The 72,089-nt window shown below is 41.6% G+C and overlaps 2 protein-coding genes across 3 annotated transcripts; both read right to left on the minus strand.

The window, feature by feature from the left end:
* Positions 1–7,056: 7,056 nt before the first annotated feature.
* Positions 7,057–24,460, minus strand: LOC150018299 (tripartite motif-containing protein 5-like). Its single transcript, XM_090264534.1, has 8 exons — positions 24,366–24,460; positions 19,114–19,595; positions 18,444–18,539; positions 17,563–17,841; positions 10,591–10,613; positions 9,283–9,383; positions 8,972–8,998; positions 7,057–8,711 (listed from the first exon to the last, which is right to left on the minus strand). Exons 1-8 carry the CDS (start codon positions 24,376–24,378, stop codon positions 8,224–8,226), a joined length of 1,509 nt encoding a protein of 502 aa, XP_090120660.1. The 5' UTR covers positions 24,379–24,460; the 3' UTR covers positions 7,057–8,223.
* Positions 24,461–41,221: 16,761 nt separating this feature from the next.
* Positions 41,222–57,010, minus strand: LOC150018300 (E3 ubiquitin-protein ligase TRIM22-like). Of its 2 annotated transcripts, none has more exons than XM_090264545.1 (8): positions 56,780–57,010; positions 51,045–51,524; positions 50,357–50,452; positions 49,516–49,746; positions 46,263–46,285; positions 44,765–44,865; positions 44,444–44,470; positions 41,222–44,192 (listed from the first exon to the last, which is right to left on the minus strand). In XM_090264545.1, exons 2-8 carry the CDS (start codon positions 51,453–51,455, stop codon positions 43,597–43,599), a joined length of 1,485 nt encoding a protein of 494 aa, XP_090120671.1. In that variant the 5' UTR covers positions 51,456–51,524; positions 56,780–57,010; the 3' UTR covers positions 41,222–43,596. The 2 variants fall into 2 exon arrangements, with proteins under 2 accessions (XP_090120671.1, XP_090120679.1); XM_090264553.1 differs by having other exon boundaries at positions 51,438–51,524; positions 56,780–57,007.
* Positions 57,011–72,089: the final 15,079 nt, after the last annotated feature.

Consider the following 72,089-nt stretch of genomic DNA (forward strand, 5'->3'; position numbering starts at 1 on the left):
CCTACATATTTATTGCAACTTTATTTATAACAGCCAAGATATGGAAAACAACTTCTGAGACCTTCAACAGCTAAACTTAATGGGTAGCTGGCAGGTAGTGGCATGTCTCAGGGTGCCTTGGGTATTTCGCTGACTTACTCCAGGCCTAGTACTGGTGGCAGCAGGCCTTGTCACACAGCATGACCCTACCTACATGCAGCCAGGCGCAGCACAGTCAGCTACCAATCATGGTTCACTTTGTATCTCCTAACAGGTAGCCCAAGGCTGGTCACAGGCAGTGCTTAACATTGATCTGCAACAGAATCTCTGAAGAGGCTCTAGAAACACCATACCCAGTGGCTGGCTTCAGACCACAACAGAGCCTGACATTATTAGCTTCACAAGTGACTTGTAAGACAGAATGGAAGAAATAACATACATTTAAATGAGATTCCAGAAAGAGAAGAAAAGGAAACAATATATTTTGAAAAATATTTAAAGTGATATTAGCCAAGAAAGTCCTAATTTTATTTTATTTTTTACATTTTTTAAATAAAACAAGTTTTAAAATATAGTCTAGTCAATGTAACAAAATTTGGTAGAGAAATATATGGATGATTAAACAATAATAGCAAAAAAGGGTAAAAAATATATGTTTAAGAACAAAATATGCAGTCATTGCTTGCTTTAAAGTATCACATTTTTAAGAAAATCTTATATTGAAGCTGTTTTCTAACAGATATTATAAGAAGAAATTAATGGCATGCTGACCCAAACAGAAAGAACAATAATTACAAAGTTTCAAAAGAAAAAAATATTGCAGAGAAAGGTCCTGGGCTTGAAGCTACACAGGAGCTGAATCCAGCCCCACCACTTAGCTAGCTGTATGACCTTTCTCATGTGTAAAATTGGAGTAATACTTTGTCTCTCATTCATGGTCATACATACTTAAAATAATGGTTAAATAGTTTATTTAAATTAACTTAGTAAAGTAGCCACTATATTTTAGATCTTTGATGAATTTCCTGCCCCCAATTTTGCACTGTTTGATGGGGGCATTCTCTTTTTTCTCTTTTTCTTTTTTCAAGTATTTCTCATCACATCCAATATTTAACTCTAGTAATCTTTTAAACAAATGAATTTTTAGTTCTATAATGAGTAGTAGATTGAAATCTGTTGCTTGGAAACTGGGAATGGATATCATTCATATAGAAACTAATTGCTGATGAAAGTTTGAAATAGAGTACATTTAAAAAAACTTGACCCCTTCTTAGCAAATCAAGATACAGATTATCAGTATGATCTGTTAAAATGCATCATCATGTGTTAACCTGATTTAATACTAATTCCTTCAATAGTTATTACCACCTGCAGTGTGCTATGCACTTGTTACAAAGAATATAATTTGTAACAAAAGAAATAGTCCTGTACTTTGATTGTAAGAAATCTAATGGCAAATCTAAGTGGTTACAAAATTTTATCATGTTCCCAAATATAGTTTTTCAAGGTCCTAATTTTATGAAAGACATAAACCTAACTAGAATAAATGCAAAGAAACTCACACTCAAGCATACCATAATCAATGTTCTGGGAAAACTTCAACAGCAATCAGAAGAAAAAACACAATAAAACTAGAATGATTATTGACTCTTTATTGACATCTAATTAGAGACTACGAAGGTCAGTGGCATTTTAAGCAATGACATTTTAAGCAAAAAGTTTAAACTAAAAAGATTTTATAGTCCACAATTCTGTTTACAATGAAAATATTCTTAAAAAGGGCAAAATAAAGAGGTTTTTTTTTTTTTTTTGCTAAGTGAAAACTATAACAATTTCAGCCAACGGGTCAGAAGAAGGAAATGGAAATGTTCTGTTTAAAATTTTTTATACTGTATCTAAAGTAATATAATATTATTTGAAGGTAGATAGAAATAAGGAGATTAAGATATTTCTGTACTCAGCAGTGCAAAATGGCATGAATTTCTTAATGAAAGGAAAGACCCAAGGCTTCTGAGACATCTTTGAGAGCACAGATGCCAACTGCAATGTTTCACCAGTTCATTCTAGTTGTCCTAGACTATATTAAACCCCAAAAGCATACATGTGTTCCACATTAAATACAAATATTATAAAATTGAATAAGTTGGTTAAAGATGGCCTCTTGGCATAATGTCATGTTTGGCAGCAGGATAGTTAACATTTACTTATTTGCTGTGAGGGGTTTCCCCCCATACCTTGAAGACATGGGGGGTGGTCTCTCTGCCAAGGGAGACTTGGATAAAAGTCTCCTGCATTTTTATAAATGTGGGGGCCAGAGTTACTGAATGGAGCCATAAATCTCAACAGTCACCACATCAGGAAAATATGTCTCATAGCTATGAGGATCTACCTCTGAGAGCCAGGAAGCTTTTTCCTTATGTTTCTATATGAATCCCCTTATCTAGTCTAAGGCATTATTATTCAGGAACAACAGCACTGGCCATAGCAAGCTGACCTAACCTGAAGTTTTCTGGGGGAGGTGAGGCAACATCAGCACAGTCAGGGCAAATGTACAAGGAATATAATCCCAGGGGCACATGTGGTCCCCCAGAAACAATGTGTGAAACAATGTGTACAACAATGTGAGGGCACCCCAAACAGGTTATGAACCAATCAGACAGCAGGTTAACAGAGCTCCCAACATGGCTTCTGCCCTGGGGTTCCCAGACCAGATGAAATAATTCAATTTAGTCCATGGTTTCTGAACTGCCACAGGCAGTCTGTTTCTCTAGGGTATAAGTGTTTTAGCCTGGCGAGTGTGGGTGACATCTGTGTGGAAAGTGCAGGAGCGAATCCACCCCCTCTCATCTCATCGCTGAGCTGCCAGATTGTGAACTCAAAGTCAGTCTGAAGCCAAAGTGCTCACAGCAGCTTGGAAAGGCAGCACCATGGGTGTTTATTCAGGAGGAGGGGAAGGCTTTCAGGAGCAGCTCTGAAAGATCTGAAAGCTCAATAATGCCACCTGTTTTAACCAGGGTTTTAACTTTCCTTTTTTCCTGTTCTTGTTATCAGTATGTCCCATTTGGTAATGAACTTCACATTTTTTAATCCCTTATTCTCTTCTAGAACTTGCAGTCCAGAAGGATTGTATGCAAGAGAGAAAAGCATTTATACAGAAAAGAAAAAAAAAACATTTTTAGACAAGTTAATTGGAAAGACACAACATGTTTAAGAGTTGGTTAGCACAAAAATGTTATCTCCCATCCCTGCTACTTAGTAGTCACTTTAATCCCTTATCTAATGAAACTTTAGAAGGGGTTGGAAAGGTTGTAAGGCCCTTGTCAGGTCTCCCATGAAGTTGGAGATGTCAAAACTTTAAAAATAACATGCAGTTGAAGGAACAGGGCAGAAAACCTGATTACACATGGGTTCAAATGACAAGTGACCTTTTGGGGAATCATTGCCTTGAGACCCCAGATTGCTGACCTGAGCTGTGCAGTGCAGGCCGGGGTTGTCTTGTCCTTCCCCATCAGCTGAATAAGCCTGTCCTTTAATGTCCATTAAAATGCTCAGTTTCTCTTGTGGTTTGGCTGTGATTTGAAGCATGGAGAGCCTGTATTACATCCCCAGATTGAGCCCATTGACTGTAGCTTGGGGTGCAAATCCAGCACATTATCAAATTCAATATGCCCTGGAAACCTGAACAAGAAAGGCCTGGTTAGTGTGACTCGGGTCACTGGAATGCATAAATATCGAGGCCAAATGCAAAGGAAGTACCAACTGAAGTCAGGATACAATGAAATCCTCTGATGGGACAAGACACTCGATGTGAGGCAGGATGCTCTACCTGCCAAGAATATACCTGCCCTTTGGTTTGGGGAATCTGTCCCTGGGCAGTGATTTTAGCCTGGGGCAGAATCAGAGATGGGCAGCCTTTTTATGCTATTTCAGCATGTTTCCACCACAGTGGCAGTCCATGTGTCTAAATCCAATCTGAGTGTCCAGGTTTTCAAGGACCATTCTCTCAGGAATGAGGTGATTGGTCCCAGATCGTTTGCTCTTGAGCAGAGGACACTAGCCTCCACATTTAGTTGACAAGCATGGTCTTCTCAATGATTATATTTCCTCACCAAGCATAGGGGCCTCTCTTATAAGACTCACATAGGTAACAAAAGACTTATTAGGAGCAAAACTGACTTTTAACTCAATACATCTTCTCCACGGGGGCCTTGTTTTCCATGCCACTCCGAGGTTCTCTGGAGGCCAAAAGAGCCAGGCCAACAGCAATAGCCAGGCAATCAGGTATGCTTACAGTCCTCCACATGTTCCAGGAAAATGTCCCTCTGTAGCACCTTCCATCATGGCTTGGGGGCAAAGGCCAGCAAAGGTACATGGATGTTATATCATACTAATATCCTCAGCAGTGGGGGCTACCACAATAGCGCTTTTAGGGTCCCAAAGGCAAGGACCTAGGTGGTGACAAAGATTCTTTCCCTGATCAAGCTTTTAGTCAGGCTCCTCTGAACTTTCTTGTCACTGAGCCATGACTTTTAGGATTCTCGTGTTTGTATCTGTATTGTGCACTTGTGAAAATTTCCCAACCTCAATCTGATCACTTTCAACATCTCATTACTCTGACCTGCATTCAACAAAAATTCAGTTGGGTCATTTCAGCAAAGAATTACTTTACCTCTTAGTGATTTTTCACTCACTAACCTCTAACTCTGCTCCTTGGCTACAAACCCCTTTTCCTTACCATATTCAAAGTTAAACCCAATCTCCCTCCCCTATCACTCATCTATCCATTTATACACATATCATATTTATTCTGTTTCTCTGGAAAGCTCTATTATAAGACTAGGATTGGTCTGTAGTCTTAGTGACAAAGCAACACTAAGAAAAATAATTGTCCCACATCCCACCCCAGGGAGACAGATGAGTTACCTGAACTGGGTGGGTACATGGCACAGCAAAGGGAAGGACAGGCTGTGGGTGCTGAGATGAAGAACAGACCTAAATTTGGCAGCACAGTCAGGATAGACTGCCCAGCATCGTTAAGTAGAATGGAAGGCCACTGAGATGCCATATTGATGAGTGTATGTCATGTGTTCATTCTAATGAAGATATTGTCTGAAAATGCAGAAACTTATGATCACCTTCAGGTGATTGTTCTAGATACTCACACTGTCTTTAGTTGGTCCTACAGGTTGAAGTTTCCTTATGTTACGAGTCCACCCAAACTGTCCCCTGTGGCTACACATCTGCTTCACTGATGTCCACTTGGTCCTGGGGCCACAGAGACACAAAGATATGATTGCTACTCAGAGGTTTAAGAGGTCATGGAGGAGAAACCCTAGAACTGATTTGCAGAGAGCAAATCTACACTTGGTACCCACCAGACTTTTTGATCCTAGGAAATTTTCTCCTGTCAGTTTACTGAGAGGAGAGAGCATGACTGGAAGCAACTTAAAAGTTTCATATTCCTTTCAGCTGAGGGCTCCAAGCTGGGGGCCAGGAGCCTCTGCTAAAGTGTGCAGACCTTTTGTTGCATAGAAAATTTCAGGTCTTTCTTTGTAACTGGGTACTTCGTTCTGGATTGGGTGTTCCAGTAAGTGAAAAGACCCGATGTCCTTGGAGAGTTATTTGTCCATAATTGGAGAGCACAGATTATTTCTGGTGAATCAGAGCATCAGTCGTAATAACAATGGGGAGGCAGGAAGTCAGAAGTAAAATAAAAAATTTAGAGATTAATTTCCTTCACTTTCTATGGGTGAGTGCTAAGGTATAAACAGGTGCATACACACAAAGATACTGGAAATTTCCACCTTGGAATCCTTTGTCTCATTAAAGGTCATCAAAAGTGAGGAAGCTTGGAATTCCTGGTGACAATCAGGACTAAGAAAAGACAATACCTGACCAAAAAGCATGTTTTGGGGGGGCACTGAACTTGATTGGGGAAAAGTTGGAAATAAAAATGCAAAAAGACAGTGGGATCCCACCAAGTTCTGAATGAACATATTCCCCTCCTATGTCATTGAAAGGATAATGGCTTTTCTCTTTGTTCTTGAGAATCAAGTCACTGCAAATGTAGGGCTGTCCTGGGCAATAAAACACTTCCCTAAACTACTGTTAAGAAACCCCGCTCATTGTGTCATTGTGAATAATAAGTTTTTTTTTTCCTTTTTTATTTTATTTTCGTTTTTCAATTACAGTTGTATAATAAGTTTTTAAAGCTGAGCAGACAGAGCTAATATATGTCAGGCTGTCTTTGTCCTGAGAAATCACCCAGAGCACAGTCTAGGATTTTACACCAGGTTTATTGAAGGAAGGGAGCAAAAGAGATTAGAGGTAAGAGAGAAACTCCCGGTTCAAATTGAGAGTCTGTAGAAATAAAGGAGAAAGAGGGAATGGAGAAAAGAGAAAAGAGACTCCCAGCCCACCTCAACGGCCCATAGTAGTTTGCTGCCTATACCTGCAGGTGCCATCTCCACATCTTTACAAACATACATTCAGTTAGGGGGAGTTTACGGATCAATGCATTCAACAGGTCATTTACATCTCCCTGCTTTTCCCCAGTGAATATGTCGTGCTAGGTCCATCAACATTTCTTCTTGGAACATGCAAAGTCCATTTCTAATTTCCTATGGGAGAGACTAGGTCCAAGTTAATTTGCATATAGTTCATTTACATGTGTCAGAAGTCCAGGTGGGCACATGGTCCAGCTGTTGCCCTGTTTTGACAATGACAGAACGGAAAGTGTAGGCAGCACAGATGCCCCAAAGGAACTGGGCTGGAGGGAGGAGGCTTTGGGAAGAGATGATCCACCATGCCTGGAGCTTGCACAGTGACAGTAGAGGCTATGGTAGAAGCCTCACTCCCTCCTGCTCATCGCCCCAACTGGACTGCCATGTCCTGACAATATATAAATTCAATTTTAGTAAAATAGAATTATTCCTCAAAAATGGAAAGAAAAAAAAAAAGACTAGGTAGCTAGAAATGGTAGAAACATGTATTTTACAATTGTTAAAATGTAAAGAAAACTGTAATTCTTTCATCATTATTTTATTTCTTAAAACAAAGCAAGAGCAATAAGGTTGAAAATGAACTAATATGTATTCTTACAGTTATGTATTTCAGTCACAGTGAGAGGCGAACAAAAAAATGAATAGATAGCATATTTGATTACTCCTTTTGTGATGAAAATGACAGAAGTTACCAGAAAACATTCTGTTCTTTAACTTTCACAATACTACATCAGGTAAATTCCATTAGCTTTACAAATGAAAAACTGAATCCCATAAAATTTATTGAGGTAGATTATTTGATGAAGGCCAATATGTAACAAACCAGAATTATAATAAAATTCTCACTGTTGTGCACACACGCGTGCACGTGTGCACACACACACATACACACACACACACACACACCTATCACAGGCAGAGCTGGAGGTGTCCGACAGCAGCACAGAGGTATCTGGCATCTGAAACATGAGACTTCAGTAAAAACTACCCTCGTGCCCCTTGAAGGCACCAACCTGCTTCATGAGACACTGACATAGCTTATATTTCTCAGTAATTAGTAGAGAAAATGTTTATTAGGTTGAGACACAATATTATACTTAATGACATTTTTCTTCTCACAGTGATCCGAACTATGGTATGTTTTTTATACCAGGACGATTTTTAGTAAATGAAGCAAGCATTCAAATATTTTATTCAAAGTTACACTGCATGCAATTGGAGAGACTGCACTTGAAATCAGATGTTGAACACAAACCCCCACTTAGCACCTATTATTTGTGATACTGTCTCCCTCACTCCTTGATGAATAAGGAGCATCATGGTTGAACTGACACATCACTGAGGACTCATTCTGCAGTGAATAACTGCTGTACAAGGTCTTGAATAAGATACAAAAGTTGTTGAACAGCTTTCTTATTCTTCTCAGTGACAGAGGAAATGAGATTGTAAAAATTTGGCCTAGATGTCACCTCCATACAGCTCTTTCTTATGAGGCATTAGTCATTTTATTTGGGATGACAGAAAATAGTGAATTGATTCTTTACTAATGCAAACAGGACATTGGGAAAAAAATGCTCACCACGAGGCGAAGTATTAACTCTATTATTGAATGAAGGATGTTGAAATGAAAAAAAGGGAGGCAGCAATAAGAAGTTAGTGAGAATGGTGAAGGTAAACTCAGTGTCTTAGGCGCACCCAAGCCCAGAGGTGCTACGTAGAAGTGGTTGAGGGCGTAAGAGATTTAAGAGCTTGGAGAACACAGTGTCATGGGGAGAGTACAATTCCTGGGACTGAAATATGGATGAATTTTCTGAGGAAAGGAACATGAAGAGAATTTATGGATGAGAAACCCATGGTTGGTGATGTTAAAAAATGAGACAGAGCCAGCATCATAGTCTAGGAAAACCCCAACACGTTGGGGAGGGACAGTCAGGCAGAGGGTTACATTCAAAGGACTAGAGGAGGAAGATTTTGCAAAAGCATTATATTCAACCTTATTCACTAACCCTATAACCCAAAAGGCACCTTCACCATATACCCCCACCCACCAGGCCTGTTTCTGTGACACATCCACCTCCCAGTAATGTTTCCCTGATGTGACAGGCGGTGCGCCAAGTACAACAGGTTTCTTCTGATTTGTAGCGGAATGGTACTCATATCTCACTTGTCTCTGATCTGCAGAAATCACAATATTTTCTTTGTCGCTGGCAGGGTACAGGGTAATGTGAACTGCAGAAAAATTACAGGGTTGGGTTAGGAATTATGATGTACCTTTACTTGTGGCATTGTGGGATCTTGAGAATAATGTGAGTAGAAACTGAGAAGAATTTAGTTCTATCTTGGGAATAGGTATAACATTGCTGAGGCATAATATATATGTGTGAGTCAGAAAGTAAATGTAGGTCTTAAAACAAAAGACATAATAGAAAACACAAAATTATGAAAGAAAATGAGCACAAGGACTTTATGATATTGTGGTTTCACCTTACCCCAATAGCGGCGCACATCTGTCAGCTCTGAAATGATAAAAATTCATAATATTAAATATAAGAAAAGGAGTCAGCACTTCAATCTATTTACTCTCCTGATCAGAGAAAAGGTTAGAAACCTATGTGAGGTGGTAAACGGAAGAATGAGAGATGAACAAGACAGCTCCTCATTAAATATGACCCCAATATCAGCACATAATATCCATGCTCCTTTGTCTCCTCTATGCACACCTAGGAACTGAACCCTCCTCCCTCTGTAACCCCCACCATCACAAGAACCCCACAGCCACCCTTGCTCAGGCACTGCTCACCATTAATCGCTTGCAGCAACCCACTCAGGTCAGGAACTTGGAACTCTCTCCTTCGTTCTTTGGAGACGGTTTTAGGCTTCTTCAGAGTGAAGGTCTTACCCCTAAGAATGACAAAAAAAGATCCCCACACCTGACTTTTTGTCTCTCCAAAACTATGGATTTTTGTCTATTCACCCCATTAAGCACTTGAGCCTCCTTCCATGGACCCCTGAGAAAGGAGAGAGCACTCCTGACCTTGGAGTCAAAGAAATGTGCTCATGTCTAACTTTACAATACACTCTATATGATCTTAGGAAGGACTTGACCTCTCAAAAGCATAGTTTATTCTTTCCAAATGAAAACAAACCCCCACCTCTCTTAACCTCCTGGAATCTTATAAAATGCATAAAATGAATTTTTTTTAAAAAGGAAACTGATTTCTAAAAACAAAATAATGTGAGGAAAAGTAACTGAATGGATGTGAAGAGAAATTACATGAAAGGGAGGTTGCCAAATCAGGCTTTTAGTTGTTTGAGATACATCAGATGAGGGAATACTGTCTAGAGGGATCAAGATCTTTAAAGTCTGCTCCCTAGTAGGGAGGCCCTCAGAATAACATCTGAGATTTCAGATTCTCTCAGTAAAAATTGTAACTCTTGGAAAAAAAACACATTATATATACCATTCTAATAGTTGTCAGAATTTTATGTGTTTGAAGAGCTTCTTGCAGCCACATAGGTGTGCAGATTTAGAAACAAGGATGCTGCCCTTTCATTCTGGCTTCAGAAGTGCATGGTCAAGAGGGATCAATTGTTTGCACCAGGCCAAGATATTCTTTATGATTTAAGTTTGTTTTTGAAAAATAAAGAGAACTCTATGGAAGGACCTGCTTCCTTCTATTCCCAAGGGAGAAATGTAAATATAAGAGTCCTGTCCAATTCTGGGTGCTCAGCAGGTAGAGCAAACACAACCTACCAACAATAGATCAAGCAGCTGTGAAATATGGGAACCTGAGTTAGGTTCAGGCATGCTGGGTGAATAAAAATTATGAGGTCACATGGGTCTGATACTGCAACATCTTATCCCAAACTGCTGCTGACACTAACTCTGCAACTTCCCCACCTAAATATCACACTATAGAAACCAGTCCATTCTCAACAGTTAGAGAACACTCAAGCTGTGATATGTGAACAGACATTGAAGATGAAACTACACCCAAATTTCCCTGCCCTGAACAATATTTTATTTTAATTAACAACCAGATAACTTTAGTGGCTTTAAACCTCTTTTTGCAGCACAAAAGGACCATCTCTGGTCTCCCACACATACCTTTCCATGATGCCATTCACATCCTAGGGAGAAAAGAGGAAACATGAGTCAGGAAGTAATAAGTCTTCCTCACTTACAAAGCTTCACATCATCCTTACCACCCCCTGATGTGGTGAGAATAGAGATGGGCCCAATGTGAGAGCCAACAAGTAAAGACCCCAGTCAATCATTCCAGAAGACTCATGGCTTCCTCATTTATTCAACATGAATGTAAAGTTATGTACTATTACTTGTCAAGCATTATGCCATAATTGGGAGAATCAAAGATGAGGAGTTATAATATTCCTCAAGAATTTTGCATAACTTCTGCTAAGGGTACAAACAACAAATGTATTACTGTAGACTTTTCTCAAGCCTCTCCTCATTTTATACACTATCTATACTTGACTTCATTCACTCCTCAATTAAACATATGCAATTATTTCCAAGTGTTATTTTTACTCAATTTTGTCTCTTAAATGCAGGTTAATATATTCCTTAGTTAAGAAGCCACAGGAACTAGTAACTTGGTATATATATATACCTTACTCTTCACCAACCAAATTGTCTTCTCCCTTATACTCGTTTGTCCATGTTACTGATATCCCCTCGGTCACTGTCCTAAACACTACAATATTTACCTGCATCTCAGTCTCTATCAAGCCAGTTTAGTCCACATCATTAGCAGTTTTTGGTATTTGAACTTCTTATCAACACAGATTTATCTCTTGAATACCTATCTACCAATAACATTTGTTCTTCTCTATCTCAGAATAACTTCTTCCATGACACCAAAAACTAGGCAAACTGATGGGTTTATACACACACACATTTGCTTTGCTCTCAGTATTAGGGCTTTGTTGTTGAATGACCAAAAAAAGCAATTAAAAGCGGATGAAGTAGAGAAAAAGAACTTGGGGGCAGTTTTAACTTTAGTCAAAGCTTAATTTTGAGGCTCAAATATTGTTATCAGGATTTGGTTTATGTCATTCTCCAAATTCTATTTCTGCTCTCTCCTTAGTTCATGAAGAAAACATGAATCTCCTCATATAAACTCCATAAAAAGAAAACTTGTCTTCCCAGTTGTATCAAATAATTCTGAGGTCTGCATGGCACTGGCCTACGTTGGATCAAGTGCCCATATTAAAGCATCATTGTGTTGTTGCTGTAATAATAGAAAGCAATGCTGGAGACAAGTATCTGTATTTTACTGGAAGGATACAGTATTAATCTGAAGTAGATCATGATAAAATAGGATGCATATTATGTTTAAAAGAGAACTACCACAAAAACAGAAAATAGTAACACTAAATATTCTATACAAAATATCTGTTTAACTCAAAATAAGCTTGTCAATGAGAAAGAGAATGATAAAAGTCACAAGCAACATACAGAAGTAAATAATACAATACAAATAAAATAGAGCTACATGAGATTGCATTAAATGTAATTGTCTTAATCCATCAATTAAAAGGCAGATATTTGGGGACTAGATGAAAAGAAATTTTTGTTAGCTACAAAAGACATATTTTGGATTCAAAGACACAAATATGGCAAAAGTAAAATGATAGAATCTGGTCAATGGTGGAGTAGGTAAATGCTGTGACTGTCTCCTCCCACAACTGCATGAAAATTATAACTAATTACAAAATAACTACCTTTGAGAATCACGTGAAGATGTGATGAACAGAACCCTTATAACTAAGGATATAAAGAAGAACTCACTTTCAGACTGATAGGAGGGGCTTAGACAAAACTGGCTGGCACCATACCCTTCTGTGGAGGTTAACAAATAGTAGGAATATCATGGGTGCAGAGATATCACCTGTGAAAGAAGTCACAGCTCCACATCCAGCTCCTCCACCAGGAGCAGCAGTGCTGGGAAGAGGAGTCCCCATAATCCTGGCTGTGAAAACCAGCACAGACTCAGTCCAGGTGAGATGGAGGGCTGCTGCAAAACCTGGTATCTTCTTAAAGGGCCCTAGCATAGTATCTCTCCCTCACAAACACCCATGCTAAGCTCCAGAGGAGGGCCAGAAGCTTGCAAAGTGCTAGAGACTTACAGGGAGAAACTGAATTGCCTGGCTTCAGGTGGATGGCTGAGGAGCAGGAGTGCAACCCTCCCAAGGACTAAAATACCAGCAGGCAACATTGTTTTCTTGTGCAGACCTGCCCCTACACAGCCAGCCTATGAAGACCACGGCCAAATCTGAGTCTCCATTAACCAGGCTAACATCACTCTTGCCCCATCCTGATGATTCTCTGAAACCCCACTGCACCCAATTCAAGCCTCTGACCAAACCTTTTTTAGCGGGTAAGCGACACAAGCGGCTGGCCTGCCAGCCCATGCTGCAGGCTTTCTTAAAATCTCTCAAAGGTCCACAACCCCCAAACAAGCATTGGCTGGCCTCAGTTGCCCCTTTCCCTCTTGCTAAGCAGACCAAAACAGCAGTAGTGGCAACTGACCTTGGTTAACAGTATAGCATCTCCAAGGCACCTCCAAGCCCAGCACAGGCAGCCACCAACCGCAGATCACTTTGTGACTCCTAATAGGTGGTCCTGGGCCAGACAAAGGAAGTGGCTGACCTTGGCTTACACCAGAGCCCCTCCCAAGAGGCCCCAGAACCAATACACCTGGTGGCCAGTTTCAGACCACACCAGAGTACCACCCAATTAGAGCCACTAATGACATATCCAAAGGGTGGACACAGCGGGCACTAGAGCTCTGCTAAAGGGAATCTCACTCACTCCATGGAGTCGGCCCCCTTACAACAGCTTGTTCACTGTAGTCAATGCCATTACTCACAGCCACTCAGCCTGAGGGTCAACAGCAATTGAGGCTCAACTACAGCAGGAGAAGACACACGACCCACACAAGGGACACCCCTGAAGCACCCCACTCATGTGAACAGAAAAACTGTAAAACATACTACTGTGTTTCCCTGAAAACAAGACATCCCCCAAAATAAGAAAGACCTAGTGCTTAGAAATATAAGGCGTCCCCTGAAAATAAGACCTAGCGCATCTTTAGGAGCAAAAATTATTATAAGACACTGTCTTATTTTTGGGAAAACAGGGTATTACACAAGAGAACTCTACTAAGACTGGGATACATGGCAGATATACCTAATACATAGAAATAAACATAGGGAGGCAGCCAAAATAAGAAGATAAGGAATCATGCCCCAAATGAAAGATCAGGCTAAAACTTCATAGAAATAACTAAACAAAATGGGCGTAGGCAATCCACCAGATGCAGAATTCTAAACACTGGTTATTAGGAGGCTCACTGAACTTAGGGAAATTATAGATGATCTCAGTGAGAACTTCAAGAAAGAGACAGGGTTGGGGTGAAGGTCAAGAGAAAAAAAAAAAAGAAAGACACAGGAAACATAACAAAGCAGACAGCATAAAAAACATGGAGTGAGAAAGGAAGACTACAAAAAGAGAATATTAAAAGCAGCAAGGGAAAAGCAGTTGGTTACCTCTCAAGTATTCTATAAGACCATCAGCTGATTTCTCAACAGAAAATCTGCAGGCCAGAAGAGATTGGCACTATTCAAAGTGATGAAAAGCAAGGACCTACAACATTGATTACTCTACCCAGCAAAGCTATGACTTTGAATTGAAGGAGACACAAAAAGCTTCCCAGATAAGAAAAAGATGAAGGAGTTCACCACCATCAAACTGGTTTTATAAGAAATGTTCAAGGGACTTAAAAAGAAGAAGAAAATCAAAATGGCATCTATAGACCCTTTCACACAATGAATGCACAATACACATTTTCTTCAAGTCTACATAATAATTTTTGTACATATAAATTTTAGGTCATAAAGCAACTGTCAATACATTTAAAAATTGAAATACTAAAATACATGTTTTTTCATTAGAAAGGAATTACATTTAAAATATACAGAAGAAAAAGTGAGAAAATTATCAAGTATTTGTAAATTAAACAATAGTTTCAAAGATACCAAAGGTTGACCAAAAAAAAAAAAAAAATCACAAAGGAAATTTGAAAATCAGTTAAATTGAATCAAAATAGCAAGAAAATAATCCAAATGTATAGAAGATAACAAAAACAATGTACTTATATCTTTAAAAACAATAACAGGAGGCCCTCGATGTGTGGCTCAGTGGATTGAGTGCCAGTCTGTAAACTGAAAGGTCACTGGTTCGATTTCCAGTCAGGGTAATGGGGGCATTTGAGAGGCAACTGATCACACCTGAATATTTCTGTCCCTCTCTTCTTCACTTCCTTCCTATTTATTTAAAAAGTAAATAAATAAAATCTTAAAAAAAAATTATAACAGGAGAGATTGTGTCAAATCAGTGGTATAAATTCTCACTTTGAGAAACTAGAAAAATAACATCAAATTAAACACAATACACACGCATGCATACACAGATTCATGTACACATGTGCATATATACAAACACAAAAGAAACAATGTAAATAAGAGCAGAAATTAATGATATAAGAAGGGTAAAAATAGATAAATCAATAAAACAATGAAGTTTATTCTTTTTTTTTTTTCAGATTTAATGTGTTTTATTGATTAAAATATTACATTTGTGCCAATTTCCCTTCCCTCTGCTCCCCTCCACCCGGTGGCCCCCCTCCCTCCAGTTGTCCCCCCCTTTTAGATTATGTCCATTAGTTGTGCATACAGTTCCTCCCAATCTCTCTCCGTCTATTCCATTCCCTCCTACCATGATCCCCAATTCCTATATCATCTCCCTCCCTCTCCCCACTCCCCCTCCCTGTTGACCTCCCCCCACTATGCTTCCCTTACCCACAGTTCCTTTTCCACTCTCGTTGCCTGTTTAGTTTGCCTTTGTTTCATCTCCCTAGCTTCTGTTTTTTAAACCAGTCCCTTTAACATCTCATATAACAGTGGTTTGGATCTAATGAACTCTTTCAGTTTTATTTTGTCCTGGAAACACTTTCTCTGTCCTTCTATTCTGAATGACAATTTCGCTGGATAGAGTATTCGTGGTTGTAGGTTTTGGATTTTCATTACTTTGAATATTTCTTGCCAGTCCCTTCTTGCCTGTAGTGTTTCCCTTGAGAAGTCAGCTGATAGTCTAATTGGGACCCCTTTGTACATAATTCTTTTCTTCTCTCTTGCTGCTTTTAAGATTCTCTCTTTATCCTTAATTTTTGACATTTTGATTATAATGTGTCTTGGAGTGGTTCTCCCTGGGTCCAGTCTCTTGGGAACTCTCCTTGCTTCCTGGACCTGCATGTCTATTCCCTTCCCCAAGTCTGGGAAGTTCTCCTTTATTATATTTTCACTCAATTTTTCAAGTTCTAGTTCATCTTCCTCATTCTCTGGCAAACCAATGATTCTTATGTTGGGCCTTTTATAGCTGTCCCAGAGGTTTCTGATCCTCTCATTGTTGCTTCCTATTTCCTCTCGCTGCATTGGTTGACTGCTTGTTCCTTCTCCATATTCCAGTTTGTTGAAATGAACTCTGGATTCCTCACCATCTGTCTCGTATGTGGTTTTGTTCCTTTCGTTATGAAAGTTTTTCGCTTCTTTCATATCTTTTTCCTGCTCTTTTGTGAATTCTGTAAGCCACCTGATAACAATGGCCCAGAACTGAGCCTCTGACAGGTTTCTTATCTGTTCATCTGTCAGGTTCTCTATCTGCTGTCTGGTGAGTTGTGCCACCGGGATCTCTATATTTGTCTGCCACATTTTGACAGATGCGTTTTGTTTTCCTGGGCTGGCTGTCGGGGGCAGTGCCTGTGTACGCGTCACAAATCAGCGACCAGCCGGCGCCTGACTGTCCGCGACCTATTTCGCAGCCCTGTGGTGCTTTCTGTGGGGGCGGGGGTCCAAGATGGATTCACACAGTTATTCAGCTAGGAGACCGGGATCCGTCCTCCCGCCCCCCTGGGCCTCACTGTTCAAGGCGATGCTGCGGCTGCTCTCCCCAGCGCCCGGAGTCGCGTATGCCAGGGGCTTGATTGGAGTCGCGCACGCCAGGGGCTTGATTGCCTCCGGGATTTTTCGCCGCCCCGCCAGCCGCTCCGCAAACAGCTTTGCCTTCTTTAACTCTTACCTGCCCAAATGGCACCGCTGGTTTATAACTTCATATGTTGGGCTTCCGTGTAGTTTTATTTTCTGGAATTTCTAGTTATCCTTTGTTTTGAAGTAGTTGTATTCCTCTATAGTTGTAGAGGAAGACCTAGCGTGTCCGTCTAAGCCTCCATCTTGGCCGGAAGTCCAATGAAGTTTATTCTTGAAAATCATCAATAAAATTAAAACCAACTCGACCAAAAAAAGAAAGCAAATCACCTTCTAAGAAATAAGGGGGCACATTACTGTAAGTACTGTAGAAATGAAAAAGCTTATAAGGGATTAAAATGACTAACTTCACGTCTACAAATCTGACAATTAGAAACAACAAATTTCTACATTATCAAAAACTGAATCAAAAAATGGTAAAAAAAAACTGAAGAAAACAATACAATTATATATATATATATAAATACCTTTCCAAAGAAGAAAAGCCCAGACTAAGATTGTTTCCTGGTAAATGTGTCTATTGAATAATTTAAAAATAAATTATACCAATCTTTCACAATTGTTTATTCAAAAATACAGAAGAGAAAAATCTAAACTCGTTCTATGAGGGAAAAAACAAAACCAACACTCTTGGGTCATGAGGAGGTATCTGAAAAATATTCTAGGCTAGATCACAGATATAGGGGCCTATGGAATCATATAATCAAACACAAAGGATCTCCCACAGTCAGATTTTTGCACTGCAATTGATACATTAATAAAAACAAGATTTTCTCTTGTTATGCATGCATTAGGTTATTCCTATAACCTCTAAAATGGATGCTGGGAAAGGTTACTGCAAGACCATGGGAACCTCAGCGTCACCACCAGAAAGAGCACAGCCACGCAGCAGAGCAGAAAACTTAGTCTTCATTTTTCTCAAGCTCAGATGCTGGGGCTTCTTCCCAAGTCTTACCTGCAGCATCTTCATCGTTGACCCCTGCAAACGATGCTCCAGATCCGAGATGAGATCTCTCAACAACTGGTTCTGCTGGACCAGCTCAGTCTCAGACTGTTCCAGGTTATGGAGAATATCCTTCTCCTCCTTCTCCAGCTTTTGCAGCTCCTTCTCCTCCTCAGTGTCTAGGAACATTCTCATTTTATTAAAACAATATTGGATACTTTGCTTGTCATTTTGTAGTTGACTCTTCAGGAATGAGAAAGACACAGAGGGAGTCAGGCTATCAGGCAGAGACTGGGAGCCAGAAAAAGAAGTATTTTATTTGGAAGCTCTCATACAGAAGGAAGATGGAAGCAGGGGAGCAATTTGGGGTGGGGGAGGGGCTGATTTTTTGTATTATTCTTTCTCTTCAACACATTGCAAAATAATGGCCTCAAGTCTGCATTATTGAAGCCATCCCTGAAGCAAAATAGGACACCCGGTTGTGGCTCAGCTTTCACACAGCTGCCCAGGATCTCATGCCTCCCTGCATTACTCCTGTCCCCAAACCCCACCCTTGACCTAACACTGAGCACCGAGGACAGACCCATGAACCACTGGAAATTGTCTTCCCGTGGAAGAGTAAAAGGCTAAAAATAATGACAGAAATCAACACAGAATTCACTGGCCATCCTCACCAGAGAGTCTCTCTGAGAATCACTAACCTACAAATATGTTAATTTGTGACAGGTTCTATTTCAGCCCCATTTCTATCAGGAAAAGGATAAAGAACGGTTAATCAATGACTCTGGGCATATTGACTGTAAGGAACAAGAGGGAAGGGAGCCCCTTGTGACTGACACCCAAGGTCCTGCCCATATTCCTGTCTAACTCCATCAGGAAGAGTCTCCTCCTACCTTCCAAGAAGTCCTCTCATTTTTTATGTCAGCTTCCCAGTCCCCAGCTTGCTGCTCCTCTCCCCTCAGGCTGTGCAGAACTGTCTGCAGCTGTTCCTGTGAGAGATGAATCACAGCAGAGTCAAGCTATGGGCTTTCTCAGCCTCAGAATAGAGGACAAATGGAAAATCAGGCTGACCTCCGAAAAGTCTAGAGTTTACAGCAACTGTGAAATAGCAGTTAGAATCTGTGACTTGAAGGAAACCCGATGTGGTGAATGTTTTAAGGCTCAGGTGATAGAAGTCACCACTCCTTTGTCAGAAGACAGATTTTCTTTGCCCTACGAAAGAAACCTGATCCTGTAGTAAGGAAAGAACTTAGGTCTCAAACCACCCAGCTGCCCACTTATCTCTCCTATTCAAAGGGGCAAAGACAGCTTTGTTTGGGCACTGAACTTCTACATATTAGCACAAGTTATAAAAATATCTACTTTTTGTTTTGAGTCTGCTTATCATTTTGTAATTGTGTGGAATGCACAGAAATGTCCTTCAGGCCTTGGAAGGTGAGCATAGGGAAAAACCTGATCACGGGCCTCAGGGCTATGGTGCAAGGTAATTAGAGTCAATGCAAAGTAGAGATTTCCCATCAAGCACTATTTTCTCCATGCCTTTCCCCAATCCTGGTCTGTTACCTGGTATTCCCAGGCTACCTCCTCCATGAGGAATGTGTGGTGACCATGGTGCTCTTGAGATCTCTCACAAAGCAAGCAAATGAATCTCCCATCATCCTTGCAGAAGAGCAGGAGTTTCTCTCCATGGAGCACACAGACATCTCTCTGTTGCTCTTCCTCTGGGCTCAACTTGACCTTTTGAAGCATCTCCACTATGTTGGCCACCTGTAGATTAGGCCTCAGGTTCCTAGACTGGTAACTGATTCGGCACACAGGGCAGCTGCTGTCTCTTTCTTGGCTGCCCATGGACTCCTCGTTGTTTGCAGTGATGCAGGCTTTGCAGAAGCTGTGCCCACAGTCCAGGGTCAGGGGTTCTGTCAGGAGTTCCAAGCAGATGGGGCAGGTCACCTCCTCCTTGATGTCCACCAGGATTCCTGAAGCCATTGCAGCTGCTCCCCTGCTCCTATCTGTCCTGGTCTGAGGCTCCTCTGGCTCACAGATTTCTGCTAGATTGGAAAGGTTAAAGGGGGCAGAGTAAGAATGTAAGAATAAGAGATGCTAACTGTGTAGAAATCAAGGACAGGGAAAGAACAAATATGAAGGACAAAAAAGAAAACGTAGAGAAACAAGGAAAGGAGCTTGGTGAGCTGGTAAAAAAGATATTTCATAACAATTTTAAACACTCTTAGTTCATCTACCATGGCAAATTTCATTTTTATCTGTGCAATGGTTGTTATTACCCTTTATTTTACAGGATGGAAGGATGGCCTGAGGCCTTTCTACCAAGATCCTTGTGTGACTCAACATCTCAGCCACTTCCTCTTTCCCAGGGACAAAACACACCCTCGATGATAAAAGCACCAGACCACTTTTGTGTCTGAACTGATATATCTGCCTTTCTCTCAGCATGCAGTGCTGCCCCTGGATAGGTAAGACGCACTGTCTTCCTTCAATTAACGCTCTCCTTACATATTCATCTATCAGAAATGTTACAGAACCCCTGGGCTGTTCCAGTTGAAAACAAACCCACGGGCTCTTTAGTTAGGGGCCCGATTGCCCGCCGCCAAAATTATAACTCTCAATACCAGAGTTTAGTGAAAAGAAAAAGAATTGTTTATTTAACAGTTATATAGATTTAGTTATCTGCGGATTTCTGTTAAGTCTTATGCTCTTTAAAACACCCACAAACACATATCCTTGCCTCCCCCCCTTCCAAACCAGGCTAGTTTTAGGAAAGTCAGAGAAACCGTTTCCCTACTTTCCAAACACAGTTCAGCTTTACCAGCAGCTGCCAATCATTCAATCTGATTGGGGAGGTCCTTTCTGTGCTGTGGTGCCCTCCAGCTCTCAATGCAGGACCGCCTGGATTCTCAGCCTCCTTGTAAACCGCCTTCTTCCTGCAAACCGCGCGGATCTCCTCTCCTTCTCAAAACTGCATGGCGAGAGCCTCTTAAAGCAGCCTGGAGACCCCTTCTCCAAGCCCCATGGAGAAGGCCCCTTCACCAAGCCACGTGGAGGGAGCACACGAGAGAGCGAGAGAGCGAGAGAGCGAGAGAGCGAGAGCGAGCGCGCGAGCGTGCCAGAGAGAGTCAGAGCACCAGAGCCAGAGCGCGAGTGAGAACCCGAGTCAGAGAGCAAGAGTGTCTCAGAGTGAGAGCACGAGCGAGAGCCAGAGAGAGTCTGAGAGCGAGCGTCTGAAAGAGTCTCCGCTAAAATGTCTGCAGCTGCTTATATATCCCTGACTGCGTCATCTGACGCAGTGGGCGTTGCAAACAGTTCTGACCATTCACAGAACCTTACGTAGGCTCTGTGTGCTTTCCATACCGTCCCCTGGTTCAAGACTCCTCCCATCTGCCTGAGGCTTTGGATGCATTAAAGCCATTTGCATAAGAAAGACTGTAGCCACCAGCCTCAGGCATGTGGAAGCATTTGAAAAGCTGCTTACTTCTCCCCATCCCCCAGCAGCAAACTCTAGGGATTTTTGGACTCCCCTGTTTCTGTAACAGAAAGACCTGCTCTGACTTGCTTATTTACAGTGTAACCATTGTCATTGTAAGAGACAAAGAAACTGGTGACTCTCAAACCAGTAGGAAATAATTAACGGCTAAGGACAACTGTAATTGAATCTTAAATTAGAGGGTCAGTCTCTGAGCCAACAGTAAAGCAAAGGGAAAATCTTAGTATATAAGTTGGGAAATGACATTTTGCACCTCATCATGAATGTCCCTGAGATCAAAGGAGGAAAAGTATTTATTACCAAACACAGGGAAATGGGAAGATGTAGCTAGGCAGCTCAGCAAACAAGTTAGGGATTCTTCAAAGGAGAGCTGGAGACAGATCTATAACCAGATTACCCTTAGTTAATCACTACCCTCAATTAGTTAATCGCCTTAAATTGTAACTCCAGAGTATCCAGCATGGAAAAAGGGAGGAAAAGAAGGAGGAGGGAGAGGGGAAGGGGATGGCTACTTGTGTTAGTATAAAACCATCTTGCTTTTTTCCTGCCTCGGCACATGTCCCTGATATGGCTCTGCATCTGACCCTGAAGACCTGTGAATAAACAAACGCCTTGTTTACTGCTGAAGTCGTATGTCCCAGTGTTTTTATTGTGAGTGTTTCTCACACCATCATTTGCTGTATGTTTGAAATGACTTTTCTTATTATCATGACATAATATGTGACAATGTGTTTGTGTATTTGGCAAGAGCAAACCCTTTATTAGATGTGTACATAGAAACACTGAGTGACTTTAAAAGATTATTTATCTTCAACATGCACAGTTGTGATGAACCTAATGTATTCAGGGTCCTCTTCAGAGGTCTCTTCCTACCTTACTGAGTTCATCAAAGACAAAACAGGTAACTTAGAAGGTTCTGGAGAGTCTTGTGTTGATACATGGTAAAATTTCATGTTTGGCTGGAAATATGCAAAACATTGATAGGAGCCCAAAGTTGTGTATGTTTGTGGATGGTGGGGCGGGAGATAGCACAGATATACTCATAGTGTTACAGAAACAGGGGAGTCCAAAAATCCCCAGAGTTTGCTGCTGGGGGATGGGGAGAAGGAAGCAGCTTTTCAAATGCTTCCACATGCCTGAGGCTGGTGGCTACTGTCTTTCTTATGCAAATGGTTTTAATGCATCCAAAGCCTCAGGCAGATGGGAGGAGTCTTGAACCAGGGGACGGTATGGAAAGCACACAGAGCCTACGTAAGGTTCTGTGAATGGTCAGAACTGTTTGCAACGCCCACTGAGTCAGATGACGCAGTCAGGGATATATAAGCAGCTGCAGACATTTTAGCTGAGACTCTCTCAAGCTCTCATTTGGGCTCTGGCTCTCACTGGCGCTCTGGGACTCTCTCTGGCACGCTCGTGCTCTCACTCTGACACTCTCGCTCTCTGACTCGGGTTCTCACTCACGCTCTGGCGCTCTGACTCTCTCTCTGGCGCGCTCGCTCTTGCTCTCTCGTGTGCTCCCTCCACATGGCTTGGAGAAGGGGTCTCCAGGCTGCTTTAAGAGGCTCTTGCCATGCGGCTTTGAGAAGGAGAGAAGATCCACGCGGTTTTGCAGGAAGAAGGCAGTTTACAAGGAGGCTGAGAATCCAGGTGGTTCTGCATTGAGAGCTGGAGGGCACCACAGCACAGAAAGGACCTCCCCAATCAGATTGAATGATTGGCAGCTGCTGGTAAAGCTGAACTGTGTTTGGAAAGTAGGGAAACGGTTTCTGTGACTTTCCTAAAACTAGCCTGGTTTGGAAGGGGAGGAGGCAAGGATATGTGTTTGTGGGTATTTTAAAGAGCATAAGACTTAACAACAGAAATCCGCAAATAACTAAATCTATATAACTGTTAAATAAACAATTCTTTTTCTTTTCACCAAACTCTGGTATTGAGAGTTATAATTTTGGCGGCGGGCAATCGGGCCCCTAACTAACGAGCCTGTGGTTTTGTTTTCAACTGGAGCAGACCAGGGGTTCTGTAACAATAGGATCACACAAGTCACATACCTGGAGAAATAAGAACACAGATTAAATGAATATCTGTCCTGGGGAAGAAATCTCAAATATTTGGTAGGATGATTCAAGTAATTCTTAATGACTGTGAATTACATGCAAACAACTAATGTAAAACATGTACCCACAAACAAAAATATGAATGTAAACAGCTTTTAAACCACTATGACCCTTACATTCACTTGGAAAGGAACAGTAAATTAAATAATCAGTCATCAAGCTGATGTGAAAAACACTACTAGAGAAGTGTGCATGTTGTTGGGAAATCAAATAGTGGGGGCAGATAAAGGGTTGTCCAGCAATTCCAACTTGAAAATGTAAGGGTTGAACTGAAAGCTGAAGGAGATGAAAGAAATATAGCACACAAGTGAGGGAAAAATACATCAGGTAAAGAAATGATTTGTTCATGAAAGACATACTACCTTGTCTGAGTTTGGAAATGGCAGTGTAGTTGGTGTGCAGAAAACAGCTAGGCCTTTGGTATCACATGAGCATAGTGTCTATGATATATGGCACTTCTGCAGTTATGTAACATTTAGGGGCTCTTTTCCAAGAGCAAAAGAAATTATCCATGTTTTCCCCTCAGAGAAGGGGGGCATAATTAGCTTTGCCCTTGGGTGGTAGTGTTAGATGGATCCAGTGTGGAAATGGGAAGATGAGGAAGATGAATGCACCATTGCCCAGGGGAGAGATGATGATAGCTTTCAAGACAAGGTAGCAAAGCAAATGGAGAGCAGGGGATGAGGGTGAGACATAGGATGAGGTGAGAGGAAAAGACTGGCAGTTACATTAGCTACCTGGGGTCAAAGAGTCAGCATCGGGCTCTTTGTACCTGGAATGGTAATATTGCCTTACTCTTCTAATATGTTGGACTTTTGGTATTGTTTCTGAGAAACTTAGGAGGCTATTGTACTATAAAGCAGAAGGTCAGCTGCCTTGCAAAGCCATACTATTGATAGCAAAAATAGTCTGATATAAAAAGTGTATTTGGACGACTCCTATAGAACTCAAATGCCAGTTAATAACCTTAGACTTCATTTTTCATTAGAGGATGGTGACTTTCATAACCACCAGTGTCTCTTTTAGGCCCTTGGATGCTGTGCTTATGGGCTTTCACAAGGCAATTGGTACTTTGTAGCACTAGGCTTAGATAACCTGTGGTGGTTTCACACAAAACCACTGAATCTGGCTTCTTAAAAGCCTGAGAGGACAGGGATAAAGAAATTTCTATAGTACTGTGAAGACCATCACTAAGAGCTCACCTGAGGCAGCCATCGTGGGTATGTCATGTTTCCTGTCCTCTAGCTGTTGCTCAGCTAAGTGACAAGGCAGTTTATGTCTTATCAGGTCACATGAATGGAAATGACCATCCAAATTGGAAATCATACTGATAGTCAGTGAGGGTATCAGAGAAGAAGCACAGTGATGCTCATTCTCCCACCTGGACTCAGTATGGCTCTGTGGCCACAGTCAGGGCTCAGAAGTTCTCTCAGGAGCTCTAAGTAAATGAGATTATGAAGCAATAAAATAAAATAAAATAAATCTCAGTAGATAGTAATGCCTTGATGGTTGCCAAAGTTTGATGGTAAAAGCAATATCTGCAGTATGAGATAATGAGTTTTCTCTTTGCTCTGTGCTAGGAAAAGTTATAAAGGCTGTATGAAGATGAGTTTAGATCTACTAGCACTGTCCACTGGTGCCACGCTTATCACACATGAAGGGAAACTGATAAGGAATGAGGTTGAAGGAGAACCGGAAGTGTATTCCAGCTAATGGTCCACATACTGAAAACAGCCCATAGACCATATGCAGGTAGTCACTGGCTGCAGAGATGGGGGTCCAGGTCAGGCTCTGACGAACAGCAAGTGCAGAGGTAGACATTGCATCATGGGTAGATATTAAATGATGTCTACCCCTGTTTATGACTCAAGCATGATCCAAAAATGGGGTAGGAACCTCTAACTATTTGTCATCCCATTCAAGATCAAACCAATCCAGAGACACAGCAAGAGGTTATAGAGAAGGGAGGGGCAGAACAAGCATTCTGCCTTGGGGCTGAAGAATTTATTTATAGTGTGGCTACAAGGACCTAAGGTCAAATCACCTGCTGCTACAGGACACAGAAGAGCAAAGAGTAGAGGAGCTTGAGTCCTCACACATGGAGATGGACAGCCCACAACTGAGCAGTGACTCCAGGGTTCCACAGCAGGCAGGGAGATAAGATATGGAAAGGTGAGTGGAATCTGCGCTGGAGGGATATCGTAAATGCCTAGCCCATCCTTGAGTACCTATGGGTTTGTGCCCCACATCAGCCTCCTTAACCTGGGGACCTGTGCCAGAGAGATGAGCCCACAAAACATCTGCCTTCAAAAACGAACAACAGGGCTTATGCCCAGGAGGACCCTAGGGGTGTAGAGCACAGGGAGTCCCGCTCCTGCACGGGATTTAAAGGACTTAACAGAACTTGTCCCAGGACAACAGAACTTGTCCCAGGACGCGGGGCAAAAGCAGAAGTTTGAGAAGTACATAGACCATGAAGGAATCCATCTCCTGCAGGAGGAGCGGAAGCCTGTTGGATTCTCACCCGGGGCAGAGATGTGGAGGTGGCGGCGACACTGGTGACCCAGGCAGTGCTGTGCCAGCGGAGGGATGCCGCTCCCTCTAAGGCGCAGGTGCTGATGGTTATGCCTGCCCCACCCCCCTGCTGCAGCAGAGCAGCCAGAGCGACTGGGGAGCGCCCAGCCCCATTCCTCTCCTATCCTCTCCCAGCACCATCATCCGCCCCTCCATCGCGACTCCACCAAAGCCACCCCGCCACTAAGGCCCCACCCCAGGCTTTGGGCCGGGCGAACCCTCGGAGGGGACGCCCCCTAAGCGTTTGGTTGTGGTGGTTGGAATGGGAAGGCGTGCGGTTCCGCGCCCCACGGTCTCAAACAGCGGAAGACCAGAGTTCCTGGCAGGATACCACCCTCCAGGCACTGCAGAGAGAGCAAAAAGAAACTTACCCCAGTTTTCTTGGGAAAAAGGCTTGTTCACTTGTTCTGGAGTCCCAGCCTGAGGGGCAGTCGTGGGCAGGATTCACTCCCCAAACCAGGGGCTTGTTGTCCACAAAGAGGATCCGGAAGAACACAGTGAAAACGAAAGTTAAATATTTAGGGGAAGGGCAGGGAAAGACCGAATCTATGCAACCATGGGAAGCCTTCACATAGGAAGGGCCCCTAGGAAATATCGAGCCTTCTAGCCAGGGTCAGATGGGTTACGGACTACATTCTTAATCTTAGCTCAGCTCTGCTCCCCGAAGCTGTTCTCATGGCTTTGAAAGTCATTCATCCTTTGGAGAATTAGGCTTACCTAAACTGGGTAATGTCACACACATCAACCTCATCTTGCTCCCTTATAAATGATATGTCAGGAGTGTTATGGAGCATTAGCGAGCAAAGAGGACACGAGGCAATTTAGAAACAAATTGATGGCGTTTATTTACCTGGCCAGGGACGGTTCTTCCCACCTTCAGAGGCGGAAGATGGGAGAGCCGCGCTGCCTTACAGACTATAAGGTTTTTAAAGGTTTCTAAAGGCAAAAAAAACTAGACTCATGTCCTTGGAGCTGCCCAATAAAAGTAGTAGGTGGGAGAAACTACACATAGACACTTTCTAATTTAGAGGGGGCTTTAGCTGATAAACATTTAGTGCATTTAGTGCACTTAGTGCGCCTGGGATAGAGATAACAGCCAGGGTGAGCTAACACAGGGACTTCAGCTAGTAAATTCTTGGTAGTAAATTCTTGATGCATCTGGGATAGAGATAACAGCCAGGGTGAACTAACAAGGGGGCTTCAGCTAATAAATTCTTGGTGCATCTGGGATAAGTGAGCAAAATAACTTGCCACTGGAGTAAAAAAGCAAAAATGGCAAAATAGCAAAAAAAGTAAAAAATGACTTATCACAAGGAGGAGGGAATAAAGTTTACCTTTTACCACCGGGAGGACCCACGCTGAAGGCTCAGCTAAGGCAACAATACTGGCCACTCTCTCCTGCCCTGTATCTGCCAGCTAAAGGAAGTGAATCCGCTAATTTGTGTCAGTCAGAGGGGCTCTCTGACTGATAGCAGGGTGATGCTGACTTCCAGAACTTGGATTCAAGATGGACAAAATGACACTTTTCCTAAATGGACTGCAGAGATCAAACTACATTAAGTGTCATTTGTTGGACAATGTCATCTAATACCATTTAACAAAAAATCTCTATAGCCCTAGCTTAATAAAAATGAAAAAGGAAAGTAATTGTGAGGGATGATTTTATGTGTCAACGCGACTGGCCACTGGGTGCCCAGAGTAAACATTTGTCAACGTAAGAGAGTTTTAACTGTGTGAGTTCTTTCCAACTTAATTTAAATTTATAACTTTTAGGAACCTCAATTTCTAATAACCAAAAATAAGCAGCCAGTACTTTCTAGATTGGTTTTAGATTCAGTTGTTGATAGTTGTGAGTTTCTTGTCATTTTAGTGTTAATAGTTTTGATCTTCTTTTTCTTAAGTAAGTCCCTTTGACATTTCATATAATAAGGGCTTGGTGATGATGAACTTTAGCTTCATCTTGTCTGGGAAGCACTTCATCTGCCTTCCATTCTAAATGATAGCTTTGCTGGATAGAGTAATCCTGGTTGCAGGTAGGTTGCTTTTCATCACATTGAATACTACCTGCCAGTCCCTTCCTGCCTGCAAAGTGTCCTCTAAGAAATCAGCTGATAGTTCTATAGGCAACCTCCTGTAAGCAACTCTCCACCTCTTTCTTGCTGCCCCCAGGACTCTCTATCTTTCACCTTCGGCATCTCAGTCATGATGCATCCTGGTGTGGTCCCCTCTGGGTCCATCTCGCCTGGGACACTCCGTGCTTCCCAGACCTGTATGTCCATCTGCTTCACAAAATTTGGGAAGTTTTCCTCGTTGTTTTCAATTCTTGCTTCCTCATTCTGCACTGGTTGACAGCTTTTTTTCTTTCTTATGTTCCAAATCATTGATTTGAACCCTAGTTTCCTTCCCTTCACCATTGGTTTTGTGTGGATTTTCCTTCGTTTCACTTAGCATAGCCTTCACTTCTTCTCTATGTGTCTGCCATACTCAAGCATACCTGTCAAGCCTGTGAGCATCTTTATCACCAGTGTTTTGAATCCTGCATCTGTTAGGTTGTCTATCTCCTCATCTGTTAGGTTGGCTATCTCCTTGTCACTTAGTTCTCCCACTGGAAACTTGATCCATTTCCCCTTTTGGGCCATAGTTTTCTGTCTCCTCATTCTGACAGGCTCCTGTGTTTGTTTGCCTCCGCATCCCAGGTAGAGCTGTTGCTCCTTTTATGTTGTAAGGGGCAGAGCCTTAGGGATTCATCAGTACAAGGTGACCTATTTCACCATGTTGTGGTGCTATGTGTGGGGCAGGGGTCCGAGAGGGGACAATGCCGCCTGTCCAGCACTCACCTTTTTTTCAGGCACCTCTCCCACTTCTGCACCAGACTGGCGCCCCTCTAGTTGCTGCCCTGGCTGTCATTCCCAGAGTGGGTAGGTCTGAAGACATTCTAGGACTATGGGGGCCCTTTAAACAAGCGGACTCTGCTGAGACTTGCAGTTTCTGCCTCCACCCCAACCCCCACTGGTTTGCACAGTCAGAGACAATGAGGCTTGATTTTCCCCGGTGTTGGGACTGTGGGCTGTGATCTGGTGAGGAGCTGGAAATGCTCCCCAGGTGGCCCTCCTGACTTTTTAAAACATATGACTGCACTCTCTGCTGGCCTGCCGCTGCTGCCACTGCTGCTGCCACCACACCACATCCTCTCTGCCCTGGCTCTACTCCTCCTACCTGTCTGGATGAGTATTTCTTTGTTATATCTTTGTTTTCTGGACTTCCATGCAGCTTAATTTTCTGGAACTTCTTATTGTTTCTAGTTTTCAGGTAGTTGTATTCCTTCTTAGTTGTGGAGGGAGATGCAGCAGGTCTGTCTACACCTCCATTTTGGCCAGAAGTCTAGTTAATAAGTTTTAAATTCAGACCATCCTTTGTGGATACTTTAGGTCTCTGAGTTTGTAAGGCTGCCTTGCAGGCTTCCTCAGAGCTTGTCAGGTTAATATGTGGCCCCTTTTCATCCACACATTATTTCTGGGTGTGACTGTGAGGGTGTTGTTTCTAGATAAGATTAACATTTGGATCTGTGGTCTCAGTAAAATAGATTGAGGACCTGAGCAGAACAAAGAGATAGAGGAAGAAAGAAAGAAGCTGTTCCTTCTGTTACCTACATGCCTGCTTTGTCTGGGATATACATTCCTCCTGCCCTTCAACTAGGACTTACTCCATTGACTACCTGGTTCTCAAGCTTCTAAACCTGGACTAAGTTACACAGATGGGGAACTCAAACGCTGGAAAATTTTAGTTTCAGGTAACAGCTAATAAGCTTATAATCAATGTATGTAAAAAGCTATTGTTTCAGGAACTGAAGGTATGACCCACTTTGACTCCAGGTAACCATAAGCAGTTCCACCTTAATGCCTTAGGAGGACTGCAAGCAATCAAGATGGTATCTGAGGCATTGTACTCCAGGGTGAGGTGACCACTGCCCGGGGCACAAAGACCAGCACCCAGGACACAAAGACTATAGCAGCCCAGGGCCTAAGAACAACCACTCAGGACACAGATGAAAGAATGCTGCAGCTTTTACCTGATTAACCCTTTCCCTGAATTCCAAACCCCTTACTTACACTTTTCTTCTTATAAACAGGGCCCCTTTTATAATGGAATTTAAGACCGTCTGTTAGGGTACAAACCCACTGTCTTCTCAGATCCCCGACCATCTGAATAAAGAGCCCATAAAGATCCAATCCCTGTCTCTCCTTACTGGGTCTGGTAAATGACCGGCAGCACAGACACTGGCTTTACTGGTTTCGACACCACCAGTTTTCCTGTGTCTCCGACTTGTAGACGGCAAGGCCTGGAATTATTCAAATGCCGTAATCACATCAGCTAACTCCTGATTGTATAATATTGGTTCTGTGTCTCTGGAGAACCCGGACTAAAAGAGTGTGAAACGAATAACACAAGTGAACTGTGATAATGATAATGACTCTGGTAGACAGTGCAATTTCAAAGCATGTATTGGGGACAGTTAAGGGCACAAGGAGACTGTTGCAGAGGTGATAATGCACAAAGTCATCCTTAATCCAGTAAGAATAGGTCAGATGAAAAGCCAGAATAAAAAAAAAAAATCTTTGACTGTATCTACCATCTGATTTAGTCTGGGATGTAGATGTTTCTTTAACAGAAACAGAGCTTGTTAAGTAAATAAAGAGGCACCCCTACTTTAACTTTTTTTGCTTGTGTCTTAGCATCTTGTTGCCATGCCACTTCTGGTATTTTTTTGATTCATAGAGATCTGATCACATCTCTGGGAAGGGCTGTAGGAGGAGGTTGCCCCAGGCAAAGGTAAACAGTCTAGGACTGGATTGGCTGAGAAGCTAAATGCCTCCAGAGCACATGGAATTTTGGGCCAGAAGAGTTAAAATAAAAGGAGGGAAATGACTGGCTCTCTGGCTCTCTTTCTTGAGGATACCTGGGTGATCCTGCTGCAGCTTCCTGCACTTCCAAAGGACAATAGAAACAACTCTGGGTCCAGCCTAGGATCCAGCTGGCTTGGCAGAGGATGGCAGGGTTATTCTTTGGGTGTTCTAGAGGGGACAGCTCTGAGGCAGAAGCCTGACATTCTTCCAGAATTGTGTAGCTTTTGTATCTTAGGTTGTTTTAGTTTATAAATTAATACTATTAAAATCAGGTAATTAAAACTAACACTAATAAGGAAATGATAGGGGAACTCAGAGGTTAAAGATTTTAGCCTTAATTGATAGGCTTAAGTGACTAATGCATGTGGAAAGCTGTTATTCCAGAATTGTGCTGTTTTTGAATAAAGCCTCCTTTTCTTTGATCACCAAACCTTTGCCTCCAATATTTTTCCTAGAGGGTGTTGGTAGGCAGCAGGACCCCACTTGCAGTTCAGTAACATTTTTAGATTATTAACAACTATCAAACATCTCATTTTGTTGTATGAAAAGCTATAAAGATGGCCCTTATGGAAATCCCTCCCATGTGCTCCTTCTGCTCCTGATCTTTCACATGAGCTCAGTTTTGGGGGTACAAATACGGCCCAAGGAGAAGATGAGCAAAGCTAGTGGTGTTTCAGGAACTGCAGTGGATCCTTGATTGTGAACTTGGAAATCTTAAAGGCCTAGAAACTACAAAAAACCTATGGAGCAGGGCAGCTGTCACACCATTAAAGCTCACAAACCCAGAGAGGACAGTGTGCTAGCAAGTTATATGAATAGTCATGCCAAAATACTCATCGTCGGCAGCCGTCCGTCTCGAGAGACGATGGCGTAGCTTCCTGAGAGTCTATCTGCACCGCCGAGAATGGCTGTGCAGTCCGACTTGGGAGTGACAATCCCTGCCGCACTTGTTACAGGTGAAGGCAGATGGCTGTTGTTGCTGCTGTTGACGCTGCTTCCGCCTCGATCTTTTCTGGACCGCCTCCTCGTTGCGCGCAGCCTCTGCGCGTGACGTACCTTGCCTGACCACGAGCCTCCAGGCTAGGCGGTCGTCGTCTGCTTGAACTTCCCATGTGTTGAGATTGATGGAGCATTGTGTCATGTCCTTTTTGCAGATGTCTTTGAACCGCAGTTTTGGGCGCCCTGTCATCCTCTTGCCTTCTGCTAGCTCGCCGTAGAGGAGGTCTTTGGGGATACGGCCTGCATCCATTCTTTTGACATGGCCGAGCCACCTGAGGCGTCTCTCGCTAAGAACTGCATGCAAACTGCTCATATTGGCTCGCTTCAGCACCTCGGTGTTGGGGACCTTATCCTGCCAGGCGACATGCAGGACGCGTCGCAGGCACCTCATGTGGAAGCTGTTGAGTTTCCTTTCGTGCCTTGCGTAGGTGGTCCACGTCTCGCTGCCATAGAGGAGAGTGCTGAGTACGCAGGCTTGGTAGATGCGCAGTCTGGTTTTCTCAGTGAGGCTGGAATTGTTCCACGCTCGCCGGTTCAGTCTGGCCATAACTGTGGCTGCCCTGGCGATTCTCTGGTTGACCTCCAAGTCGACTGACAGAGAGCTCGAGATGGTGGACCCGAGGTAAGTGAAGTCATTGACAACCTCCAGGGTGTACCCGTCGATGGTGATGCATGGGGGAGTCCCCGTGCCTTGAGCCATAACATTCGTCTTCGTCAGGCTGATGGCTAGTCCGAACTCCTTGCATGCGTGGGAAAGGCAAGTGACTAGCTGCTGGAGTCCCTCTTCGGAGTGTGATGTCAAGGCTGCGTCGTCGGCGAAGAGCATCTCACAGATGAGCACCTCTTTGATTTTGTTCTTGGCTCGTAGACGGGCCAGGTTGTAGAGCTTGCCATCGGATCTGGTGTGAATGAAGACACCCTCGCTGCAGTCCTTAAAGGCGTATTGGAGGAGCATGGAGAAGAAGATTCCGAACAGCGTAGGCGCGAGGACGCAGCCCTGCTTTACTCCGCTGCTGACTGGGAAGGCCTCAGAGGTTGCGCCGTTGTAGGACACCGTGCTGTGCATGTTGTCGTGAAAGGACATGACCACAGCAAGCAGATGTGGTGGACAGCCAATCTTCCGTAGCAAGCTGAAGAGACCGCTTCGACTGAGCAGATCAAACGCCTTCGTAAGGTCGATAAAGGCGAGGTAGAGTGGTTTATGCTGCTCGTGACACTTCTCCTGCAGCTGGCGTAGGGAGAAGATCATGTCCATTGTTGATCGGCCAGCTCTGAAGCCACACTGGGACTCTGGGTAGACGCGGGAAGCAAGGGTCTGCAGGCGGGCAAGAGCGACCCGGGCGAATACTTTGCCGACGACGCTGAGGAGAGAGATGCCCCGGTAGTTGTTGCAGTCGCTGCGGTCTCCTTTGTTCTTGTACATGGTGATAATGTTGGCATCTCTCATATCCTGGGGGATGTAACCCTCCTTCCAGCAGCGACAGAGTAGATGGTGGAGCGGCTGTAGCAGGACTGGTTTCCCGCTCTTTAGGATTTCTGGAGGGATTCCGTCGCTTCCTGGTGCTTTCCCACAAGCGAGGCGGTCGATGGCTTTGCCGAGCTCTGCCGCAGTAGGTGGGGTGTCTAGCTCCTCCATGACTGGTAGGTCTGGGATGGCGTTAAGAGTAGTGTCTGTTACGGTGTTCTTCGTTGCGTACAGCTCGAGGTAGTGCTCGGTCCACCGCCGCATTTGCTGTTCCTGGTCAGTGATGACCTCACCTGTCTTGGACTTAAGGGGGGCGATCTTGGAGGGGATTGGGCCTGTTGCCTTCTTGATACCCTCATACATTCCTCGTGCGTTGCCTATATCGGCGGCTTCCTGAATGCTTCTGCACAGGTTTAGCCAATAGGTGTTGGCACAGTGGCGGGCAGTCTTCTGGACTTTGTTCCTGGCAGCCCATAGAGCTTGAAGTGTACTGGGAGTGGGCGTGGCCTTGTAAGCCAGTAGGGCCTTCCTCTTAGCCTCGATCATGGGTTCCATTTCTTCCCAGTGAGCCTCGTACCAGTCAGCGTTCTTCCGCTCTTTCTTCCCGTAAGCAATAATGGCGGAGTTGTATATGGCGTCGCGGAGACGTGGCCAATTGGATTCGATAATGTCATCTGCCGCCACTCCCTCGCCGAGTGCATCTTCCATCTTGTTGATGAATTGCTGGGTCTTAACTGGGTTGCTGGCACAACTGGTGTTGATGCGTGGGCGACCCTTCATCTTGGAGTGGTGCAACCTCTTCGGCATTATGCGCACCTTGCTTACCACGAGGGCATGGTCCGTGTCGCAGTCTGCACTGTGGTAGCTGCGGGTGAGGAGGGTGCTGCCAATATCCATTCTTCTGGTGATGACGAGGTCAAGCTGGTGCCAATGGCGGGAGCGGGTGTGCCTCCATGACACCTGGTGGATCTCTTTGCACTTGAAGAATGTGTTTGTCACGCACAGGCCGTGGTGACACGAAAGCTCAAGCAGTCGCTGACCATTCTCATTGATCTTTCCTCTCCCAAAGTTTCCAAGGCAGGTGGGCCAGGCCATGTGGTCGGCTCCTACTCTTGCGTTGAAGTCTCCAAGGAGATAGAGAGCGTTACTTCTGGGGATCTTGGATAACGCTTCGTCCAGTGCATGGTAGAACTGTTCTTTCTCTTCGATGGTGGCGCAGAGGGTTGGGGCGTACGCGCTAAGAATGCTGACTGGGCCGAAAGTTGTTGACAATCGGAGGGTAAGTAATCTCTCTGTGCCTCCTGTGGGTGGCTCTATGGAGTTAACAAGCATGTTCTTCACAGCGAACCCAACACCGTGCTGTTTTGGTTGGTCCGGAGACTTCCCTTGCCAGTAGAAGGTGTAGTTGGTTTCTCTGATAGTTCCGTTGTCGGCCAACCAACCAGGTCGCCTGTAGAGCCACAATGTCGATGTTTAGTCGTGCCAGTTCCCTATCGATGACAGCGGTTTTCCTGGCACCCTTGATCCACGGAAGGTCTGCAGTAAGTCCGGGGCACATGGTCCTGATGTTCCAGCTAGCGAGGCGAAGAGCCGGAGGCTTCTTTCTTGTTGTTTGCTTGGAATTAACTGGTGCGGGTGTTTTGTGGCCCACTTTTCGAGAGGCGCCTCTCTGATCCCCACCCACCCAATGGGGCAGTGCATGTGAATGCACTTTCCGCCAGCCTGCCACTGCTGCCGCTGCTACCACCACCACACTGCATCCTCTCCGCCCTAGCTCCACCCGTGCTAACTGTCTGGGCAGTGACTCATTATTCTGAAGATTTTTACTCATATGGAGCCTTCTGCCTGAAAAGGGAGGCGGCAGAAGCGGCAGGAACCGCTAGGCGGAGAGAGACCAGGACCTACTACTGTGCATGAAGGTGGTGTGAGAAAAGGTATAATCTTGGACGGAAAACGAAAACTCGGGCAGAGGAAATGGCGGCAGGCGCCCTGCCTGAAAAATCCGGACAAAAGGCGCAGACCTCCGTCCCCGCCGGTCGGCCGCCGGGGTACTGGCACTGCCGCCCTAATCTGTGCCCTGCCCTGGCATCCCTCCTATGCTTACCCCTTTCCCATGCCTTCTTGCAGTTACGCAGATTATGAAGAAAGGAAGGCAGAAGCCACAGATAAATAGGAATATGATTTGGATAAGGCAAGCAAGGAAAGTGGGAAGGGAACTCTGTGCACTTTGGAATCACCTATGCCCTCTGGGGCCAGGAGACCTCATACAACCACCACCTTGACTCCTGAGAGCTGATCAAGCCCAAGCCTTCCACCCATCCCCCTCTGATCAGAATCAGGGAATCAGGTCCTGGAAGGGGCAGGTGGCTCAGACACCAAGTGGGCCATCTCTACTCCTGTAAAGGAGGAAAGAGGAAGGACATCTCTAAAATCAGAGAAGGAAAACTCTGACTCCAAAAAACCTCCGCTGCCTTGCGGCATACCTCTTCAGGGGAAAGGCTAAGGGAGTAAACCCCGACAGAAAATCCGGAGCCGGAGTCCCTAAGGCGGTTTGACATTGTAGTCAACACCGGCAACTCCTGCGGCGCACCTGAAGCCAAGCTGTATTGACTTTGTCTTTCCCTTGGACCCTTCAGCTGCGAAGAGAGGGGGGGTCTGCTGCATGGGCAACAGCAGACCCTCCATATCACCCTGCCCAGGCTCTGTAGCTTCAGTTTCACTGGAGAGGACACTCCAGCGTCATCGCAAGATGTCGACTCAACACGGGAGGAGACAGATACCGGTTATAAGCTCATCCGATTGGCGAAGGAAACGAGCGCCAGGGGTCTCCTCTGACGGTGGGAGAGGTCATCGCACCTCACTGGACAGCTACCGCCCGCCTCAAGCTGGGCAGCCCCAGCCAATTAGGTGCCAAAATACTATATCATTTCATTTACAGGTGTAAGATTATGAAGCTTTAAAGGACTGTGATTTCTCTGTTTTCTTTCCCAAAGTATCTCTTTCATCCTTGAGCAGGTAAAGGCATGGCTCCCTTTTCTATTGCTCTCTGTGCAGAACTGGCCCAGAAACCTGGGCTGTGGCCCATGAAGACTCCATAGATTTCCTTCTCCAGGGCTGCTTTGCTAGGATTTTTCAGGAAGTCATCTATGGAACAAGGATTACTCTTAAACATTTAGTATACCCTGAGTTAGAAAATGAAAATGCATAAATAGAAGGCAATAGGGAGACTGCAAAAGGAGCCTAGTTTATACTCTTACTAGTTATCATCACCCCAGCCCACCTTGCACCCACAACTGTGGGTTTCATGAAATCAGGTTGTGACTGTTTCTACTTTGTTGCTTATTGGCTCATATCTATTAAAAGGTGCTGCATATAAGGAGTAATAAATAGATATACAGATATGTCACTATTTATAAAGTTTTAACAGAATTGAGTATCTGGGTGATAAATCATGCTTCCGTAATACTGCTCCTGCTGTGAACATGATTGCGGTGTCACATAATGAAATTCAGCCATTCTTCTCGTGTTATTAACATTTATGTGATTCTCCTTGGACAGATTTTAACTGATGGTTTTTATATATTGGTTTTTTTCCTAAGGTTTTTCTCAGAATTGTGTTCAGTATGACTTCTACCACATTAACCTCTACTACTACACTTTAACCACCTTAACTTATGCTTTGTCCCAAGTACTACTCAAATGAGAAAATATTAAAAAGCTATAGGCCACAGGGGAAGGTATTTCATCAGGTTCCTCACTAAGCAGGAAATGTCATGACTGGAGTGAAAATACACAGCCCTATGGAGGATTCATTTTTCCCTATAACCCAGAACACAATATGCTGGAACGTGGAGCATGCCAGTATCCTCAGCTCTGGTGAAAAAAGTGTATGTGGTAAGAGAAGAATGGTAGATTCAGGTCTCCTTCTGGCCTAAATTTTCAGGTTTCTTGACAGGACCTGATTTTTTCAATTGAAAAACTAATGCTTTATAGGAGAGTTCCAAGATATCAACCAAGTATGAGGGGTCAGTTCAGAGATTCAAAGAAAGACAAATGAAATGATGGATATTTGATCTATGGAAAGATTGGAAAGTGATGAACAGAGGAGGGGTCTTGAGATAAGGGAGGCCATTTCTTTTGAATATTGCAGTCAACACCTCTGTGCTGTTCTTGTCATTCATGCGTGGTCATACTCTGAGCTCTCCAAAACCCCCAGTTTCAGTCATATAGTATACCTAAAACTACATGTACTCTTAATATATCTGCTTTAACCACCATCCTCCATATCACTATTGTTCTCTTCTGCAAGTATGGGGGGAATGCAAAATGATACAATCATTTTCATCAAAATCTGGCAGTTTGTATAACATGAGACCCTAAAATCCAGTAATTCAACTTATAAGTAATAATATGCAAAGTAAGCCTGTAAACCAACATTATAAACGTTGCACAAATGTAAAAAAAAAAATCCAGAGCAAAAATAAGAATACTAAATGTGAATGCACAGAGAGTAAAGCAAGCAATCAGAATCTACAATGTAATAGACACTTGGAAGAAAGGAACAGTATTGGACGTATCTCCTAGTTTTGATTTGTTGTTGTTGTTGAAGACACACCTCAATTGGCATTAGGTAGACAGTTATAACTATGCAACATACAGACTTATTCGCTGGAAGAACAAGAATAATTTGGGGTTACTATAGCAGCTAGAAAGTGTTAGGAGAACATCTTTAAAAGAGAGATCCAGAGGGACAAATCCCAAGTTGCACATAAAAACTCTGATCAGATCTCTGAACTACTCATGTCTGAGATAGAGGATAAGCAGCCCAATTAGGGGTAATGGAGATGATCACAGATTTTCACTCCTGCAAAATGCAGGGGAGAATTTAGAATTTCAGTTTAATCAAACTAACCTACTAAAACAAACAAACAAACAATAATATTCTTCAGAAAGATAGAATCCAGAGTCTCTATATCTCATTAATAATTACCCTGAGGAAATGTTAGAGGCAACCTAAAATTATTCAACATATAAGGAAAATAGAGGAGATAGCCCATATTCAACAGAAAAGGTAAGCAATGGAGACCAAGTCTGAAATAAGTCGATGTTGTATTTAGTAAACAAGGACCTCACAGCAGGTAATATATCTGGGGTGAAAGATGTAGAAGAAAATATAATAATCAGCAAATAGGACATGTCAGAAATAAAATACAAATAGTTTTTGTTTTTAATTGAAATACTGAAACTACAATCTACAGTATTCCTTATCACGGGTATTACATTCTAGAAACCCCCCCCCCCCCCCGCTATAGGTGAAAATCCGCGAAATAGGAACCTTACATTTATTTTAGTATTTATATATATTTTAAGACTTTATAAACCCTTCCCACACACTTATAAACAATTTCAAGTCAATAGCAACCTTTCCCACTCCCTTAACCTTTTTCACACTTTATTATAAACACTACTTACATTCTTAAACATATTCTACACTCTTAAATCTACATAACTTTAACAACATACATATACAGTACTGCAAAATCCTGGGATATAGTGAAAAATTTGTGATAATTAAATATAATATTTTTAAAAATACCATGATACAGTGAGGCTGTAATAAGTGAACTGTGATATAGAGAGGGACTACTGTACGATTGTTCTAAAAACAAATCCAGGGTTGGCTCATTGGAAATTCAAAATCATAAAAAAAGACTAACTAAATTTAAAGTAGGTTAATAGGAATTACTCAATATAAACATAATGAACAAATTCTCAATAATCTGTAAAAAATATCAAAGTAATAAAATAGGCTTAAATCACAGAACAACTACTAAAATACAGCAATAATAAAATATTAAGTAGCTGATTGAAATGAGAAACAAAGGGTAAAAATTGAGTGTTCATTTCAATACATGTAGAAAAGAATCAAAGCATCACTGATTATGATAATAAGAAGTTTGGAATATCAACCTCATTAAAGAAAATAAGAAAGAGCCTACAGTTAACCTCATACATAGTGGTCAAATATTGAATATATTCTATCCATGATTGGGAACATTTCAAAAAACATGTCAACACTCACCCATATGTTCACCATTGAATGGTAGACCCTGGTCCAAGAAATGAGGCAAGAAAAACAAATAAAAACACAAATATTGGAACAGAAGAAATAAAACAGTCTTTATTTGCAGATAATATAAAAGTTTATGTAGAATATAAAAATAAATCCACAGGAACCAACTAAAATGAATAAGTGAATTAAACAAAGTTATAGGACTTGAGACCAATACTGAAAGATAATTATGTTTTATAAACTATCAAGTAATAATTAAATAAATTAAATTTATTCATTCCTTTAAAATAATGTCCCAAAACAAACTACCCTGAGAAGATAAACAATACCCCACTCCCATTCCAGCGTGACTAGATGTGTCACCTGGTCTGAGAGGGCTCATAGCACTGGGAGGCTTGGTGGAGTTGCTGTATGTATGATATAAAAAACAGACTTATGATTAAACGATGTGGAGAGATTAGGAGTCAGGATCAATAAATTCCCTATCATAAATCTTAGGGAAAACAGAGATTATTGGAATTTGATAAAATTAAGTGCAGATCATGTGTCTCTACCCCAATAGGGATCTCAGGTCCCCATGATTTAGAAACGTCTGATTATTAATTTATGATAGCTCTAGATACCACTACCAGCTCATTTTCCATGGATGAACCTGCAGAATGAAGCATGATTATTCCCTGAAATTCTATTGAACTGTCACGTTTAAGATTTGTAATTTGGACACCTATCTCCCACATCAATGGCACAGCAGTATCTTAAAGGCCCAGACATACAATATGAGTGTTTGCCACTCAGAAGTTCTGGGGTGAGAGAGAGGGAAAAACCCTATTTCTGATACTTATATCATGAGAAAATTCACACTTGTTGCCCAATGAACTTTTCAGGACATTTACTGAGAAGCAATGTAAATGGACTTAAGTCGGGGCAGTGGATTCTGTTTTGTTTTTTGTTTTTTAATATATCTTAGTGTGAAAAACTTTTCCTCTGTGTACTTTTTCTCTAAGTTGTTTCATGTTTTAAGCCAGAATCTTCAACTTTCCAGGGAACACAAACCCATGAATATCTTTGGAGAGATACTTGTTGTATTGTCCCACAGAATACAGGTTTTTCTTCTTTTTTAAAAAGACTTATTTATTTATTTTTAGAGAGAGGGGAAGGGAGGTAGAAAGAGAGGGAGAGAAACATCAACGTGTGGTTGCCTCTCACATGCCCCCAGCTGGGGACCAGGCCCACAACCCAGGCCTGTGCCGTGCCTGGGAATAAAACCTGTGTGACCCTTTCGTTTGCAGGCTGGCACTCAATCCACTGAGCCATACCAGCCAGAGCTACAGGTTTCTCTTAATAAGTTATGGCTTCAGACACTGTGGCAATAGGGTGACAGGAAAGCAGAGGTCAAAGGGGCTATGGATAAGAATCAGTCTCCCTCAGTGTCTATGAGAGAGGAATGTGTGTGTGAGTGTTGAGAGGGAGAGGAACAGACAGACAGAGAGACAGACAGGATGTATCTATTATCTATCTTTGAATTCCTCTCCTACCACAGGTCTTCCAGAAATGGAGAACTGAAAAATTTTGTAAGACAGGGACCAGAGCAGATACTGGCCTAATGGCCCATTATTTCTCTTTCTCTTCTCTAATAAGTACTTTGGGAATAGTGGGAAATGAAATGCCAAAGATAAGGTGACAATACCACAGGTGGCAGGAGCACTTACTCCTGTGCTTTACTCACTCCTGAGGACAACTGCAGCCTTTCAGCTCCCTGGAAAGTGTGAGACTGACCAGGGAAGGGAGACATTGACCTACATATGCCATTGCTGAGGGAGGCCATACAGAGCTCCTGACATTGTCTTTATCACTGTAAGTCATAATGTGAACCAGTAACTGAAACGTGGAGACATGTCTGCGCAAACAGATAAGAGGCTTTCATTAGAAAGAGAATTACTAAAGAAACAGATAAATTTCAAATCAATTTTATCTAGTACAGTCACATAGATTAAAAAACACACAATTATTCCAGTACTTCAAATAAAAAAGTGAGTAGGTAGCTACAACAAAAGATAAACCTTTAATTTATAATTTAAAAAATCACTAAATGCAAAATAAGTATAGGTAACTATAGGCAGAATGTTATACAGTAGATTTATAGAACATATTCATCTTGTATAACTGAAACTTTAAACCCATTGAACTTGCAACAGCTTAAAAATGTAAGCGGTTAGATCCCGTATTAAGTGTTTTTTCTATAATAAAAAAGATAATGTGATTGATAGCAGATGTTAAGTAGTAAATTCAAAGAGAATGTTTTTTAAAAAGCAACTACAACCCAGAATTGTGTACTAGAAAACTATAAGGTAAAATATATTTGAAAATTAAAAAACAGTAATATTTGTTATGCAAAAATATGAGATTTAAATGGTGTGGTTCCTTAACCAAGTTATTCTATTTCAAAGCACAGCAAAGGTATTAATATTTCAAGTAGCTCGATATTCATTTTTAACGTTCACTATTTCAAATTATAGAAAAAAATAAATCAACATCAATCTGGACCACTGCTTATGTGGTAGAAAATTAGAAAGTTAGTGCAAAATTCTATTTTTAAATTATGTCAATATTCTTACATTCTTAGTATTTTTATTTCTGATGAGAAACCAAATTCAATTTAATTATAGACCAGTGAGTAGCAACATCAGTATGATTATGAACTTTTACCAAATTTCAGTCAAGGTTTAACTCTCCAATGTTCACTTTCTACAACATGTACCTGCAAGAGCACCCTGGTCATTGTGCTCATCGTGGTTTTACTTGTTACCATGAGCAGTTTCCTGCTCCATTGATGGCTACGTGGATGGAGCACATCAATCAATATCTCTTCACAGCTAAGATTTTCCCATGGTGCTCCAGCCTCCTTCTGTCAATCAGCAACTCTTGGGTTTTCCCTTCTGCCCCACATCCGGGGGAATTTGACTCTAAACTTTTCTTGGGGAGTGACCAGCAGAAAGGGCACTTGTGCTGAAGAAACACAACCCAGTTCTAATCTTAGCTCCTCCACTTATTAGAACCTACCTCATAAGTTTATAAATTCCTTTAATTCCCTGATAATTATTTTTTACAATATTTTAAAAATTAACCTAGATTAAGATACCCCCATATATTTATACATATATATTAATTATATGTATGTATCCATGTATTGTGTATGTGTCTGTAAGTATAAATGTGCATGTACACACTTTTCCCAGACAAGTACTTTCTTTTTTATTCCACTGGGACAAGTAATTACTCCTCTATATCTTGTGGGTTCTGTGCAGTTGCCTGTTCTAATTCATAGTATATGCTTTTCTAAGAAAACTTTGTTCCTTTACAATCCTGGGAAAATCTATTCCTCATCATAATTTAAACTAGTTTTAAAAGTTAGGAAAAGAAAAGTGTGTGGCATGGTATGTAGGGTGTTATACTCAGATGTTTTCACCTGAACCCCAAAAGGCTGTCCCAGACATGGCTCCCTCTGCTGGACAGATCTTAGAAACTCATACTTCTGCGTTTTCTGACCCATTGTCAAGAAAGGGCCTTAACACAGTCCCAGCCTGGGTGTAAAATGTTCTGTAACACAAGACTGGAACTGGAGTGGTCTTGACAGCAGGACCTGAGAACCTGACAAATGAGACTGCAGGCAAAACACTTACTGCTCCTCTGAAGGGCACAGATCTGTCGCACACGACACTGACACAGCTTGCACTTTTCGGTGATCACAGGAGCGAATATTTACTATATTGTGCAGGACACGTAAATAGGTGCTGTATATTCAGTGAGGTTAGTTTTACATAACATCTTCAGAGTTTGGTGCAGTTTAAAATGACAATTTGTATTTTATGAGAAGGAACAAAAATGTACTCATTCTTACACACCTTTTATGAGACAGGCTTTGAAGTCAAATACTCTGAATATAAAATTTTCATTCTGGGTACATATATTACTTTTATTTTTATTTTTTTCCTCAACTCTCTGACCAACCTACTGCTGTCTGCTGGGCAACACTCAGACATACACTCAGGTACTCCTCAGTGGGTGGTGGTGATTATGGATTGTCTGGAGTTCATGGTTTGGGGAGACAGGTTTTCCAAGCCTTTTCAGATCAGCAATAAAGAAAAATAAGGAGAAATGGGAGGCTAGAGATGTTATACCAATACTGTTTGTCACTAGGAGGGATTAGATGTCTCTCACTGAGAATACAGAAAATGGTAAATGAGTAAATAAGCTTCTCTTCTAACTGAAATCAGAAACAGTGCAAATCCCCAAAGTGAGTAAAGAAGGGAGACAGCAAGGAAGATATGGTCTGCATGGAGCAGTGAGTGAGCTCAGGGGCAGGAGGTGAGCCCCAGGACAAGGGGAGCTACCCAGCAGGGGGTGAGGGAAAGAGAAGCTCAGGATCCCGGCGGGCACAGAGTCATGGGAGCCGGACAGTTCCAAGGATTGAAATATGGATAAGCAGACTGAGAAAAGTGACATTTAGAGAACTTGTAGATGAGTGACCCATGGTTTGTGACATTAAAAAATGAGACAGTACCTGCTTCATAGTCTAGGAAAACCCCAACTCGATGAGGAGGAACAGCCACGGAAAGAATCAAGACCTTGGGATCAGAGGTGGAAGAGTCCTCAAAGGCACTGTACTCAGATTTGTTCTGTAACCCTACAACCCAGTAGCCATTTTCAGGTCTGAACTTGGAGTAAACATTTGAATAATTTACAGTTGGATTAAAAACAAACCCAGAGCGTTTTCTTCTATTGAGGTGACTTGTGTTACTGTATACCCCCAGGATCCAGGCAATCTTCCCAGACACATCAACTTCCCAGTAATATCTCCCTGAGCAGAAACTATGGCTGCCTAAGATATCTAAAGTAGAAAAATTCCATGGATAAACATCCCTAAACATAAAATGTTGCCCAACTGTCACTTGTCTCCGATCCGGAGAAACAACAACATTCGCAAGAGCGTTGAGTGGAATCAGCATCAAGTCCACTGTAGAAAAAAGTACACAGTCAGGTGAATTACATAAGGCAGGTGTATCTTGTGACACTCTGGGGAGGAATACTGGGAATTGACTGGGACGAACATGAGTTAAGGGGTCAGTGATGGATAGATCACTTTAGAACTCTTGTAAGTATGCATATGTGGGAGGAAAACATGTAACTAAGATTATGATACCTAACGGTACCAGAACTTTGGAAGAGGTCAGAACATGGTGATTTGAAGAACTTGTAACTTCTTACCCCAGTAGCTTTGGACTTCTGTCCACTCTGAAATGACAATAGTTTCAGTGTTGTTGTTAGAAGCAAAGACAGAAACACGATCTATGTCTTCTCTTGAGTGGGAACAGAAAAGGGGAGTCCTTTGAGGCTGTCAATGGTGAATGAGAGGACTCCTGGCCCTTCCACCTTAGATATGATCACATCCTCAGCATAGGTATTTGTCTCTTCTTGTCGGGACTACCTCTTCTCTCTTATTCTCATACAGAAATAACATCCACTCCCCCATTTTGCTCTGATACTCTAAGAATCCCACACCCACACCCTTCCCCTGGCTCTCCTCACCTTTAAACTTCTGCAGCATCCCCCTGAGATCTGGAACTTGGAATGCACTCTTCAGTTTCCTTGAAACTATTTTTGGCTTCTTCAAGGTCCAGACCTCGCTCCTAGAGAAGAAAAAATATTGATCACCCAAACTCTGACTTTGTGTCTCTCCAAGACCAATGTCTCCCTCACCTGTTCCTCCATTGAAGCCTCCTTCCTGGAATCTGCTTCACTGACGAGCCTGAGGGAAGGTGATATGAAAACCCTAACACTGCAGTCAGAAGTGTCTTCCTGTCTACCTTTCTATTTTCCCTCTGAGTGACTTTGGGAAGGACCTTCTTCTCATAAAGCTCATGGTCGTCCTTCTAAAATGGAAACATTAACTCCTTACTTTCTACCTGCTAAAAACAATATAAAATTAGATGAAATAATGGAACCTTCAGAAGTTCTTTGGTACCTTAAAAAAAAAATTTGATGTATGGAGAAGTCACTGCTATGTCATTGGTTCCTCTAGGAAGAGGCGAGATATGGGTTCCCAGGTAGGTGGTTAGTGGAGAGGCTCTAGAACTTGGCTAGTGAGAGTTTTAGGTTATCAAGTGTGGGGCTCCTCTATTGAAAGGCTGAAGGTCTCTCAAGACTGTTATCTCAGTATAAATGTCAAGAATGACACATGAGGTCACATTCTCTATGGAAACATTTCAAATATTTGGGAAAGGAGAAGCTATGACATCCAAATTAATAGTGATCTGAATTTCATGTGCTTGATGCTTGCCAAACAGGTAGGCAATTTTAGATAAAGAAAACCATTTTTTTCCCCTATAAGATGCTGAAGTATTTGAGCAAAAAGAGATTAATTACGATGGCTGGTGTGGGTATGTGGATAGAGCACCATCCTGTGAACCAAAAGGTCATGGATTTGATTCTTGATGTCTCTTTTGTACATCCATGTTTCTCTCCCTCTTTTTCCCTCCCTTCCCCTTTCTTCAAAAGTAAATAAATAAAATCTTTTTAAAAAGAGATTAATTATTGACACTAGGACTAGAGTCACTTTTCCTCGAGACTTGAGTCCTTTATTTTTTGCCATCCAAAGAACATCACCTAGAAAGACCTTGCAGAACTGTCCTGGGAGAAAATTTGGTGGCCTGGCAGATAAAGAGGACAAGAGCCTTCCTGTGACAAGACAGGCACCTATAAGTATAGAAACAAAAGCTGAGGCAGAGACTAAGGTCTGACTAAAATGAGTGAAGCCATTGAGTTCTGATGCTGCCACCTCTTATTTCCAATGCTGCTATTCACCCAAACTCTGTGACCTCCCACCACACACGTTCGCTACCATTAAAAAGTTTCCCCTGTCATCAGCAATTTGAAACAATGTAATACCCAAATTTTTAAAAATTATGTGATTTAAAAAAAAAATTAGGTAATTTCTTAAAATTATGTTTGATTCAAGATTACTCTTACAGTTACAATTCTGTCATTACTCACACAAAAAGGAACATGCCTGGTCTTGGGCACATACCTTCTTATGACATTTATCACATCCTGGGGAGAAAAGGAAATATGTAAGTCAAGTGTAAGGTTTCCAGATTTAGAAAATTAATGTGGCTAGTTAAAATTTAATTGTGGGTAAATTCCAAATATGTCTTAGTATAATCATCACCTCTGCAATATTTAGGATACTCGTCTCCTAAAAAATGAAGTGCCATTTATCTGAAATTTAAATTTAACTACACGTTCCTTATTTTATCTGGCAACCCTTGAAGGGTGATCCTCTTATCTGACAAAGTTTTACTCGCCTTCCTTATCACGACACTAGCACACCTTGATATGGTGTGAATAAATAGATGGTCAGAATAAATAAATGGGGACAAACTGTGGAGAAAAGACCAAGACCACCCATTCCAGAGGACTCATATTAGGATGTTAGAAAGATGCTTTAAGGGTCTGGAGATGTAATATATTTAAAAGGAAGAGAGTAGGCTTATAATTTTTTAATATACATTCATGAGAAGACCCCTTTAATTCATTATGCTTTCATTTATTCTAGAGACAAATAAAGATAAAACCTTCTATTTGTCAGACATTATTCCAGGCTCTGGGGAATCCAAAATGAATAATTAATAACTATAGTGCTCAGGAAGTATATTTTCTTTTGCTGCAGAAATAAGCAAACAAATGTTTCTTTGGCCTCCTTCTACTCACTCTATATACCTCCTACACACTACCTGAAGTATGAAATAGACCACAGAAACCAGCAGGAAAGAAAGTATAAAATATAATTGGTTTTTCCAATCATTTACATTCCATTGTTCATATCAATATCCCTCTTCATCACTGTCTTAAAAAGTATACCTTACCCTAAATTGTAATATCATATTAAGCTAGTTCAGTCCATATTGTCAACATTTTTTAGCCATCTTCTTTTCCCCATCCTAACATTATTTACCTTATTTTTACTGTAAATACTCTAATATATTTGGTTTCCTCCTCTTTAGTTGAAACCCTTTATATCAACAAAGCCTTGGCTGTACATTCTCAAAATATTTTACTCCCTGTATTAGGATTTTTGTTGTTATTGTATATGAAAAAAAAAAAAACAACAACAGCTGAAACTGCCTTAAACTTAAAATAAAAAAAAGGCGAGAGAGAGAGAGAAACATGGAGAGCAAGTATAACATATGTAATAGCTGAACTTTTAGGAAAAATCTTGTCAGTAGGATCTGTATTTTCTTCTCAAAATCTTATTTTCTACCTGCTGTATGGACATTCTTTCATACTCTATATAGTGTCAACATGAATATCCTGGTTTAAATGATAATTCATAATATATTAACTAGCAGAAAAAAAGAATTTATCTTTCAAGACATAACCCTAAAATTGTAAAGCATACAAAACACTGCCCTAAATTGGGCCGGGTACATATCTTAAAATAATTACTGCATCATTGGTTAACCTTTAGGAATTGAATATGCTGACTTACCTGGAATTGAGAGACATACATATCCCTAATCAACTACATAGACTGAGGGTAGAGATGGTTCCTCAAAGGGTAATCAAGAGAAAGTTAACAACAATAACAAAAAAGTAATTGAATAAGGTTGGATAGATAAATAACTGTCCTATACAGTCCATCCCTTAGCTGATTACCATCTCCTCAGCCTATAAAAATCCCAGAAAGATTTTAATAAAAATTAACAATATATACACAAACTTTCACAGAAAATAATGTTTCTCAGTGTTTCTCAGCTTTGACACTCCTGGTACTCCGGGCCTGATAATTCTTTGCAATGGGGTCTGCCTTGTGCTTTGCAGCTGACTTAGCGGCATCTCTGGTCTCTCCGCACTAAATGACAGTAAAATTCTCCAAATGGTGCCTGTTGCAGAGGTGGTTAAATTGGTCTCCACAGAGAACAACTGACTTAACACAGAATTGGTTTCCAATACGATTACCCTACCTACTTAAAAAAAAATTTTCATAAAGCCATAGAGTGTCAGTGCAAAGATAAAAGAGAAAATTATGTAAGAGAGTGATAATCCAGAAATACATCCTTATACTGAAAGCAAATTGATTTTTGGCAAAAGTGCCAAAATAATTCAGTTGAGGAAGGGAGAGTCTTTTCAACAAGTGTGAATGAAATTTGTTCATAGTTCAACTTCATGGATAGAACTGGAGAATATTATGCTAAGTGACATAAGCCAGTCAGTGAAAGACAAACACTACATGATCTCACTTATAAGAGGAATCTCATGAACAAAATAAACTAAGGAGTAAAATAGAACCAGAGACACAGAGACATGGAACAGACTGACAGTGGCCAGAGGGGAGGAGAGAGGGAGATAATGGTGGAAAGAAGGAAAGGGTCTAGTCAAAGAACATGTATGAATGATGCATGGACATGGACAAAGGTGTGGGGGCTGACTGGAGGAGGGAAAGGGAGAAAACTGGGACAATTGTAATAGAATAACAATAATAACTAACTAAATAACAAAAAATCTCAATATATTTACTAAAATTCTTTGAATTGAATACTTACAATGTATGTAATTTCCTATTCAACTTATGCCTTAAGAAATGTGTTTTTTAAGGCAGAAGCAAAGATTTAGCAGATAGAAATTGATTACTCCAGTATTGGAACCAAAGTTAAGAAATTTTTGTTCATTTAGGAAAGGAGAATGACAAAAAGTCGAGCAGAGAAAATCTGAAATTTCTTGAGTTTCTCCATATATTTCACAGTTTAAGATCACAGTCATGCAGTTAATTTCATTTAAAAAAATTAAACATTTGTATTAGGTACAATCCCTTTTTTTAAGTCTCTATATGTGTTCCCCTAATCTTTCCCTAGCCAGGCACACACACACACACACACACACATTCATATGTGCTTGTCCTTCACCCAGGTATTAGTCTATCATTACATCTACCACCCCTTAAAACAACAACAAAAGCAAACATAAAGAGAGAAGTGCATTGTTTGACTACACTCAGGGAAGAAATGCCTTACAAATGCTAGGTCACAGATAATAGAAGTGCATAAAGACTCTTCTCTCAAATTTTTGCGCAGCCCCTTATAAAAAATACTAATGGGAATTTCTCTTACAACTTGTATATTGAATTTCATGATGACCCTTGAAATGAAGGACAGAGAAGGAGCACAGAGGGGTCAATGGAACCTTTTAATGAGAAAGAAGATGTAGGGACCCAGAAGGGAAAGAAACCTAATCTCTGCATTTCCCCCAAATGTCCTGTGTGGGAGCTCCATCCCAAGTCTTACCTGTAGCGTGTCTACAGATAATTCATGCAAATGCCTCTGGAGATCTGAGTCAAGCTCGCTCAAGTACTGCCTCTGCTGGACCACCTGGTCTTTAGCCACTGTCAAGGTGTCCAGCCCACTCCCGTTGTCTTCCTTCAGCTTTTGCAGCTCCCTCCGCTCCTCTCTGTCCAGAATGTCTCTCATTTCCTCAAACCCTTTCAGAATTCTCTCTCTCTCAGAGTGCATACGGTTCTTTGGGAATGAGAAGAGAAAGAGGCAGTCTTTCATGAGCCTTGGGAACCAAGACAAATATTTTCTTCAGGCACTTAGAAGGTAAAAGGAAAGGAGCAATTCCTGGGGAAACCATTTTCCCTGCTATTTTCCCCTGAGCTCCTCCTAGAGTAATTCATTCAAATCTGTTTGCTCAAGGCCCACCAGGAGACGCAATGTGCTACCTGGATAAGGCTGGGATTGCAGACACCTGTCCTGGGTAATTATGCCACACTGTATAGGAAACTCCTCCACCAATACCTTTGAAACATGGAAATCTGGGTCTTCCTTAATGAGTTTTTCTGGAAGTATCAGAGCCTCAAATTTGATGATGGAAATGGGTCATGGAGTTCAAAATAATTGTTACATTGTTTCCCTCTATGCCTTTTCTTCCAAAACAGTTGCTTTCACTTGTGACATGTCTACTCCATAGCACCCAACCCTCAGTAGGTAAGGAATTGAGTGAGAACTAATCAAGTCTTCTGGATTCATTAATTTGAGGCACTAGGGAGGCAGGGACCCCCTTATGATTGGACCAAGGTACTGCCAAGTTTCCTGTCTCAGATCTCCCTCAGGAATAATGTCTTCCTACCTCCCAGGTAGCTCTCTCTTCATTGAGGTCAGCTTCCAACTTCTCAGCTTCCTGCTGCTCCTGTGTCAGCTTCTTCAGAGCTTCCTGGAGTTTCTCCTGTGAGAAAGAAATCACCAAAGTCAAGCTATGAGCTTTCTCAGAACCTGGATTGAGGATAAATGGAGAAGAAATCAGGGTCATCTCAGAAGAGACAAAAGTTTCAGAAATGAAACTGGCAATTAGAACTGAGAACATAGACTGAAATATGAGGAGGTCGATGTATTCTTTCTCTGGGTGATGCAAGTTACCAGCCCTCTATCAAGAGTAACTTGCATCTCTCTTTTCCTAGAGGAAGACCTGACTGATCCTGCAGCAAGTAAAGGCCTTTCCTTTCATGTACCCTTTTCTCTCATCAAAACGAACATTTCTAAAAAGCCTGTCTGCTCACAGGGGCAATCAGAACTTATCTTGGGAAGCAACTCTCAGTCATTGAACTTTCCTTTGTTGAGATTGTGTAGCCTATACTTATTTTTGAAGAAAATGAAAAAATGCACAGAAATGTTCTTCAGGACACTGAAGCTGAGCCAAAGGTATGAAAAGAGCCTGCAGAGCTCAGTTCTATGATGACAGGGAAATAAATATGATTAAAAAGTGAAGATTTCACTTCAGGTTACCATTCTATCCAATGTTTGCCTACCCTGGGGCTTACCTGACATTCTTTTACCACCTCTTCCATGGGGGACATTTCGTGACCTTGGTGCTCCTGGACACAAAGCCCGCAAATAGCCTTCCCATCATCCTTACAGAAGATACGGTAAATTTCCCCATGGTGCTCACAAAGATCTCTTCTCTGCCACTGGTGTGACCTCATGTTGACCTCCTTGAATTTCTTCACTTTCTCATACAGCTGACAATTAACCCAGAGGTTCCAGGGTTGGTATCTGCTCTGGCAAACAGGACAGCAGCATTCCCCTCCTGGGTGGCTCCCGGATTCACTATGTGCAGTGATGCAGGCTTGGCAGAAGTTGTGGCCACAGTCCAGGCTCAGGGGTTCTGTCAGGAGCTCCCGGCAGATGGGGCAGGTCACCTCCTTTTTACTCACTTGTGATGAAAAATCCATTGCCAAGCTCCCTGAGCTTCTTCCTGTCCTGACTCCAGAGGCTCTTCTTGCTCACAAACTCCTGCAGGGCTGGTAATAAAGAAGGGGGCAGGATAAGAGGAACAGGAATAGAAAAGATACTGATGTGCAGAGATTTAGAACAGGACAAAACATTAATATTCTAATAGGAAAGAAAGAGAGAGAGAGAAGGAGGGTAGGTCAGTGACAGAATGGAAAGGGCTCTGCATAATAATTTCAAACACTTAACTCTTAGTTCAAGTCACATAACAAATTTCATCTCATCAAGGCAATGACTGATTGCTATTTCCTCTTTTTCTGCTGGATAGAAGGACAAACTGAGGCTCTTCCTACCAAGAGCTTTGTGCCACCCATCATTAGTCTTGCCTATTTTTCCTCACCCCCAAACACATTCAACATGTTAAATACACTAACCTTACTGCAGCCTGCTAGGGTTTTATACTTGCTCTTCTTTCTGCATGGAATGATCCTACCTCTATCATTTGCATAACTTATTTTATTTTAACAATTTCATGGAGTTATATTTACATCACATGTATTTTTTTAAGAGTCCAATAATTTCTAGTAAACTCATGGAGTGGTATAACTATCACCAAATTCCAATTTTAGAAGATATTTATTTCTTGAAAACAAAGCTAATACCATCAGCAGTCACCCCCATTTTGACCCCAAGCCTCAGGCTACCATTAATCTCCTTTGTGTTTTTACAGATTTACTTTCATTGATAAATTCATAACAGTGGAATCATATGGTTCTTTGATTCTGAATTCTTCCACTTTGCATGATGTCATTGAGATTCATCTCTCCTGTCTTTTTTTTTAAGTATATTTTATTGATTATGTTGCTACAGTAGTTCCAATTTTTCCCCACTTTGCTCCCCTCTGCCCAGTACCCGCCTTCCCTCCAGCAATCCCACCCACCTTATTTCATGTCTATGGGTCATGCAGTAAGTTCTTTGTCTTCACCCTTTCCTATATTATTCTTAACTTCCCCCTGTCTATTTTGTACCAACCGATTATGCTTTTTAATCCCTGCGCCGTTTCCCCATTTCTCCTCCTTCTCCCTCCCAACTGATAACCCTCCAAATGATCCCCAGACATATGATTCTGTTCCTATTCTGGTTTGCTTAGTTGGATTTTGTTTTTATTTTTTAGATTCACTTGTTGATAGTTGTGAGTTTGTTATCATTTTAGTGTTCATAATTCTGATCTTCTTTTTCTTAAGTAAGTCCCTTTGACATTTCATATAATAATGGCTTGGTGATGATGAACTTTAGCTTCACCTTGTCTGGGAAGCACTTCATCTGTCCTTCCATTCTAAATGAGAGCTTTTCTGGATAGAGTAATCTTGGCGGTAGGTTGATTTTCATCACATTGAATACTACCTGCCAGTCCCTTCCTGCCTGCAAAGTGTCCTCTAAGAAATCAGCTGATAGTCTTATAGGCACTCTCCTGTAGGCAACTGTCCACCTCTCTCTTGCTGCCCCCAGGACTCTGTCTTTATCTTTCACCTTTGGCATCTCAGTCATGATGTGTCCTGGTGTGGTCCCCTCTGGGTCCAGCTCACTCGGGACCCTCTGTGCTTCCTGAATGTGTATATCTATCTCCTTCTCAAAATTTGGGAAGTTTTCCTCATTTTTTTCAATTCTTGCTTTCTCATTCTGCTCTGGTTGACTGTTTTTTTTCTTCCTTATGTTCCAAATCATTGATTTGAACCCCGGTATCCTTCCCTTCATTATTGGTTTGTGTGGGTTTTCCTTCATTTCACTTAGCATAGCCTTCACTTCTTCCCTTATGCCTTTGCTGTACTCAAGCATATCTGTCAAGCCTGTGAGCATCTTTATTATGAGTGTTTTGAATTCTGCATCTGTTAGGTTGTCTATCTCCTCATCTGTTAGGTTGGCTATCTCCCTGTCACTTAGGTCTCCCACTGGAACCTTGATCCATTTCCTTTTGGGCCATATTTCTCTGTCTCCTCATTCTCACAGGTTCCTGTGTTTGTTTGCCTCCACGTTCCAGGTAGAGCTGTTGCTCCTGTTACGTTTTAAGAGGTGGAGCCTTAGGAATTCGTCAGTACAGGGCGACCTGTTTCACCATGTTGTGCTGCTGTATGTGAGGGAGGGGTCTGAGAGGAAACAATGTCGCCAGCCCAGCACTCGCCCCTTTTCCAGGCACTTCTCCCCTTCAGTATGGGACTGGTGCCTCTCTAGCTGTTGCCCTGGCCATTGTTCCTAGAGTGGGTTGGTCTGTGGACATTCTAGGACCGTGGGGGCCCTTTAAACAAGCAGATTCTGCTGAGAGACTGGCAGTTTCTGCCCCCCCCCCCAACTGGTCTGCACAGTCAGAAGCAATGAGGCTTGATTTTCTCTGGTGTTGGGACTAGGAGTTTCGAGGTCCAGTGAGGATCTGGGAATGCTCCCTAGGTGTCCCTCCTGACTTTTTAAAATGTGTAACTGTGCTTTCCACTGGTCTGCTGCTGCCGCGGCCACCACCGCCACACCATGTCCTTTCTGCCCCAGCTCTGCTCCTCCTACCTGTCTGGACGAGTATTTCTTCTTTATTTCTTTATTTGCTGGACTTCCATGCAGTTTGATTTTCTGGAACTTCTGGTTGTTTCTAGTTTTGAGGTAGTTGTATTTCTTCTTAGTTGTGGAGGGAGTGTGTTTGTCTACCTCTCCTGTCTTCTTCTCTCATGTAAAACACATATTCTTTATATTAAAGGCACAAAACCCCCTGCTGTCTGAGAGATTTTGAACTTGTTTGTCTCTGCAGGGAATGATCTTCTTCCATGACTTCTTGTTATATTTTATTCCAGCTCCATCTCACATGTCCTCTTATCAGAAGGGCCTGCTCTAATTTAGCTATAGCAAAACTGCCAATACTATATCACTTGCTGTACATGTGCTATATTTTTCTTATTTTTACTTTATAATACATAACATCTTTCTTTAATTGTTTACTTTTTCCTCTTAAAAATAAATTCATGCATAGATTGGGTACCATTTTGTCCATTGATGTGTCTTCAGTACTTAGAAGAGTGCATCACACAGGAACACAATTTTTGAATATATTAAACCAGAAGCTCCCCTTCTCTCCATAGGTGATTAGAATTTTTAAATCAGCTTCTCATCTTTTATCCCATTAATTCGCAGTTCTCCAATACCTGAGAATTGTGTACTGGCTAACACACCTCTCACACACAGTGCATTCACATGTCCTCAAACTCATTCCCTTGAGAAACCCACAGAAACAGCAAAGGTCACAACAGAGAGGTCATTTTATTCCTAACAATTTTATAACCAGTTGTAATTTAGAAATCACCTTGACTTATTTATTCCTTATATAATTTTTTCTTTAAACTTGAGTATTCCCTTCTTGGATTAAGAAGTACACAAAAACAGTCTCAAAATTGACATTGGAATATATAAGCACAGTACAGGGTATATAGTCAATAATGCTGTAACAACTATGTATGGTACCAGGTAGGTACCTGAAATATCTGTGGGGGAGGGACCACTCTGTAAAGTATACAACTGTCTAAACACTATGCTATAAATCTGAAGCTAATACAGAATTATATTGAATGTCAACTGTAACTGAAAATTAAAATAAAATATTAAAAAATACATTTAAAAATAAAAAGAATACTCATACTCTATTCTTCAGATATGTAAATAAAATAAATGACTTATAGAGGTCAAAGTCATTCTTTTAAAATAGGTAGAGTTGTTAGGAAACATACCATCCTCAATAATGCCATTCAGTGTTCTCTCCACTACTGCACAGATCAAATAGAGGTAGAGGTTGCAAGATATAGATTGATACCCAATGCTATGGGGGTATAGAAACAAAGAACAAGACCATTGGGGTAGTTCTGGGGAGTCTTTTGTTTGTAGATTTTGGGTCCATAGCTTGGCCTGGACATAAGGCAATGTGTCAACAGGCACAAAAATGAGTGTGTTTTAGGGAGGAAGAAATGTGTGCATTTACGAAGGATCACACACATGGTAGAGATCTGAGAGACATAAATTCCAATGAGGCATCTGTCAGTCATGAGAGAAAAGACTCAATGTTTAGGGAGGCCATATACTGGAAAAATAAACTCTGTCCTGTTCCAAGCACATTAAGTGCTATTATGAGTTCAACTGTGTCCTTCTAATGATGTTGAAACCTCACCCCCAGAATGTTTGAGTGTAACTTTGAAATTGTGTCTTTGCAGGTGATCATGTTAAAATGAAATCATCAGCATATGTGTTAATCCAACATGACTGTGTCCCTACAGAAAGGGGAAATTTGTATACAAATAAACATGTATGCATAGAAAATGCCATGTGAAGAAAAAAACAGAGATCAGGGTGATTCAACTATACAACAAGGAATGCTAACGAATGCAAGCCAACTATGAGGAATGTAGCCAACAGAGAGGCATGGAACTGATGCTTCCCTCAAGTTCTGAGAGGAACCGACCCTGCCAACATCACTGATGTTATATTTCTAGCCTCCAGAAATGTGAGAATACATTTCAGTTCAGCCACTTAGTTTGTAGTATGTTTTGTATGGCAGCCCTAGAAAATTAACACATGTGTTTATTTTTATTTTATTCATTTATTGTATTCTTTCATTGAAGAAGCATACTACCATTGAAACCCTTCCACTTAGGACAGACAAATTGAGACAAAATATATTCTCGTTTTTGGAGATGGTACAATGTATGAGTTTTTACAGGGTCAAGTAAAGGCCAGCTAGGGTCTGAGTTTTGTTATCTCACTATATCCTAACTGACTGCACAGGGGCTTTCTGTATCTGTGCAGTTCAGACAAGGAAATGAAAGTGTCTCCACAATGTTGAAAAAAATCCAATAAGAGGTTTAGCCAATATCCTTGAAACTTCTCCTGGACCCTAATTCACAAACTACCAAAGAGAAGTAAGCCTGTTCTTGGCATCCAGACACCTGGGGACCTCAGAAACATTGAAACTCCTCCCTATTCCTCAGTATTCATTGCTTTTTTTTTTTTTTTTTTCCTTCTTCCCCACTTCCTTCAAGTCCAGGGTTTAATCTGCACCACATAAATGAGCTTCCACCATGAACTCTAGCTCTCAGGCCAATTTGTTTCAAAGTAGTCATTTGGTAACAGAGGCCATCTTCGGAAAGCTACCCCTAGTCTCATCCCTTTCTCTCACAGTCAGTTCATCAGAAAACCCTGCAGCAGCAGAGCAGCTTCAAAACCACAGTTTAAGTCACTAAACAAACTCAATCTGTTCCCCCAAAGCCTCTTGTCCTTTGCCTTCAGAAACTGCCCCACTTACCTTCAGAAGTACAGGAGTCTTGAACTGGTGGAGATCAGCTGTAGGTCTGGTCAAGATTCACTCCCAAGTCAGAGACCACCTCTCCACAGAGGAGTTCCCCACAGGAAAAGGATGAGAAATGAAAGTTAAATTCATACCAGAGGAAAGGAAACGAAGGAAGCAGAACAGAAACTTAAGAACAATGCCACCTAGTGGGACACTTGGGGAAGTTAATGCCTCGGTATGTTCTGGGACGGACACCAGCTTAGCACTCAATCAATGTGTTTATATCCCCTTTGCAAATTTTTCTAGGAAGAATATTTGAATAAGAAGAATGTGAATTCCAATGATATATTCTACAGCTTGCTTAAATTCAATTCTATAAGTATCAGTTAAGCTTACTCTATATTCAAGTCCTAAACAATTTACTAGGGATAAAATCGTGATCCAGAAAGTTTGGGTACCTGCCCTTTGTAATGGAGAATGTGATGGGGAAGGTAATCAGTGAAAGAGCTCTGTTAAATGCACTCAGTGGTAACAGCTGTCCTAGTGAGAGGTAAAAATAAAATTTTACAAAATGTTCTTCACTGTGAGCCTACTGAAAATTTTTCCACAACAGCATTGAATCTTAAGGGTCTACCAGTTCATTACCAGCTTTTCTTCCTGACATAGGCAGGCCAGATGAGGAAGCCTTCCAGACACAATAGTGGTACAACTGTCAGTGACCAGTTACCAGCAATCAGGAGGTTAGAAGGTGGTGCAATTCAAGTGCAGTCTTTCTCTGGGTTACATTCACACCTCCATAACCGTGCACTTTGCCCACTTCAAATGGGAGAATCTTGGTCTTTTTTACACTATCAGTCAAAATTATAACTGAAATAAATTAGAACCTAAACAAAGAATAAATTTAAAAGAAGGTGCAACCAATTCATGACATAGTACAATAATACAAATTGAGTAACAATAAAATAAAAATAAATATATGTATTTTTAAAAGCAGAACTGAAACATTTCTATTTCCTGTGCATACTTTCGTGACCTGTTATCAATCTTTGTCTTCTGAGAACATGTTTCAGGTGGTGCAGCTACAAGATGGTAGAGGCTCCAGACAAGAGTCCCTGACTGACAACACTGCAGAGCTCAGCCATCTTCATACATTAACTCATATGAGACACGCTGGCCGACTGAAACATCAATTTTTTTCTAATTAAAGCACAGATATTTTGGTATTATTGGTAAACCACAGAAGAGTAAGTTAACTTGCCTTATAAACTTCTTAATTCACATACATGTATGAGGCTAAAACTGGGATGTAATGGGCAAAATTGCTGAGCCATATTGACAGCTTTAGTTTCAAGGGTGTGAATGAAGTTATTTGTAACAACTAAACTCATGATGCTTGGTAGGTGCAATGAAAATCATGTAAATATTGCAGCAATTGCATTCAGAAAGTTGGCTTTTTTTTCTTTATCATCTTTGTCATCACAAAATACTCGTCGGCAGCTGTCCGTCTCGAGAGACGATGGTGTAGCTTCTTAAGAGTCTATCTGCACCGCCGAGAATGGTTGTGCAGTCCGACTCGGGAGTGACACGGTATCTGTCTCCTCCCGTATTGAATCGACATCTTGCGATGACGCTGGAGTGTCCTCTCCAGTGAAGCTGAAGCTACAGAGCCTCGAGAGACGATGGTGTAGCTTTTTTTTTTTTTTATATATAATGTGTTTTATTGATTAAAATATTACATTTGTGCCAATTTCCCTTCCCTCTGCTCCCCTCCACCCGGTGGCCCCCCTCCCTCCAGTTGTTCCCCCCTTTTAGATTATGTCCATTAGTTGTGCATACAGTTCCTCCCAACCTCTCTCCGTCTATTCCATTCCCTCCTACCATGATCCCCAATTCCTATATCATCTCCCTCCCTCTCCCCACTCCCCCTCCCTGTTGACCTCCCCCCAATATGCTTCCCGTACCCACAGTTCCTTTTCCACTCTCGTTGCCTGTTTAGTTTGCCTTTGTTTCATCTCCCTAGCTTCTGTTTTTTAAACCAGTCCCTTTAACATCTCATATAACAGTGGTTTGGATCTAATGAACTCTTTCAGTTTTATTTTGTCCTGGAAACACTTTCTCTGTCCTTCTATTCTGAATGACAATTTCGCTGGATAGAGTATTCGTGGTTGTAGGTTTTGGATTTTCATTACTTTGAATATTTCTTGCCAGTCCCTTCTTGCTTGTAGGGTCTCCCTTGAGAAGTCAGCTGATAGTCTAATTGGGACCCCTTTGTACATAATTCTTTTCTTCTCTCTTGCTGCTTTTAAGATTCTCTCTTTATCTTTAATTTTTGACATTTTGATTATAATGTGTCTTGGAGTGGTTCTCCCTGGGTCCAGTCTCTTGGGAACTCTCCTTGCTTCCTGGACCTGCAAGTCTATTCCCTTCCCCAAGTCTGGGAAGTTCTCCTTTATTATATTTTCACTCAATTTTTCAAGTTCTAGTTCATCTTCCTCACTCTCTGGCAAACCAATGATTCTTATGTTGGGCCTTTTATAGCTGTCCCAGAGGTTTCTGATCCTCTCATTGTTGCTTCCCATTTCCTCTCGCTGCATTGGTTGACTGCTTGTTCCTTCTCCATATTCCAGTTTGTTGAAATGAACTCTGGATTTTTTTTCCTCACCATCTGTCTCGTATGTGGTTTTGTTCCTTTTGTTATGAATGTTTTTCGCTTCTTTCTTATCTTTTTCCTGCTCTTTTGTGAATTCTGTAAGCCACCTGATAACAATGGCCCAGAACTGAGCCTCTGACAGGTTTCTTATCTGTTCATCTGTCAGGTTCTCTATCTGCTGCCTGGTGAGTTGTGTCACTGGGATTTCTATAGTTGTCTGCCTCATTTTGACAGATGCGTTTTGTTTTCTTGGGCCGGCTGTTGGGGGCAGTGCCTGTGTACGCGTCACAAATCAGCGACCGGCGCCTGTCTGCGACCTATTTCGCAGCCCTGTGGTGCTTTCTTTGGGGGCGGGGGTCCAAGATGGATTCACACAGTTATTCAGCTAGGAGACCGGGATCCGTCCTCCCGCCCCCCCTGGGCCTCACTGTTCAAGGCGATGCGGTGGCTGCTTTCCCCAGTGCTGGGGTCTCGCACTGCCAGGGGCTTGACTGCCGCCGGGATTTTTCGCCGCCCTGCCACTGTCTCAGGTGCGACCGCAAACAGCACTGCCCTCTTTAACTCTTACCTGCCCAAATGGCACCGCTGGTTTATAATTTCATATGTTGGGCTTCCGTGTAGTTTTATTTTCTGGAATTTCTAGTTATCCTTTGTTTTGAAGTAGTTGTATTCCTCTCTAGTTGTAGAGGGAGACCTAGCGTGTCCGTCTAAGCCTCCATCTTGGCCGGAAGTCCTGGTGTAGCTTCTTAAGAGTCTATCTGCACCGCCGAGAATGGCTGTGCAGTCCAACTCGGGAGTGACACGGTATCTGTCTCCTCCAGTGTTGAATCGACATCTTGCGATGATGCTGGAGTGTCCTCTCCAGTGAAGCTGAAGCTACAGAGCCTGGGCAGGGTGATATGGAGGGTCTGCTGTTGCCCATGCAGCAGACCCCCCCTCTCTTCGCAGCTGAAGGATCCAAGGGAAAGACGGAGTCAATACAGCTTGGCTTCAGGTGCGCCGCAGGAGTTGCCGGTGTTGACTACAACGTCAAACTGCCTTAGGGACTCCGGCTCCGGATTTTCTGTCGGGGTTTACTCCCTTAGCCTTTCCCCTGAAGAGGTATGCCGCAAGGCAGCGGAGGTTTTTTGGAATCAGAGTTTTCCTTCTCTGATGTGCCCTGACTGGAAGATCGAACCAGCGACACTTAGCTCGCAGGCCAACGCTCAATCCACTGAGCCAAACCAGCCAGGGTGACAGAAAATACTATCATTGAGTTTTCCTTTTAATCTGACCTTGCATTCAATGACAATAAGATTTATGAAGGTAGGAAAGAGCCTATGTTATTTCTTACTGTGTCAAATTTATTATAAAACATTATATATGAGAAGTGATATGTAAATAGAAAGAATACAGTTATGTTGCTATGGTTGTCATTTTAATTACATTGACCATGTTAATGATAATCATAATTTTGTTGTATTGGTGGAGTTGCTGTCAACATAATTGCTGTGGTTATAACCAAATTCTGCTCTTATAAGCTGTGATCCACATTCCAGCATATTATGTTCTGGAGCCCAGGGAATAATACATCCTCCTTATGGCTCTGCATTCCCTTTTGTCCCTCCATCCATCTCCTGTTGGAGAGGAATCTAATGAAAAGTTTTTTCACTAATGATTTTTAACTGTTTCTGGACTGAAAAAAAAAAAAAGCATAGAAAACAATGTGATTAGGGTGTGGCAGTGTAGATAAACAACAGTTATTGAGGTAAGGATCTTAGAACATCTTAGAAACAAAACAGAATATAAGAAAATTTGTTGTTTATTCTCTCTCTCTCTCTCTTTCTCTTTCTCTCTCTCTCTCTCCAGCCCCCTACCCATATCCTTCACTTCCTTCCTCAATTTTTTTAAACACAGATTCATATTTCAAAATACTTCCGAATGCTGCACATTTAAAACTACATGTATACTCCTTGCAGATACTTGCTATTTATTTCTCAACAACCTGCTCTCTCTCTCTCTCTCACACACACCTCTTGCCCCCAATTTCTTATTGTTAAGAGTATCACAAAATTCCTGTTACCCATCTTCAGAATGTCAGTTATTTTTCCTAGTTTCCATACCCCATTTAATTATTTAGTCATATTGAGTCTATCATCTTGAAACTACTCTTTATTTTCCTTCTCCCTTTTCCTCTGAGATTCACTGTAATGTAGCAATCAACAGTGTGGTGATTGCAGGGGTGGGGGGAGTTGAGGTAGAAAAAGGGTGGGTGATGAAAAAAATTAAAATGATTTCTAGCTTCTTCAATTTAGAGAATCTTCAAGCATAATACATTTGGGGCCTACCTATACAGAGCAAGCTGGCAATTCTCATTGAAATCAAAACACATGTTTTTAAATAAAATTTGTATCCTATCTTCTTTAAATTATTTTCTCATGACTGTTCTACACCAATGACTCCTAAATTCAGTTCTTGGATAGACTGAAACACAGTCACCTGAAAGACCTTTACATAAATACAGATAAAAGCCATACAAGGATGCTTTTATCTAGAAAATTTAAATCTAAAATTTTAAACCTATTCTTAAGGAAAGAAGATGCATAGACAGAACCTCAAAGTTTTGTGTCACTGTGGCTATGAGTTTGAAAGTCTAGTGTTTGAACAATGGCTGTCTGTCACAGGATATTGTGATGAGTAGTAAAAATAATTTGTTGAAAAGTGCCTTTTGAAACTAAGAGGGCATAGAAACGTCAAGCAGTTAGAAGAATGCTAATATTTTTTACAGATATCATTATGCAAAATTAGCAAAGGGTTTTGATACTGTTAATGATGAGTGTGTGTGGGGAACTGAAATAAATTTGGGATGTCCTAAGTCATTAGAGACATAAACTTTCCCTGTAGATACGAAATCAAATATTTTTACAGCAATTACACCACTCAAAACTTATTTTCAGTGTCCTTTTCAACAATGTCCTGTTTTATCTGAGGCCGACAACTGAGGAACTATATATGGAATAACACCTTTTACTTTGGGTTGGAAACCTGTCCTTTGTTACTTTTTCACAATTCTAGTGAAGGAAAGAATAAAAGAAGATTAAAACTATTGACCCAAATAAGGGTGCTTGAATTATTGGACAGTGTTCTAATTTTTACAGGTGAGTTAGAATTGGATGAAGTAGATTAATTAGGAAACTTCTGTATAAATGGCAGACTAAAGGTTTAAATAATTATTAGAAGTACAAAACACTGTGAAAATTATCATGGACTGTTCTTAGCTGATTTTCAGCAGCACCTATGTTCTGGCTTTTGTGTGAGCAGATCTCTCAATATTCTACAAATCATGACCATGGCTTCACTTCCTCACATTTATTGTACAGCCACCTTTGAAATAATAGCTATTTAATATACCACAAAACACAACTTTGACACATTATTCTCTCTTCAAAGCTCTACATGGATTTATTATTATAGTAATAGCAATCTTAATAGCTATGCATTTTATTACGCTCTTGCTTTGACCTACTTATAGACCAGAGACATGATTCAGTAATAAAAAGTACCAAAAGAATTGACCCAAAAAAACTTGATCATCAAATCCAGTCACATCTCATATTCACTTCTTCTCCTCCTCTTAATAAGTAAACTATTACATCCTAAGGGGATTTTGTGACCATTTTCCTTCTATATTAGCCAAAAGTAGTCTCAAATTACACCGCCAATGTTCTTCACCCTCCTAGAAACATTCCCTGTGGAACAATTCTTTTCTTAGCCATGACAGATATTTAACTAGCTTAGCATCATCTCTAATGCTTTAGCTTTTGAGAAAATATGATAATATAAAACATCTGGGACAAGAAATATAAATCTTCAAAGCTTCATATCTCCAGATTCTGGTATTACACTCTCATTATATCTTGTATTTTGCCTCTCTTTCCCTTATCATACTTATAATCATGTGTTTGTTTGAACAGTTGTTTGTGTAATGTCTGCTGTCCTCTTGAAGTGAGCTATAAATTCCAAGGGGGCAGTGACTCTGTCCATCTAATCCAGGGATCTGTTCCCCACACAAAGCAGCGTACCTGACACATGTTTATTGTATATATTTCCTCTGATGTCCTAGGGACTATGGGTATAGTCTTTAAAATATTTGTCATATGGAAAAATGAATGACTGAAAATGAACAAACATCTGAGATTTGACTCCAAGATGTTTGTTATATTGCTATTATAATTGTGTTACATGTACCTAAAACCAATACTACTTCTTTGGCCAAGTACAAGAACGCTGTTAAAGTTTTTCAATAAAGAGACTGGGGGGGGGGGGGTCAAAAGTACTTCATTTTATCAGCCATTGGTTAAGTATTAGTTTATTTTCTGACATTAATACCCTTGAGAACTTGTCGTGGACTGTGGCCAGCAGTCCATGGTGTTGCAGATGAGGGCGAACAAATTCACATAGACTCTATGAATCCTGTGGAGAAAAGGGACAGAGTGGCCACTCTCTAGAGTGACCTTGACTCTTGCCTGAACAGGCCTTTATTGCTTTCTCGGCAGATTACATCCAAGAGAGACATAAATTATCATGCTAAAGTTGCTTTAAATGATTATTGCTTGCAGATGACAAAGAAGAGAATGTTGTACATGCAAGGGGATGATAAGGATGGGCGAGCTGGTCACATCCTGTCCTTGAAACAGCTCAGAAGAAGTTACTTCAAGGTTATACATTAAACCTCTGTTGTTTTCAGCTCAGGGTGAGAGAGTTTTAGCAAAAGCAAGCTTTTAAGCAGCCTATATAATCCAGGCCTGGTTCCCACTGGAAAGCTGATCTGTGGGCCTGGCTCCCGTGTGCCTCCTCATGCCTGTTGGTTTTCTGAACCAGGACTCAGCTACATTCGCCATTGCCACGCGGACCAGTTCCCTATAAGACTTATCAATCATGTTCATCTGATCAATTGTTCCCTCTCTAACTACCTCTATATACTGAAATTTATCTTTCAATGCTTAGGCATCACATATATATAGAGTTATCCCATGGGAAGTGTTTGAGGCCAGAAGTTATGCACCTCAGTGATCTTAGTGTATATGTTTGCTGAGATGAATATGTGAGGAAGTGCCTATATATGAAACTGCTTCCAAGAGATGTCTGCAGAGGTTTTTGTGGTTTGTAACAGCTGAGGTTGTGTTACAGAAACAGGGGTGTCTAAAAACAAACCCCAGAGTCTGAGGCTGGGAGATAGCGAAAAGGGAGCAGCTTTCAGGATGCCTTTGCATGCCTGGGGCTAGTGGCTGGAAACTTTGTTGCACAAAGATCTGCTTTGAAATTTCTAAGACCCAGGAAGATGGGAGGGGTCTTGGACTGTGGGATGGTACAGAAGGAGCCTACAGAGCCTGTGTAGGATTCTGTGAATGGTCAGAACTGTTTGCAACACCCACTGCGTCAGAGGACGCAGTAAGGGATATATAAACAGCTGGGGACATTTTAGCTCACGCGCTCACTCCATGTGGCTTGGAGGAGGGGGCTCTCCAGGCTGCTTTAAGAAGAGGCTCTCGCCATGCGGTTTTGAGAAGGAGAAGAGATTCACGCAGTTTGCAGGAAGAAGGCAGTATACAAGGAGGCTGAGAATCCAGGGGTTTCTGCATTGAGAGCTGGAGGGCACCACAGCACAGAAAGGACCTCCCCAATCAGAATTGAGTGATTGGCAGCTACTGGTAAAGCTGAACTATGCCTAGGAAGTAGGGAAAACGTGTTTCTGACTTTCCTAAGACTGGCCAGGTCTGGGAGGGGGAGGCAGAACTATGTGCAAATAAACAATCCTTTTTCTTTTCACTAAACTCTGATATTGAGAGTTATAATTCTGGCGGCCGGCAGTTGGGCCCCTAACTAAACAGCTCATGGTTTCTGTTTCAATTGGAGCAGCCCAGGGCTTCTGTTACAGTTGCAGCCTGAAACAGCAGGAAGAAGCCTTGCTCTCTAAGTTCTTGTTTCCAACATGTTTGACTATATTCTTGGAGAAATTTAGACTATGATGCAATCATGGGTGTCATTATTCAGGAACTGGGAGGAGGCCACTACTGTCAAGAGGTATATTTTTTAAAACATTAAAAGTTGAGTAGCTGAGACGTTACAGAGGCACTGAATGCAATATTTTTTTTATGAATTATAAAATGATTAATACTCAATTTGATGGAATCTAAAGGGTTCAGACCAGTTCAGGAGAGGAAGGGTGGAAAGAAAAGATAATGAGGCCAAATAGCACTCAGGGGAGCTTCAAACAGGAAGTTTTTATTAATAAATAATTCAGGGAAAAATGGTGACAGGGTAGTCAGCAGACTGCTGGGTGTGCTTCTATTGTGGAGGAGACTTGGAGCACAGACAGAGCAGAGAGTGAGTGGGAGCAGCCTTCAGATAGGGCAAACTGGGACAGAAGCATGGGAACAGTGCAGGAGAGGAGGAACCTCAGCCCGCACATTCTAAGGTGAGTAGTGTGGCAATGGGGGGGGGGGGGTATGACATGCCAGCCCAGTGCCTCAGGCTGCGCTGGGAAGGGATGCTGGCAGATAAACTCAGTAGCAGGGATCCAACAGCGGTGAAAAGTGAAGGCTGGGGAAGTGCAGGCATCTGGAAGCTGCGTTCCTGCCTTGGGCACCCAGTCCAGCAATATCTGGGAGGGACTCAATGAAAAGGTGTGCTGGCCTTCCCCTGGGTCTGGATCTTTAGCTAAATTGTTGAGAAGTCACATGTACAACTGTGAGAAATGCCCACAATAAAACACCGGGACACAGGACTTAAGCATTAAATGAGGCATTTGTTTATTCACAGATTTGCAAGTCCCAGGGCAGCCTAACAAAGGGCGTGCCAGGGCTTAGAGCAGGCCGCTTTTATCCTAACACGAGTAAAGCTCCCTTTCCTCCACCTCCCCTTCCTCTTTGTTTTTTCCTACTGGATACTCCAGAGTTACAATCTAACTCGATTGGGTGAATCAACTAAGGGCCCTTATCCTGCTGACCATGCGTAGTTCCCAGGTGATAAATATTCCATGATGGGTGCCCCTCACACTTGGTTAACTCTAACTGTTTATGTCTCCAGCCTCAGTTCCTCTTAAAATTTTTCTTAACTTGATTATCACATTTTCCCAGGTTATAAATATTATGTCCTTTATACTCTGGGTTAACTCTGACTGTTTCTCAGGCGATAAATATTCCTTAACTCTGACCATCTGTGTCTCTAGCCCCTCTTGAAAGTTTTCTTAACCTGCTTATCACATTTCTCTTTTGCTACTAATCATTTCTTATTGGTCTGAGTGTCACTTTTCTTTGTCCCTCACATGATCACTGGACACTGCCAGGAGTTGAGTTTTGTGGCTGTAGGCAGATGCAGGAGGCTGCTTCCTAGCAACCTGTCACCTGCAGACCACGGAAGAGACGGATTGCCGGTTGGGTGCCCATGGACAGCAGCTCCCGCGCGGAGAGATTTTACAGTACTTGGAAGGTTTTCCCTGAGAGGTTTGGGGGCTGAAGCTCAGGCTGGGCCTGCTGGCAGAGGTGAGAGTAAGCCAGAAGGGGTCTGGCTCTAAGAGGCATAAAGCAACTTTTTGTGTGTGTGTTTGTTAGTTTGTTTTTGCCAACCAGGGCAGAACAGCTGGAAGTGCGGTGAGATTCTTAAGGGGAGCTTGCGTCCATGCTTGCTCTGGGCTCTGGCGGGGGCGCGGGGTGGACTTTGAATACTATGGGAGAAATCGTTTAAGGAGATTATTCCCCTCCCAGTGGCTCTAAGAGGCATAAAGCAACATTTTGTTTTGTTTTGTTTTGTTTGTTTTCACCCACAAGGGAGGAACAGCTGGTGATGCAGCGAGATTCTTAGGGGGAGCTCCTGTGCACACTTGCCCCAGTCTCCACCGGGGGGTGAGAGGTTGCCTGGAGACTTTCAGTGCTGTGGGAGAAACTGTATGGGGAGATCACTCCCCTCCCATTGGCAACAGCCAGAGTGGAAGCAGTGCTGGGCCTGAAGGAAGTACTCAGCCCCGCCCCATGGTGCTTAAACCTGACTGTGGATTTCAGAGTGACTAGAGTAAACAGTGAAAGAGAGAGACCCTGGCAGATGAGCACTGATAGTTGAGATTAGGCTGTCTAGATCCAGACTTGGACACAAGCTGAAGTCAACAGGGTAGTTCCAGAAAGAGAAGAAAGTGAAAAAAATACGGAAACTATAATGACAAATTCCACTGTGACCTTCTCATACATATCCTTTAAATAGTCATCCTTTGTCCAACCAGTCTATGCATTATAAGTCAATAGTCTTTATGTTATAGTTTATTTTAAATCTCAAATTTTGCTCCTCCCTTTTCTCAATCAATTTTACCATTTGAATTCCTCCTCTTTGTTTTAAATTCTATATTTTCTCTTAACTACCACTCATTTCCAATCGGTAGTCATTTTTTTCTTACTTCTCCAGCCTCTTTTTTTTTTTCAGTGATAAAATACACTTACTCTATCCCCACCTTGACTAATCTGTGACATTCATGCAACTTTATTTATAGATCTTCCCTACTTTGGTATTTCAAATCTCAAATCTTTTCATTCCCTTCTCCTAACCCATCTGTACCTTCCTCCAGCCCTTTTCTTCCTTCACTTTAAATTTGAATTTTTCCCTGTCTTAGCCTGGTTTTTATTCCTCACTCTAAGTATTCCTGCTTCCTTTATCATCTCAAAGTCACTTCCCTTTCTTCCACACATCTCTTAAGCTACTCTTTATTTCTTTTTTACCTCTTATTTCCTTTCCACCTACATTAATCTTAGCTCATAGGTTACTGTTAGTGCTGTGATGAAATTTTTTTTCTCTAATTTGGGGCTTTTTTTTCTCTTTTATTCATCTTATTATTATTATTTCTCTCTCTGTGTGTGTGTGTGTGTGTGTGTGTGTGTTGGTTCTCTCACATACACTATATATATATACATATATATACATCGTCGGCAGCCGTCCGTCTCGAGAGATGATGGTGTAGCTTCTTAAGAGTCTATCTGCACCGCCGAGAATGGCTATGCAGTCCAACTCGGGAGTGACACGGTATCTGTCTCCTCCCGTGTTGAATTGACATCTTGTGATGACGCTGGAGTGTCCTCTCCAGTGAAGCTGAAGCTACAGAGCCTGGGCAGGGTGATATGGAGGGTCTGCTGTTGCCCATGCAGCAGACCCCCCCTCTCTTCGCAGCTGAAGGGTCCAAGGGAAAGACGGAGTCAATACAGCTTGGTTTCAGGTGCGCCGCAGGAGTTGCCGGTGTTGACTACAACGTTGAACCATCTTAGGGACTCTGGCTCCAGATTTTCTGTCGGGGTTTACTCCCTTAGCCTTTCCCCTGAAGAGGTATGCCGCAAGGCAGCGGAGGTTTTTTGGAGTCAGAGTTTTCCTTCTCTGATGTGCCCTGACTGGAAGATCGAACCAGCGACACTTAGCTCGCAGGCTGACGCTCAATCCACTGAGCCAAACCAGCCAGGGGTACATATATATACATACATATATATATATATATATATATATATATATATATATATATATATATATATATATATATATATTTACAACTTCTGTTTAAACCTAATACATGTTTCCCCTCTGTTAATCCATTCCACCTTCATCCCCCCTTTTAATATACAATATAACTTTTACTTTCTTTCTCTCATTGCCTTTGTTCCTACTTGCTACTATTATTTGCTCCTCCCCCTCCACTCTCAAAAATTATTTTCCTTTCAGTTAGTCAACTCGTATTTACTTTTCCTTTCTTATAATAGTCTCAATCTCATTACATCCTTACTAACACTGGCTCATTAGCAATTGATATGGTGATTGAGGGTGGGGGATATATTTGTGCATGTGGGATTCTTGCCTGTCAGGTGCTTTGTTTTAGCAGGAGCTTAACAACTGTTTATAAGATGAAGTGGGAAAAGTGACTCTCAGTCAGCTAGCTGGAGGGAAGGACCCACCAAAGAGAAACACAACAGCAAGCAAAACCAAAATTCTACCAGACAGCCCAAATAAAAGGCATAAAGGGCATCCCAAGAGCATCAAGTTCAAGAGATCAAGAAGTCTGCACCTCTAAGTCCCAGAGAAGTCCTACCACAGAGAGTCACAACACAAAAGCAAGAAATTAAAGCAGATCAATCTAAGAAGCAAAAACAAACAAGAACAGCCACATAAAAGGGGAGATGAAGAAACAGCACTCCATTGAAATGAGATGGGGAATTCAGAGAAGAAGGGATAGATAAAATAGAAGCAAGCTAACTATCAGACATGGAATTCAAAACAATGGTACTAAGGAAGCTCAATGAACTCAACAAACTCAGAGAAAACGACAAAGAACTCCAGGGAAGCTACAAGGAACTTACTGAGAACTACACCAGCATTAAAAAAGACATAGAAACTATCAATAAGAGCCAGGGAGAAATGAAGAATAGTTTCTGAACCAAAGAACATAGTAGAAGGAATCAAAAGCAGACTAAATGAAACAGAGGATCAGATCAGTGAGTTAGAGGACAACACAGAAAAAAATTCCCAGACAGTGCAACAAAATGAAAAAAGACTGAAGAAGAATGAAGGGGGTTTAAAAAAGCTGCAGGACAACATGAAACATAGTAATATCTGTATCATAGGAATATCAGAAGGAGAAAAAGAGGAGCAAAGAATAGAAAACCTGATTGAAAAAATAATGACAGAAAATTTCCAGAACATGAGGAGAGAAAAAGTCTTACAAATACAGGAAGCATAGAGGATCCCAATGAAGATGAACCCAAGGAGGCACACTCTAAGCACATCATAATTAAAATGGCAACATTCAAAGAGAAAGAGAGAATCCTAAATGCAGCAAGAGCAAAACAGCAAATAACATACAAGAGGGCATCGATAAGGCTATCAGCCAGAAGGAAATGGCAAAAAATATTTCAAGCAATGAAAAACAAAGGTCTACAACCAAGAATACTCTACCTAGCAAGGCTCTCCTACAAAATGGAAGGTGAAAAAAGGAGTTTCCAAGACAAAGGAAGACTAAAAGAATACATCGCCACCAAATCAGCATTGCAAGAGATGCTAAAGGGAATGCTTTAAGAAGAAGAAGAGAGAGAGGGAGAGGAACACAGGGACAAATGGAAAAAGTCACAATAAATAAGAACCTATCAATAATAACTTTAAATGTAAATGAATTAATGCTCCAATTAAAAGACATAGGGTAGCAGAATGGATACAAAAACATGAACTACATATATGTTGTCTACAAGAGATCCACCTCAGAACTAAAGATCTACACAGACTGAAAGTGAAGGGATGGAAAAAAGTGTTTCAAGTGAATGGACATGAAAAAAAGCTGAGGTAGCAATACTTATATCAGACAAAATAAATTTCACAGCAAAGGTCATAAAATAGGCAAAGAAGGACATTTCATAATACTTAAGGGAACAATCCATCAAGAAGATATAATCCTGATAAACATATATACACACAACATAGGAGCACCCAAATATATAAGGAAAATCTTGGAAGACTACAAGAAGGATATTGAAAGCAAAGAAACACCAAGGATATTGAGGCATCGAACAACACTCTAGATCAAATGGACTTCATCGATATATGTATATAACTTTTCACCCCAAAGCAAAATATGCATTCATTTCAAGTGCACATGGAACATTTTCAAAGGTAGACCACATGGTGAGACACAAAACAAGCCTCAAAATATTCAAGAAAATTGAAATTATATCAAGCATCTTCTCAGATCACAATGGCCTGAAACTGGAAACCAGCCTCAGGAAAAAAAACTCAAAAATGTTCAGATTCATGGAGAATCATTAACATGCTATTAAATAACGAATGAGTCAACAATAATATCAAGGAAGAAACCAAAAAGTTTCTGGAAACAAATGATAATGAACACACAACAGCCCAAAGCCTATGGGATACAGAGAAGGTAGTCCTGAGACGGAAGTTCATAGCAATACAGGCCTACCAAAAAAGGATAGAAGAATCTCAAATAAAAAAGCTAACCCAACAGTTACAAGAACTAGAGGAACAACAACAAACAAAGCCCAGGGCAAGAAGAAGGAAAGAAATCATCAAGATCAGAGCAGAATTAAATGACATAGAGATGAAACAAACAATTCAAAAGATCAATAGAACCAGGAGCTGGTTCTTTGAAAAGATAAACAAAATCAACAAATCTTTAACCACACTCATCAAGAAGGAAAGAGAGAGGACCCAAATAAAATCAGAAACAAAAGAGGAGACATCACGACTGATACCACAGAAATACAAAGATAGTTAGAAATTACTGTGAACAACTATATGACAGGGGATTTGACAACCTGGATGAAATGGACAGATTTCTGGAAACATATAATCTTTCAAATGAATCAAGAAGAAGCAGAAAGCTTGAATAGACTGATAACAACTAGTGAAATTGAAGCAGTAATAAAAAAAAACTCCTGGCATACAAAAGCCCTGGAATGGATGGCTTCACAAGTGAATTTTACAAAAAATTTAGGAAAGAACTAACTCCTATTCTTCTCAAACTATTCAAAAAAATCCAAGAAGAGAGAAGACTCCCAAACTCCTTCTGTGAGACCAGTATCACCCCAATTTTAAAAGCCAGGTCAAGACACCACAAAGAAAGAAAACTAGAGGCCAATATCACTGATAAATATAGATGCTAAA

This window comes from Furipterus horrens, unplaced genomic scaffold, assembly GCF_987537825.1.
Source record: "Furipterus horrens unplaced genomic scaffold, mFurHor1.1.pri manual_scaffold_2, whole genome shotgun sequence".
Classification (NCBI taxonomy): domain Eukaryota; kingdom Metazoa; phylum Chordata; class Mammalia; order Chiroptera; family Furipteridae; genus Furipterus; species Furipterus horrens.

Coding starts and splice junctions, on each gene's coding strand:
- LOC150018299 (XM_090264534.1), bottom strand. Junction 17,842..18,443: donor ATGAGAGGACTTCTTGGAAG/GTAGGAGGAGAC, acceptor TCTGGCTCCCAG/TCTCTGCCTGATAGCCTGAC. Junction 9,384..10,590: donor GTGAATGGCATCATGGAAAG/GTATGTGTGGGA, acceptor TGTCATTCTTAG/GGGTAAGACCTTCACTCTGA.
- LOC150018300 (XM_090264545.1), bottom strand. CDS start 51,455: ATGGATTTTTCATCACAAGTGAGTAAAAAGGAGGTGACCTGCCCCATC. Junction 46,286..49,515: donor TATCTGTAGACACGCTACAG/GTAAGACTTGGG, acceptor TTTTCTCCCCAG/GATGTGATAAATGTCATAAG. Junction 44,471..44,764: donor GATGCTGCAGAAGTTTAAAG/GTGAGGAGAGCC, acceptor TTGTCATTTCAG/AGTGGACAGAAGTCCAAAGC.